The sequence below is a fragment of the Clupea harengus genome, chromosome 21 (assembly GCF_900700415.2).
Source record: "Clupea harengus chromosome 21, Ch_v2.0.2, whole genome shotgun sequence".
Taxonomy (NCBI): domain Eukaryota; kingdom Metazoa; phylum Chordata; class Actinopteri; order Clupeiformes; family Clupeidae; genus Clupea; species Clupea harengus.
In genome coordinates this window covers 9,054,971-9,105,578 of record NC_045172.1, presented here as the reverse complement: position 1 = coordinate 9,105,578, position 50,608 = coordinate 9,054,971, and the positions used below count along the sequence as shown (strand labels likewise).

The following is a 50,608-nucleotide window of genomic DNA, read 5'->3' as shown; positions in this document are numbered from 1 at the left end:
CTCTCCCTCTGTCTCTCTCTCACCCTCTCTCTCTCTCTCTCTCTCTCTCTCTCTCTCTCTCTCTCTCTCGTTCTGTCATACATACACTTTCCAAAGGTGGCCACCAGAGGGCAGAAACAGACTATGGAATGGAGAAGTGCAGGGCTTTGGTTGACTGGAGACATATGCTGGGGACTTTTTAAAACTGATGAAGCTGAGCTAATTCTGTAGTGCTGCCATCAGGTCCCTGTTGGTAACATGGATAATTTGCCACTACTGGCGTAGTGACTAAGCTAATTTAACTTGTGCGAAATCAGCTATGCCGCATCAATGCTGTAACATTGCTGTTGAAAATATGTCGCCAGGCAAGAGGATATTCTGCACAAATTTGATTTATAAGACGGCACCGGTTTAATACAATGCAGACATTTATCTGATTTTGTTCATGAGTAGTAGTAGAACTAGCATTTTAGTGGTGGTGGTAGTAGTACCCTCTCTCTCTCTGCCTCACTTCAACCCATAATGAGCCATTTGAAATCATGCTCATTTGCACAATTTGTTTTTTTTCCAAGGTTTCTGCATCCCACACATGTAGAGGCAAATAGCCTTGACAAGCAAAAGAGATTGGGCTGGTGGTGGAAGTGGTGGTATTTAGATTGGTTTGGTGGGTAAGGCATAACTAAACAGGGTTGTGCCCCTCTTTTGAGGAAGTTGGTCTCCTCTGTTATTCCAAATTAGCCCTCCTGTTTGCTTGATTTCAAAGCTGATTTGCTCCCCCACACCCCCCTGTCATTTCCTGTGGTTGTGTAGGAGATTAAAGACACAGTGTGAGACAGACAGAGAGAAGCAGACAGACAGAAAGAAACAGACAAACAGAAAAACATAGAGTGGGAAGGGGAAGAGAAAGAAAAGGAAAGAAGGAAAGAGGGGGAAAGTTTGCCTATGACTCATACAAACCTTCTGGGCTGCTTCTCATGATGCCAAAGTATGAAGAAAAGAAAAAAAAGACCTCTGGTACAGAAGCAGAGGTTTAGAGAGGGGCCGATAGCTGTGTCCTTCAGAAGTATTGTTTTTTACTGCATGCAGTGCTCAGATATTTTGTTGGTTTTGGCGCAGCAGCATGGCTTCTCCGGAATCTTCCAAGGAAGCTCAGTGGTCACACTGGAGAGGTCTCAAAGATGATATTAAAGTTGACCTTCTCTACCTTTCCCTTTGACCAAGAAGACCTTCCAAGGTTTGTTTTTCCCCCCCAAAACACTTGGCCTTCACAAAAGCCTTCCTTAGCCTCTTCCTCATTATCATTATGTTATCAAAGAAGCTAAAAAACCAACCTCTCTTTCTCTGTGCTTTTACAAGCCCAGCATTCTTTGTGCTGTGCTGCAAAGCGCAACCTGCTCTGACACTAGCCGGATACCACTCCCCTTCTGATCCGTTTTTTGTGTCGCACTCGCTTTTGGAACTTCTGACACTGAATCCCGCCAGTCTTTCTAAACGCCACGTGGAACAGAGAGACACAGAGACAGAGTGAGAGAGACAGACAGACAGACAGACAGACAGACAGACAGACAGACAGACAGACAGACAGACAGAGAGACAGAGACAGAGAAAGAGAAAGAGGGAGAGAAAGAGGGGGAGAGGGAGAGACCCTGGCAGGCCAGTTCTTGTCCGCCTGTTTCCAGAGCAGAATACAGCCATGCACAGGGGAATATGGGAATTGAGCAGCAGTGAGGTTTTTTTCTTTCTCTTCCTCCTAATTCCCTCCATCTGGCCCGCAGATTGAGAAATGAGATTAATGGAACTGTCACAAAGCTCATGGCGAAGAGTGCGCTGTTCAGGTCTGGGCTCAATTATGCTGCTGCCTTTTAAGGTTTGTGATTAAAGTTCCAAACATGCCCTCTTCTAACTATCTGCTGAGTGCTCTGTAAGATCTCTTTGCCTTCCCGTCTGTCTCTCTGTGTGTCTGTCTGCCTCTCTCTTTGCCTTCCCGTCTGTCTCTTTGTGTGTCTGTCTGTCTCTCTCTTACTCTGTATTCCTCTCTCTCCCTCTGCTTCTTTCTTCTCTATCAGAAAGTTCGTGTTTGACACACTTCAAGGCCTGCCCACCACATACACACATACACAGAAACACACACACCAACACATTCTCTCTAACGTGCACAAAATCCTTCTGAAATGCATGCACACACACACACACTCACACACACACACACACACACATACACACACACATACACACACACACACACACACACACACACACGCCAGCTCAAATATGCCCAAATACCCAGTTGGTCATCAAACAAGCCAAACTTAGCAGCTAGCCTCATAAATGTTTCCATTACACTCCCCTACAACACCACACCTCATTTTCTCACACAAGCCAGCAGAAAGGCTGACCCCTGCGGACATGTTTTCTGTTTTTGCATACCAGGGCTTGGAAAACGACAAGACGACATGATTAGAGTCCATTATCCATCAAATCCCTCAACAAAAGCAATGACAGGTGGTGAGGTGACATCAGAGAGGAATCCCTTGGTAACACAGCCCCCATTAGAAAGGTCCCCACATCCGCTTTAAAAAAATGATCCCTCACAAGGGTAAACGTGAAAGAGAGGGGGGGGGGGGGTGCAGAGAGGGAGGGGAAGTCAGGGGACTGCGAGCCAGAGGCAATCTCCTCCGCACCTGTGCAGGTCATTAGTGAGACACTGAGAGACTGTCCACCATGCTCAGCCAGCCTCAGCACTCCAGCCATCCAACCATAATCCCCCCTCTCTCTCTCTTTCCCTCTCTCCCTCCCTCTCTCTCTCTCTCTCTCTCTCTCTCCCTCTCCTTCTCCCTCTCCCTCCCTCTCTCTCTCTCTCTCTCTCCCTCTCTCTCTCTCCCCCCCTCTCTCTCTCTCCCTCTCTCTCCCTCTCTGTCTCACTCTCTCTCCTCCTCTCTTTCTCTCCCTCTCTCTCTCTCCCCCTCTCTCCCCCCCTTTCTCTCCCTCTCTCCCTCTCTCTCTCTCTCTTCCTCTCTCCCCCTCTCTCTCGGGTCCTGTTCATGGAGAATATGTCTCCATTCCACCTCACTAGCAGCATGCAGGCGGCATCAGACTGGTAGGCTTTGCAGACTTTCCAAGCATGGCTTCCAGTGCTGTAACTGTTCAGTGGACTTCCCAGCAACCTTTACTCTGCAATGTTAATGCTACCGAATAGTTCAGCAAACCAGGATGCAATCTTTTGTGTGCAGGGCAGTGAGGTGCAGCTGAACTAGGGTTCTGGAAGCAGGACACCACAGAGGGTTTTTATTTTTTATTTTTTTTATTTATTTGATTGTGTTTATTTACTTTCTCATCAGATACTAATCGTCTCCATAAGGTTCCTAGTGATTAGTCTTGGTAAACAGAAATTGCATGCTGAGGGCTTGACGTCTTGTTGACACCATCCAACTCAGACTGATGTGCACAATTTGACAGTCTGCAGAGGGAAATAATTGGTTTTAATATCAATGTCTGTTTAGATATACTATGAACATGTCATCAATATTTATAAGGTGCAGCTCTCTTATATATACATGAATACACATATAAGTTAAGATAAATACATTTATCATCTAACATATCTTCATGGGGTTTCATGGTGTCTATAAAGCTGTTATACAATGCTTATAATCATGTAATATAAGTTTTTAGATTGGAGTGGGTTCAATCTGTGTAGAAAAGTTAGTAAGGTTTGAGTGTGTGTGTGTGTGTGTGTGTGTGTGTGTGTGTGTGTGTGTGTGTGTGTGTGTGTGTGTGTGTGTGTGTGTGTGTGTGTGTGTGTGTGTGTGTGTGTGTGTGTGTGTGTGTGTTGAATTTCCAACTGAAAATAATACATGTAATACCATGAATACACAATAGTAATACAAATCTCACAAACCACTTTGTTTTTGCTTTCCTTCTCAGACCACAACCACAATACCCAAGGCTTTTGTTCCATGTGGGAACCCATTATCATCATATTGTCAAAGGGGTTGAGCAGCTAAAAAAAAGCCCTCTGTCTGTCGGGAATGTCCTCAGGCTTTCTACTGCAGTCACCCTCAGGCAAATTACTGCACATCCACACTAGCTGAGACATGGAAACGTTGAAAAGTGAAGATGTGTATGAAAAGGCGGTTATACTGTACATGCTCTTTGCTTAGAGTCTATATGTCACTTTTCCATTTGATAGACTTCATTCCTTATAATTTTTTAACAGCACTACATTGCATGCATTGTTTATTTGTCGTTATTTGTCATACTGCAGTTTTCTGTTTCACATTATTTTGTTCATTTAGAAACACAACAGACGTATAAAAGTCTGCTCCCATTCCTATTTTCGCTTGACTAGGTGGACACACACTGATGTTCTCACGTCAAATATGATCCCACTGTAGAATTGGCTTTCATTAACTACAATCAGATGGTATCTGTAAAACAGAACAAATGCCGTTAACATTTCTTGCCAAATGTCTGTGCACCAGGACCGTGTGGAAATCTTTCAAAGACAGAACACGCATGAAAGACACAAAACTTTTCAGACACAACAAATTAGACACAGCTGAAAAAGTAACAAAAAAACTAAACAAATATGTAAAAATAGCACAGACGGTACATTATACTTGTAAAACAGTAACAAATACTAGAAAATGGACTGCGTAAAGTGTATTCCATTAAATTAAAGTATTCCTGTGTGATTAAAGTGACCATTGTCACCGCTGGCTCCATGGGAGGACTGTGGGGTGTGTGGCTTGTGACAATACACCTGGTGCCACAACTGAATGGAAACTTGAAGTCTTGAGGGACGAGGAAGATAAGGTTGTACTTAGTGTTCCTGTTACTCTACTAGATAAAGGAGATGAAATGTATGATGCTGTAAGTCACTTAGAAACAAACTGAACTACGACTAGCAGATTGGCAAATGGTGGGAGTTGGTATGCTGAGATGCTCCGGACAAACTGCATCGAGTGCAGCTGTTACTGTAAGTCACGGGATGAAAAATCCTACAACTCCCCCTCCATCCCCCACGCACACATTCACTCACAGACAGACACACACACACACACACACACACACACACACACACACAAACACACACACACACACACACACACACACACACACACACAGACAGACACACACACAAACACTGTGTTTTCCTTCTTTCCCTGCACTACATACTGTCAGTGAAGGGGGTCCAAGATGTAAGACTGAAAACATCTGCTGTAAGTTCTTGTCCCATCTGAGATCATTTGAGCTCATGCACAACATCATCATCGATCATTTGAGCTCATGATCCACATATTCTTTACAAAACCCCACTCTGCTCACACCCTGCTGAGGGTTATTCTGAATGGCAGCACAGGGTAAAAAGCAGCTTTGAGGGCTGCGGTCCATGTGGTGTGTATTGTTTAACAGATGTGTTTGTTGTTTCATTATTTATCTTAAAATTGCAGTCATTTCTGACATGGCACATCAAACGCGTACATGCTGTTATTTCTCTGTTTTTGATACCCTTAAGTCTACTTGATTGGTGTTGCAATGGTGATTAAATAAAACACGGCACATGAAAACACATTACCATTTCAACATGAAGTGAAATGTTCTTAAAACATGGTATGAATTGCAACAAGAACGTGGAGCTCATTGTAGATGGCCTACCGATGGCTTGCATCTGTTTATAATACACAAGTTCTTCCAACATGCCCATGTACAGCCATTTGAGGGAAGTGAAGAAATGGTTCACCAAAAAAAGAACCATTTCTGAAGAAGTTCCTCCAAAGAGTGTAGACCCTGAGGTCAAGGAGTGGGGGGGTCTGCTAAAGAAGCACATTATTTGATCTGCTTTGATTTCGTCTGTAGCTAGGCCAAGTATGGCTTGTTGTTATTGGCTATCTATTAGATCTTGCAGAGTTCAAAGAAAATCATGTGAAATCCAAATGCCAAAATGTTTTCATGGACTACAATGGTGACTTGTTAGCACTAATGTTTCTGGTTTTGTAATGTTATAACTGGTTTCCTAAATGCATTTAAGTTCATATTGGTTAGTCTGTGATTCAGTTGCAGTATGAATAACCTAGCTGCTCATGAACTCTTACCTGCTCATTACCTGTCAAATACCTGTGACTTTTCATTAGGGAGTTGTTCCTTTCAGCATTCCCTTAGGTTCTCTATTTAACTGTGGGACTCAAGTCTGATCCATCTCTGATTCATTTGTCTCATCCCATGGAATCATGTTGCTGGCTTTGTCACGGCCAGTGAGGCCAGGGTTGTAAATATTGGACTCAAAAGCAGACACGATGAACGAGAGTAGTGAGTAAGTTTTGAGATTCAATAAATCTGTTTTAGTAGAAGCCTCCAGGCAAAACTCAGGAGTAAAAAAATATCCGAGGTTGGTTGCGCAGATATCAGCCCAAGTAGTGGTGCATATTGGAGCAGGCAATGTCCAGAGTACAAAAACAGGTCAGCGGTCATTAATGGATAAAGAGTACAAAAGCAGGTCAGTGGTCATTAATGGTAAAAGAATACAAAGGCTAGGCAGAAACTTACAGACCAGGCAGGCAGAGTTTAGAATCCAAAATGGTAGAAAGAAATCCAAACATGGAAATCCAGAGCTCCAGGCAGACAGTCGTATCCAGCAAAGCTCAGGCAGAGTCACAACGAGAGAGAAGGCAAGGAATACGAACACGAGCACAGAACTTGGGAACTCAGGGCGAGATAATCCAGTGAGCAGGGGTGGGCAAAGTACACAAGTAAATAAGTATATAAGTTAAGTATACTGTAGATACTCCTGGTCAAATATTACATCCAATACTGTGATAGTAAAGTGATAGTTGTTCATACTATTTTTTATTTGTCAAAGTACTGGAGTACTTGCTTTAAAAAAAAATACTGACATATTTAAAAGTACATTATCTTTTTAAATTCAGCATATTGTCATATTGTTATTCATACTGTTTGTCTGTCTATCAGCGTGATAATTACACCAAAACGATAAAAAGTACCGATAAAATAACCAGTAACGTCAGAGGTCATCAATACTATGGTCTTGAATAATTTATCCCTGAGTCCCATTTAATAGCATATATTTGTGAAAGGACTTTAGTCAGTAACGTTAACTCAGTCTTTTCATTAGCTAACTATTAGTACAGGTCAGCAGAGGATTCACACAGGACTTGCTCCCAATACGACACCTTGATGGGCAAATCCATACAAATCTATAAAAAGCCATTTGACCAACCATAGCACAAAAACTGCAGCTACTACAAGCACAGACAACTTCGTTTCAAATGTTTATGTGGAATTAAATGAATGTGCACATACAGTACCTCAACATGCTGTCAGGGTTGGACAGCAACTTTTTATAGGCAGCGATTAATTTTTGTGCGCGGTGAATGGAGCAAACACTTAAAATTATATGAATCTTCATTTAAATCTCAAACATGGACTTCAAATATGGCCATGGGTGCTCTGGTGAGTAATCATTATCTTTATCTGCCGTAGCCATCATTGCCACTGCCAAGGTCAAATTAAACTGTTGCAGCAAGCATTTAGAACTTGACTGACAGCGTAGGACTGTTTTTTCTCCTGTGAAGAACACAGTATTTGGCCCATTGCATTTTAGAAGAGAACTAAATTCATCCACTGACTTCAAAGTCAAAAGTACATTATTTATCTTTCAAATGTAGTGGAGTAAAAGTCAAAAGTTTCCAAAAGAAAATGAACACTCAAGTAAAGTAGAGATACTCAAGTAAATGCACCTCATTACTGTCCACACCTGCCAGCGACGAGGGAAGCTCTTGACAGGGTTTACATGCCGAGGCGGAGGTGAGTGCCAACAGGTGTGCTAGCAGCAGCACTTGCGATTGGTTCAGTCACTCGTCAATGAACCAGGAAGTGCAGGGTGTAAACTCGCAGGGAACATGTCAGACACGAAAAGCACAACAGGGCAGGACACGGAAAACATGAATCGGGACCATGACAGGCTTTCTCTCATTCTCTCAATACACACTGCCTCAGAGCAAGCCAGAATCCACACATACAAAACAAAAAAAGTTGGAGATATCCCAAGTCTCCGATGAAGACTAATGAATTATTCAGAATTTCTCGAACAAAAACCTCCCTGTGGCCGTCCTGTACTTCGTCCATCATCTGAGCCCGAGCAGACGGGGTGGTCATGCTGCGTACAATTAGAGATGTCTGGACTTCTTCCCCTCGTGTTTCTCCAGCTGCAGGACACACTAGCATTTTTCATTATGCCATGTTCATACTCAAAATCCCCCCCCCCCCCCCCCATATTTGCCCCCTCTTTTATCTATACAGCAATGAAGAAGCTCACCTTTCAGAGTCAGACAAGAGGTGTGTTAAATATACCATAATTATTTTATAACATTGCACAGGTTTGTCCTTTTAATCTAACCTTTTCATTCTTGGCTCCAGGACTCTGTCTCTCTCTCTTTACCAGCTGTTGTAATCATCCTGTGGTATACGATTGTTGAACATACTTGACATGGTATTTACTTGTGAATGTGGAATGCATACTGTGTAAGTATACAAAGGTAAACAGTGCCTACACATCATTGCAAGCGTACTCCAGAACTGTTCAAGTGAAAGCCTTCAAGAAGATTAATATCTGTTTACAATAAACCAGAAATCTGTGGTGTTTTTTTTCCTTCACTTTGACTTATAGCCTAACAATTTACGCTACCCTACCCTCCCATGACTCCAAACACACCGGCACAGTAGGGTTGCTGTCTTCATCTCAAAGAACTTAATTTACATTCCGACTGCTCCTTGTAAAAAAAAGGGTCGATCATGAGAGCGGAAAAAACTCCAACCTGAGGCCCAAACTCCTCCTGTTCCTCCTCCTGTTCCTCCTCCTGTTCCTCCTCCTGTGCTCCTCCTCAGCACTGGACCATTGGTGCATTTTCTATGAAGGCCCCGCTAACAGCCTTGGACTTCCTCAGTCCTCAGGTATCAGCATTGAGCCGGCACACTGGAATAAATTGTTTGGGTCAGCTGTCCAGCCTCATCACCCCTGACTTCCTGACAGTTTACAACAGATTTCAAATAGGGGCTGCGAAGCACTCCACTGCCATGCCTCTCCATCTCTCTGTCTCTTTCTCGCTTATTTTCTTTCTCTCTCTTGCACACACACTCTGTCTCCCTTTCTTACTCTCTCTCTGTCTCTATCTCTTAAATTCTCTCCTCCTCTCTCCCTTTATTAATCCCTCTTTTATTTCCATCACATCTATCTCTATCTAAATGGTTTTAAAAGTCAAAAGTTTCTTTCTCTCTCTCTTCAGCCTGTACATGGCGGAGAGCGGCCTGATGTCATTCAGCTCCATAAAGACGCGCTTCTGGCCGGCTGGTCCGCCTGTAGCCGCCAAACTCTTCCTCAGATTTACAGTTGAACCTCCACTATTAAACGCTGATGATTACCAGATGGGTTTCCCCCCCCTCCTCCTCCTCCTCCTCCCCCCTTTCTCTCCCCTCTCCTCTCTCCTTTTCCCTCACCCACCGCCCCCGCCTCCATCCTCCTCTCTCTGTGTCTCAAAATGAAATTCTTTTTTTCCCCTCCTTTTTTTCAGATGAAAAAACTGCAGCATGAGATCAGTGGAAAAAGCCTGCAGTGCCCTGGCCAAAAGTCTCTCCAGTAATAGATTTTTTAAAACAGAATTGAATCCTAGCTTTAGGGAGGGAAGAACCTCACGCCCATATCCCCTGCTTTTCTGACAGACATCTGTTTGCATCAAAATACCCCCCCCCCCCCCTTCAACTGTAACTATAAACACACCATAACCAGTTGCACCCCATCCCAAAAAAAGCACCTTTGTCTTTATCTGTCATTGCCAAGGCACACATCGCCGCTTATTAGAGCCGAAGCAGAAAGTCAACACTGACTGTTTCTGCCTCTCAGGGAAAATATTTTTCATGCACCAGAGGGTTTTTCCCTTCATCTCCCCCAGACAAACACACACACACACACACACACACACACACACACACACACACACACACACACACACACAAACAGAGCTTTTCAGAATGGGCTCTGTGTCCTCAACCATCACTTTTTTTGCTCTCACACTCACACTTGCCTCAGTCATTCACCATCACTAATTACGCCCACTCATTCTCTCACTCTGACAATCCATCAATCATGGAGGGTTATGTCTTGGTTGAGGGGTTGGTCTTCTGCTAGCCACAGGCACACCACTTAACCGATAACACAGGGTGTCTGCGTGTCGCCCCATCATGAAAAGGGAGGGGATTCGGGGTATCTACATCCCAGTGTTCCAGCTGCGGTAATGGCAGTTGTCCTAATGGGACCCAGTGTCCGCATAAATCTTCCCTGACACGAAAGACAGCTGAAATGACAAGAAATACACTTGCTGATTTATAGTCACTTGCTAGTTTATAGTCATTTCACTGGATGAAAACATCATTTCATTTCCCTTGAGGAGTGTAGGACATATGAATGCTAAGTCACTCTATGGGGCTTGTTGGTGCGTTATGTCTTTAGGAGACTTTGGCTTTGAACAGTACACTCAAAAACGTAGTTGTCTGAGGGAGTATTACTGCACAGGCGAAGGCCAGCAGTTTGCTGTGGGATGTCAGTGCTGCTTCGTCCCTCATGTTTGCTTAGCATTGAAAGCATGCAACACAAAACCTCCACCGTTACATAACTCCACACCATTCAAAATGATTTACTTGCAGAGAGAAAGAATGACTGGAGGCCAGATACGCACACATAGATGGCGCTGTTCCTCTTCACAGAGACAGGCTGAGGATCAGGCTGGGGGTGGGGGTGGAGGGGAGGACAGTGCAGGGGTGTTTTTTTTTCTCTTGGCCTCTCGTCTATTTTTTCGGAAAGAGCGAGGTCAGCCTGTGGGTCTGGATGTTGAGGAGATGCAGATGTGTGGAGAGGGCCGTTCCCCCGCCTCCTCTCAACACACGCACACACACACACGCACCCCCATGAAAGATTCACCAACATGTGAACAGAGTTGACGGTTTCCACCAAACGTGTTTTTTCACAATCTCCCCACACAATCCCCACCCCATCCCCCCCCCACCCCTGCACATACACACAAGACGCTCTGCAGTGGAACCCGCGCCAACTCATTTACCTCCAATACAGACTAGGTCATCCTCAATCTGAAAAAAAAAATCATACACCTTGACAGTTTTACTAGCCTGCATTCTCCATCTCTCTCTGATACTGGAATTTCACCCCTCATACACCTGGCAATGCTGCCTTCACACTAGCTCCCCTTGTGCTTTTCCAGTTTGCAGATGAATACTTTTTACATGGAGTTATCCTCATTCTGCATTTGTGCTCATGCAACCAAGTCACTGATAACACTCTAGCAAGCTGACAGTGATTTAAGTATGGTGATAAATGGAGGGGTGACAAAACAAATTCTACAACCAGTGACTACTCTCAGTACATTTAAGTGATGTAGACCAAATTTGGCTAAGGTCAAATAAGCATTTCCAACCGAACAAAACACATGTTAGAGTATGAATACGTGTTTGACTGTGTGTCTTTAGGATAAGAATTCGAAGGAAGAGCACTTTGGCGAACTCAACTCCTCCTCCTCCTTCACATTAAGGCGTTCACATCTGGGGCTGCGCTTCAAGCCGACGCTTCCTCCCTCTCCTCTGTCCCGTTACGCTGGTCCAGCGGGGCATTTTTGGATTACGATCCTGTTAATTTCTCTTTTCCCTATAAAGTACTCAGGTAGGCTAACGGTGCTGTCTCACCTGTAGTTTGCACGGTCAACGTGCAACGACCATTTTGTAGGACCATGGCTCGAAGGGGACTTATTCTAACGGCTTTCTGGCTGTGCTCGTTATGGGAAGTGATGCAAACTCAAAGGCAAAGAAATCCGTTTCAAGGTAATAACTGTGCTTGCCTCACTTACGATATTAAATGTTACTGGTATTTACTTGTGGATTCAATTACTTGTGCAGTTACGTTCAAATGATAGTCTATTATCCCGACTGAAGTTGAAAGAAAAGTTTGCTGAGCTGAGTGCATCACTGAAGTAACGATTCCTATTTAAGTTGTTATATGAATTATATGCTTGGTACAATGGCTTACGCTCTAAATTGCTTCAAAGAAAAAGGTGGCTTCTGTTTGGCCAGGGTTACCTGACATGCTTTTACTAAGCTAGGCTGCTGTTGTAAACTGAGAGATCACTCATCATACGCCAATTAAATTAGTTATGTAGTATGCTGATTTGATTTAATGATACAGCAGATATTTATATAAGGTGTGTTTATTTTCAGAAATGTAATTAAAGACAGGAATTATTTCACAGCATGTAAGATGCTGTTGCGGAAGGAAGTGACTGCTTTTGTGCTTGGTAGCCTGTGTGAATGGAGTTCAAGTCCTGACATCTTGTTTTACGTTTAAGAGGCCTGTCTAACTTGGCCATGCAGTCTCTGTGTTGAGCTACGGAAGATTGACTAAATAATGATAAAGTTATAAGCAGAAAGCATAGGATGACCAGATGTAAACAGACCAAATGTGGAACGAACAGTACGTTTGTGTGGGACAATATGGGACATTTTATCAATGCTGAGAGGGTGATATGATGTCTAACTGAATAAGAAACATTTGTATTCTGCCAATTGGCTCGTAAATACTTTGTCCTGTAGTTGATTCCACAGTACACCAGTTAGTCCATATAAGATAAAGGCTTCAGCTTTTGCTATATGAAAGATATATTTCAGTGCTGTTTGTCATCCCAAAGGAACATTAATCTTGCAATGTAACATATCTTTATTGACAGACATCCAACATGCATCGGCCATCACAGGCCCGTCAAAGGCAACTGTTCTTAAGCAAAGCAGCAGGCATCATGTTGCTCAAGTCAAATTAGAATTAGAATCAAATCCAGCTACAATATGTAATATATCAAACATATATATAAAAAGATTTGCATTAAAAAAAGATTTGCATTAAAACTGTATATATATATATATATAAAACAGTTTTAATGCAAATCTTTTTTATCAAATCTAAATCTCTATTGGATGAATAGCATGGTCAGAAGGAAAAAAAATCTAAATAAAGAACAATTTTTCTCTTTTTTTCACCCATTCATTTTTTCCCCACTAAACATGTTCTTTTCTTCGTGGCTATGTTGTTACCTGGTAGCTTCTATCTCATCTGCACAGTTTGTGTAAGTTTGGTCGCTGTGACGTAGCAGAGGGGTTCCCCAGCCCCACATCTACACTGTTTGACTGACGGCTGTCAGAGCCTCTTGATGAACGCCCTCACTGCTCTCTTTTCAGCCAACGGATGAAAGCCATTTGCATTTGCATGAGCCAGGTGGCTGCTTTTGACGTTGCTCAAGTGCAGGGCGGGTAAAAGAATGTATCCACGTGTTCTTATTTTTGATAATTAAAAAACAGATAACCAATGAAAATGCAAATTCAGGACAGTATCTCAATATGCGGGATGCAGGACAAGGGGTCAAAATGCTAAGCAGTACAACGCAAAGCGGGACAACTGGTCACCTCAAAATGGCATAATTTGCTGCCCTGCAATTACATTTACCAATACTGATACCACATTACTTTACATGGCATCATATCATTATTTTTTTAATGTATCTCACACTATCTATGAGTCTCTTGAATGCTCTGTTTACAACATATTGATTGCTGAGTTATTTTCAGACAGTATAATGACGAAAAGTCCTAATCTTTGTAAATGTTTCTTTTTGCAAAAGAGAGCCTGGCTCCCAGTTTCCCTGGCCATAAATACTTACCCAGTTGCTAAACAACACATACCACACTGGAAGAAGGTGCACACCAGAGGCTAGCTGATTGTTATCACAGATGTGGCATTGCACTCTTTATAAACAGTCCTCTTCAGGTTGACCCCATGGAAGAGCCTTTAAAGGTTATGGTTGGAACCCAGTAGGAAAGGCCCCTTTAAGAACTCCTCTGTCTAGCCTGACTAGCTGTGCAGTAGTTTCCAGGCTGTTTGTCATCAATAGTTCTTCATGTAGAATGGTTTCTATGTGGAATCTAAAGCTTCTTAAGAGCCAGGAATACTGTACATTTTTGCACCCAGATTGCACTCTTTTACCAGCAGTGTTCAGAAGAATGGAAACTCAATAGGTATGGATTGAATGACTGGCATGTGGGTGCAGTATTTGCAGGGTCTTGCGTACAGCATCACATTTGAGAATCAGGAAGCCTCAGCACAAGATAATTATGCCAATCAACTTTTTAATGACGCCTAGGTGTCATGAGGTTCGCATTACAGTCTTGTTTTGAATAATGTTCGTTGAATCTGTTGTGATTCTCTGTCTCTCTCTCTCTCTCTGTATATTATCTGTATAAACCTTTATATCTTTCTCTGCTCCACTCAGACTGTCCAGTGGATCTGTTCTTCGTCTTGGATACCTCTGAGAGTGTGGCACTCCGATCCAAACCGCCAGAGTACTACATCAGCCAGATCCAGGATTGGACCAACACATTTATTGATGAGCTCAAGGAAATGTAGATATAATTAAAAACTGCCTCTATTCTACACCCAAAATGTGTACATTCAGTGTCGTGAATTCAGCCATTTTGAGACAAGGTCACTGAATTCAACAGAGTGAAATGAAGCTGTCATTCCACTCTATACCAGACCACAATGATCAAGACTATGTCAATATATGTGTTCAAAAACATGTTCTGTGTATCCCCAGAAAAACATGCTGGATCACCAAAGTAAAAACACATGTTTTAGAGCACGACATGTCACATTTGTATGTGATAAGCCTTTAGAGACTTAGAATGTGTGATTACAGCATTACCAGCTTTACCACAGCATTTCAGGCATTGCCACAGCATTACTGTATTTGCCAATACTTTTCTTGTGAAGTGTGGTAAAAAACACTCAAACACTAGTCTTTGCGTTCCAACTTATGATTGAGTCTATGGACATGCCTGTTCTCCCTGGGTGCTAGACACCTGTTGCAATAACACTCAATAAGAAGTCTTTTTGGACTAACTTGTGATTAAGTCTATGGACCTGCCTGTCATCCCTGTTTTGCTAGACACCAGCCATGCGACCGAAGTTTGACATGGAATGCAGGAGCTCTGCATTACAGCGATGAAGTCCAGCTGGTCAGAGAGCTGAGGGACATGCAAAAAGATGATGAGAGGAGAGGCTTGAAGACAGCTGTCAAGAACATCAAGTACATCGGCAAGGGCACCTACACGGACTGTGCCATCAAAAGGGGCATCGCTGAGATAATGATTGAGTATGTATCACTCCGGATGCTGATCCACCATGTATACTTACATTTGTATATGTACACACACAATATGCATGCACATACTCATTAGGTTTTAAATGTGGTCATGCACAATGCCTCATTAACTGAAACTAAAGTTAGAAGGAAATTCAAGTGAAACCTTACACCTTACACCTTAATTCAAGTAAAACCTTACATTTTCTGACACAAATGAAAAGGCATTCATTCAGAACTTGAGAGGGGTATTATCATCTGATTCACTGACATTATTACTGTTACTTTCCAGCCATTATCTTAACATAGGCAACATTCATCTGTCCTCAGAGAATGCAATGTTTGACACCACGCTTACATTTGCATTTGCTCATTTTGCATTTGAGTCTAGAGTGACTTGCAGTTCAAGTTGGTTAGTCGTGTTATCCATGTGCGGGGTGCCTAGGAATCCCTCACCTTGTTAGCATTAGCACAATGTTCTACCAGCTTTTAGAGTTACAGGCACACACGGAGCACTGACTAAATGCATCCTCTGATTTTTGTTCCTGCCCAGCGGTTCCTACTACCACGAGAACAAGTACATCGTAGTGGTGACAGACGGCCACCCCGAGACTGGTTACAAAGAGCCATGCGGAGGCATCCAGGATGCAGCCAATGAGGCCAGACAGCACGGCATCAAAGTCTTTGCTGTGGCCATCTCTCCAGATCAACTGGTAAGTGCAGAAAGGATGCCTGACCGGCATGTGGATAGGTAAAGTCTAGTGACACCTTATGAGAAACATTTGAAGGAAAACATCTTACATTTAGTGTGTAATAGCTTAAGGGGCACCATAACATTAACTGTGACCCTGAGTGATCCTCCTCTCCTGTGTAGACTGGTTCTGCAGTTCAGGCAGAAACACGAGTGCAAAGTCAAGTCCTATCTAATGTTTCCTAGCTGCATGAGGGAGGTTATTTCCGTCTTTCAGTAGGTGTACTTCCTGTTACAAGATGTGTGCTGATCAACTTTGAAATGATGACGAAATACTGTCCATCACTTGCCAGTCTTGGAATGTCCAGCTATATCTGCAAGAGACATGGAAGACAAGATTAAAGCACTCACACTTAGCAATAAATGTCATCTCTCTCTCTCTCTCTCTCTCTCTCTCTCTCTCTCTCTGTTTTCATTTCCAAAGGATACCAGACTGTCTATCATCGCCACAGATAAAAACTACCGTCAGAACTTCACTGCTGCTAACAAGGACCGTGACACCTCCAGTCAACTCTCCACTATTCACACCATCATTGACATCATTGTAAGTATGCTGGAAAAGGCAGTGCATTATCTGAGTCTTGAAATCTCATCGCTATTTAGCACAAACTGTCTGTCCACTGTATAGGTGTGTCTATACTTGCCTCGGAAATTGGATATGGATTTTTTTTAATTATTATTATTTCTTATAATGTGTAAGATCTCATGTATCTCTCAAATAATAACGTATCCTCTTTCTCTTTTCCTTTTCAGACAAATGAAACAAAAGATGTGGTATGTGCTCTCTGGTGTGCCTCACCTTTACTGTAATAATATGACTAATGTAACGGTATAAACTCTAACACACTGTCCTCTCTCTCTTTGCTTACAGTGCTGTTCCTTCGACTGCCATGTGAGTGAAAATCATTCATGCCGTCCTCAGTATTTCCATCTCTTAACCAGGAACAACATAACTGGGCAGAGTCTGACTCACTTTTGCAATGGGGTTGCCACACTAAAACTGTATTACAATAGAAGTAATAGAGTGTAATAGAGTAATAGAGTGTAATAAGAAGTAGCAACGGAGACGAGTAAGAACCATTTGGCATATTGTCCAATACTATCAAAGAACACAAATGACAACTGGCATGGGTGGTAACTCAACCATGTGTTCGAATAGCCTATCCTGTGCGAGATTTGGCAAATCTTTTATTTATAAATATTTAATCATCTTTTGTAACCCAGATGTCCTTGTTTGCAGGCTAAAGGTGGGCCAAAGGGACCTGGGGGTGATCCAGGACACAAGGTGAGCAGCATGTAGTAAACATTTCTGTATGTATGAATGAATGTATGTATCTATGTATGTGTATGAATGTATGTATCTGTATATGGATATGGCATTCAGAGAAAGTGCTGGAATCACCGATATGATCTGTCCAAATGATTTAAACACCATCCTTACTAAATAACAGTATGATTACTACTCAGTTCTAATAATTCCTGCATTACATTGTACTCAATCTCAATTGTGCCCCTCATCTGATTCTCTGTCTTTGTCTCTGCCTGTCTTAAGGGAGAAGCTGGTAGGCCAGGCATGCACGGAGAGAAGGGAGACGTTGGTAACCCTGTGAGTATCGAAATAGCAGTCACCGTAACAGCACAGAAAACTGGATTATTAAAGGGCCACTTACTTAGAGCAACATACACATGCACACACGCCTACACTATATATATGCAAGACATACATTAGTAGGCTGGCATGTCCTAGGTAGGTTGCCTGTAGCTTATAGGATACCAATTTGGATTGAAAACATAAACTAAAAAGGCATCAATTGAGCTTTTTTTTAATCAATAACTCAAGTAAATAATTCAATAAATAATAAATAATCTAAGTAAGTAATTCAGTAAATAAATGTTTTTTTCTTAATCATCCATTGCGAGCACATTGAAAGACAGATGCATTTCAGCACTAACCCTCTCAGCTTCATCTTCAGCTTCATTTTCAATGGTGATGACGGCTAAGTGCCAAAATGCATCCGTCTTTCGACATGGTTCCAATACATTAGTAAGAAAGAGTTTACGTTTGAGAGTGCAGTTCTTTTCTTTATTGCCAAAATATTTAGTCATACAAAATGAAGAGATGAAATATAGATGCAACTTGCGTAGTATTCACAGTCTACATGCACATTAATAGATATATGGGGCAGATACAAATGATATACAAATACCACATGCAAGACAAAGAGAACCTTATCCCATCAGTATCCACAAATTTGAACTGTGGAAACCTGTCTTGTAGTTGTGCAAGCTTATGTTAGAATCACGTTTTGGATCAGAGTTGGTGTGGTTAGGGATAGGGTTAGTATAGGTACTATTAGGATTTTCATTGATGATTACCAATAATAAGGATCAGTGTTAGCATAGCACGGGTCGAAATTATGGATGACATATATGGACAAATAAGCGCCTTCACAATAAGGTCCTAACCCCATTCAAATGCCTCAAAGTGTCCAGGACTCATGTTGTTATTGTGTCCTAGGAAGGTTAACAGGAGTAATGTACACTTTCATTTGGCAGTAATAACCTGTAAACCCTCGGGCTCTACACTCTGAACCGAAAACAGCTGCTGCCATGCCATCAGAATGAAGGAATGTCCTGTCTGAAACAGTGTACAGTAGAATGACACATTAGACACGCACACACAGTGTACACACAGGATACCCATTCACAAACATTGGATTGCGACCAGCTATTCCATTAGATGTCATGCTAATGGAGAGCCAGGGAACCCATTATTTAGAGTTATCTGTTTCACCCATGCAGATAAACACATTCATTAGCTAAAACTGCTGTCTCCTGACTCAGTCCCAGTGGCAGTCAGAGAACTCATATGGCCATTGACTCACAAGATCATCAGGCTCGACGTGAAATATGATATTTGTCTTTCTAGCCACAGAATTTATTTTGAAGTAGCATGTGAATGGAATACCACCAAGTTGCTTAATTTTCTTTTATGTGTTAATAGGGAAATGCTGGGGATCCTGGTCCTGTTGGTTATCAAGGAATGAAGGTTGGTTTTACACGTTTTGGTCTCTGCAACGATATACCAATGTGTTATTGCCATGCAACTCATTGGACTAATTCATTAATTATCTAATAAAAATGTATTCATATTTTCTTCATTCTTTCCTCATAGGGAGACAGAGGAGTGAGAGGCGACAAGGTAAAATGATGCATCACAGGTTACAATTGACTTAATTACAGTATGTCAATTACTTCCAATTACTTAAGAAATTGCTGAAATGCATTTACATATTTCATTTTGTTCTCCCAGGGAGAGAGGGGCCACAAAGGATTCAAGGTAAAGTATCCCTCTTCTAAAAAACATCAGCGTTTAATCAGCGTTTATATCAACTCAGATTCAACTGGTGTTAAAATGTTTCTAAATCTCTCATGCAGGGAGACAAAGGACTGCATGGGATTGATGGAACTGATGGACGAAAGGTAAAGGACATTCATACTTATCATCATTCACTCAGACTCAGTACCTCTCTTCCCACATAATTCCTGTATTCTCATGAATGCAATAATAGGTAATAATGGTGACTAATAGCATCTACTAAAGGCAGCTAAGACTGCAGTTCTGAACTCCAGCAAAGCAAGACCGCATTTCATCATTTAATAGTCTGATCATCTACCTGATTCTTAGAAAATTGTTTTGCATGGGTACTCATAGATATATTTCTACGTGACTATAAATAATCCTGATGAAGGTTCTAGATTGCCCCCTGACTTTCAAATAATTCAGCCCTCAGACAGTCAGTTGGGAAGTTGTGTCAGGCATGTTTTATGCCTCACTAGAATAACACCTGCAAACATCTCCGCCTTGTGTTGATGAGATTAGTGAACGCCCCTTGACGAGCTCCACGCTAAGATGCTCTGTTGCCCTTCCCACTGATCCGTTGCTGTCATGTGTTCCAAGTGCTGCCACCTCCCCCACACTGTATGCTTGCCTGGTTGGCCTATTTGTGTGGTCTGGAGAGTGGGTCCTGCATTTGATTGTTGTTGCAGTGTGTTCCTCCTCTAGATAAGCTGTATATCATGTGCTATATAGCATGTGCTAATTGTAATGCTCTGCATGCTGGCATGTCACACTGGGAGTTCAAGCGGTGTGGCTGCGAAATGTGTATGAAATGTGTGTGTGTGTCTGAATGTGTGTGTTTTGACTATCACAGGTCTTCACAGTTCACACTCTCCCTACCAGCTGTTTCTGCTTGTTTGACCCAGATGTACATTTCCCAGGCTGACTGACCTTCCCATGCTGTGTGTGTATGTGTGTGTGTGTGTGTGTGTGTGTGTGTGTGTGTGTGTGTGTGTGTGTGTGTGTGTGTGTGTGTGTGTGTGTGTGTGTGTGTGTGTAAATGTGAGTGACCTTTTCCTTCATCTGTACATCTCTGCTGTGCTTGAACGGATGTATATCTGGGTGTCTGTGAGTGTATATGTGTGTGTGGTTCAAACTTTCAACATTGAAACCTTGCACGTGCGTGTGTGTATATACCCCCCCACCCATCCCCTGTGTGTCTTCTCCTGTTTATTGATGCAGTGTCCTTTGTTACTCTGCAGGGTGAAGCAGGTTATCCAGGTCTTGCCGGCTGCAAAGGATCCCCGGGGCCAGATGTAAGTGGGCACCCTTTAGAACCTCACCTCTCCAGGTGTTTGCTCTTTTCCGTGTGTTTATGTATGAAAGGAAGGAACAGCTGTTCCAGGACTCATCTGTCAGCAGCTCTGTCCTTTCAGCATGCGGAGAGTTGAATCTGATCGACCCCACACCTCCCATCCCTTGTCCTGCTTCTGTCTACACCAAGGAAAACTGGCAGCGTCCAAAAACGTGTTCCCTTAAAACTGTGACCTCATTACATATAGTGTCAAGGAACATGTCACAAAAGAATTGTAATAAACTAAAGCAATCAGAGACGTGCTCATGATGATTAAGATGATCATCATCCATCAGCAGCATCATTATCATTACGCTTCATTTGAAATGAAGGAAAGGAAAAGAAGACATTGTGGAAAGATTCCTTTTCTCCTACCTGCATGTGCCTCTCATTCAGAAGCTCTTGGTGTGGATGTTGATGATCATCTGTTGGCATCATCTGACTCTATCTTTGTGCCAGTCTGTGAGCTGTTAGCATTCAAGAGCACTTTAGACAGGCCTTCGAGACTAGACATTTGCTTGGCAGTCCATCTAGCCACTGTAAACTAACTGTGGGTTAACTGTTTAGATGTGTGATCTAATTCTATTAATAATAGTGAATATGAGAGATAATATGATTGGCCTACTCCCATCACCAGGCTCATCAGGTTTTATCCCCTGAAGTATGACAACCGTAAAAAAAAGCAAAAACAAACAAGATACACATCATACAAGCAAATGTAGTTGTAGTGTCTTGCATTCACACAGAATGTGTATTTGAGTAGGATGCGATACACAATTCTGTTTGGTCAACACTGAGGCTCTTCAAAGGCCAATCTGACACCCTGGACCCTCTCTCCCCAATCAAGGCTGATTGGCCGAGGTGTCCACTCTCCCTCTGCTCTCCCAGACAGACTCAGTCTGCTCCAGCTGTTTCCACTCAGCCTGTGCAGGGCCTGCATCTGGAAGCCAGAGCAGAGGATGTTTGCCCTGAGAACTGCCAAACATTTACCAAATATGACATGCAGAGACTCACAGAGAGATCTCACTTTTTACTGAACCGCTCTGCTACCCATTTAAGACCAAGTTCCATGCTAAAGTAACATTCCCTCTTATTTCAAGACACAATACATCCTCTGTGGGATTACTGCTCATCATTTGTGTGGGGGTGAGGATTGCTGCTCCATTTGTCATGTGTGAAAGAAAACGTTTTCTTCTCTCTGTTGCAGGGTTTGCAAGGAGAGTCTGGTCCAAAAGGAGATCCTGGACCGTATGGTGTAAAAGGAGGAAAAGTATGAACTTCTATACTGTAGTCTCGCTTAAAAACTTCAGAAAAAATCAGTTCTTAGGTTTGACCAAAGAATTAGCCTTCCATTGCTTGCTTAAACCTACACATGTTATAGATTTCATTGACTTTCACACCGGATGAAGAAGTAGTGTCTGAAGTGTATCTTGTCTTTAGGGAGACGGTGGCCTTGATGGTGGCCCTGGGCGACCCGGGAACTATGGGGTCTCTGGACCACAGGTAAATAAGGACGCCTTCACTGAATAAGCAAGGCTGGTATACTCGTTCATCATTAGTGACATGAATACCTTTGTGTGGGTAATCAGTCGAAGTGGTTTACGATCTATCAAACCTTGGTTTACACATGACCGTAAGATGTTGAGACTACTCACAGATGGTACCATTTGACAGTGAGTGTTGGTTAGGCCAATGGGGTCAGGGGATGATTCACAGTTAGTACTCCCCCACATCCCGTCCTTCTGAGCTTCCATGTCTTGTTTGGCTCATATGTTTATGTTTATTTCTGCAGGGAGACAAGGGACCAAAAGGCGCAAACGGGGACAAGGGAGAAAGAGGTGACGATGTAAGTATTTCACAGCCTATGTTTGCATTCAGGAGGCCCCCATGATGGAAGTTCTGTGTATCCTGTGTGTAACAGGCGCAGAGGGTCAAGGCCAAGGAGAGCTCTTTTGGAGGATAGCCTACTAGGGCTTTGGAGAAAGTCATTGTGTGTGTGGGTTTTCTTTGTAACCAAAGTATTTCTCTCCTGTTGCAGGAAGGGGATTTGATCAAAATAAATTCATTATCTCGTTTCTTTTTTTAAGGGCGCACCAGGAACAGATGGAGGAAAAGGCGGCAGAGTAAGTTTTACGTTTACATTTTCACAGTAAAGTAATGAAATTGTTTAAATTCCTCAACTCAGAAAAGAAAATATCACATCATTCACAATCTGCACATAATCTGCAATAATCCGCAGTGCCTTGTGATAACCATGAGACTGTTTCCCTACAGGGAGATCCAGGAGAGAAGGGTGAACAAGGATCCAGAGGAAGCCGTGGACCTAGGGGAGAGGGTGTAAGTCTCCTACTGATAGTGCTGTTTGCTTAGGTCAGCTCCATTTACAGTAACTGTCAGGTAGCTAGTGGATGTGAAACATGTGGATGTGCGACAAGACATGTAAGTGTGTGTGTGTGTGTGTGTGTGTGTGTGTGTGTGTGTGTGTGTGTGTGTGTCTGTGTCTGTGTGTCTGTGTGTGTGTGTGTGTGGGGTGGGGGGGTCTGTCTTAGGCAACAGTCACTTGTTAGCCCAGAGTAAGAGGACATGATGCCACTAGTCACTCACAACACCTGCACCTCCCGCAACTTATAACCATTCATTTCCCTGAATATATCAAAATAGTCTTGTGTCAAACCAGGTTTAATGCTTTGGCCCTTTGACCCCTGCAGGGTGAGCCTGGGAATCGTGGTCAGCCAGGACGTGAGGGATCAGCTGGGTCGAACGGAGATCCGGTAAGAAAAGACCTAAGCTTTCCTTCAGTTGCCACGGAACCTCACATTGACTCTTCCTCCTGTCTTTGGCATAGAATTTGTGTGTAGCTCTAAACACGTGTTTACATTTTTTTTTACTAGAGCCTATGTTTTGCTCTATTCCATAGTGTTTTTTACATTTGGTGAGGAGCACAATCCCCACTACTGTCATTTTTTACTTTTTCCTTGGGAATGACCATAGTGGGACTCAGTTTCCAGTGTTTCTTACCTCTACTAACACCTACTTAGCAACTCTACTTACTAACAAATATAGCATGAAAGTTTGACCTCCGTCTTAAAGCATCCCCCAGCCCCAACGACCCCCAACCCTCTTACTGACAGAGAACCCAGAGGTCAGAGGTCAGAGAACCCTTTGGCAAGGTCGCCAGGCAGGAAAAGAACAAAGCGGCGCCTTCCAGATAAGAAATCGGATTTAGTGACAGGACAGAAAAGGACTGGATTTATGAGTTCTCTCAGCAGGCCAGAAGGACCCCAGATGGGCTGCATTATTCCCAGTAGAATGGACTCCAGAAGCTGGTCACACTATGAAACCCAGAGGCCAACCTTGTCCCTCTGAAGTAAGACAGGGATAAAGTTATATATTATGAACTGTTTGCTGGTCAGAGGCCTGGCTAACATTAGTTTATGTAGTTCCTTCGCTGAGGCTATGCTAGAGGAGCTTACAGCTTATATGCTAATGTCAACCTGGAAGTTCAGTCAAGGGGCATGAAGAAGTTTTTGCCAAAGCCAAATTAAAGTGTTGAGAAATGCTCAATGTTAATGTTAATAAACTTCTCAGTCCTACGCAAAATAAAAGCGATTAAAGAAATTAATGAAACGAGTTTCAGCATTTTCCACCATCACCTTTGTGGGTGACACTAAGTTGAGCAAATGTGAACTGAAGCACCAAACCTAAAGCCAAGGCGGTTGGATTAGGTGGTGCTACCTATGTGACCCAGCGGAGTCCCAAGATTAGTTTAGCGCTAACAAGCCTGCTTCTATGTACATGCAGAGGCATTGAAGCCAAGAATGGATTTGAATATAAGCAAAGGGACAGCCATTACACTGTCCAGCCACTAAAGGCAACCTGCTGAGCTATGACTAATCTTCCCATCCTCCACCCTCTACAGTCGTTGCTCTAGAAGCTGCGCTGTGTCTCAAACAACCGGTCCAGCTTTGCTGAACTGTGAGGTGATTTAGCACAGTGAGTCAGCCTCAGATTGCGTGGGCTGTTCTACCTCATAAGGTAGCTGATGTACTAATGCACCGAGCACCTCTGTCCACAGCTGCATGTGCACTGCATAGTGCTATGTGATCTTTACAAGTAAGGCTTGGCCCGCCTCCAGATGTTTGGCTTCATAGCACTGCTCTTCGTGTGCGTTGCTCTCTGCCATAGTTTACATGTAGAAATTGCTCTTTGGGGTCTAGCCAGACCAGCCTTTGACGACGAGAGAAAGTCTTTTTTCTTAAATTCTTTTTTTTTTTTTTGTTATTGGCAGCACATTTTTTCCAGTAGGAGTGGGCGTATGACTTGCCCTGCTTCCCAAAGAAATGGAAATATGGAGAAGTCCGTTAATTCATCAGAAAGGCTAATGTTCTTTCCAAACCTCCATTTTGCTTATGCAATTCTTCCATGTTTCAGATGTCCCTTATGGTTAAATTAGGCATAAAATGAAAATAAACATCATATTTCCCTCCTTCTGAGTCACTCACTCTCAGCATAGGTCTATTCAGAGTCCCTGACTCAAGACTGTGAAAAAAGGGGGGAAAGAATAATTAACCATAGTATCGGTTTTGTTTCCTTTAAGTGTTTTGAACTTTGGGGTTTTAATTAGACCTGAATGGATAGCAGTGTTCTCCTTTCCCTGTCGTAATTCTCTGAAGTCATATAAACATTCTCAGGAATTTGAAGGCGATTAGATATCTACCCCTTTGCATTAAAATAAAAAACGGTTGACTGCACTCTGGCAATGTCTGTTCTCATGATACATTCTTGGCATTAACAAATGTTGTGAACACATACAACAAGATAGAGGCACATTTTCAGATATGGTATTTAAGTTGAATTTTAATAATGTTGTTTCATGTGTAGGGTGAGCCTGGTCGCGCAGGGTTGCAGGGTTACCGTGGAGACGAGGGACCAGCAGGGCCAGAGGTGAGGATGTGTATACAAGCCTGCTTACTGTCCTCTGTGATATACAATATGCTGATAAACAGTGACAGACAGCCTCCCTTTGACCGCCTAAGTTGGATTACTTGCGCTATAAACTACACTTCCCATCTATCTTCCTCTCGCATTAGGGACTTAAAGGGCCCACAGGCATCAAAGGATCTCCAGGAGACAGGGGCCTTATGGGTGAGAGGGTGAGTTGATCCCAGTAACTGTCTTCCTCTGTCCAAACCTTAGTTTGCAGCTCCTCACTCCAAGCCTGGGAGGTTTCTGCAAAGGTTGGTGGAGTGGTTTATTCAGCTGTTGATGTTGAGGGAGTCTGTAAATGCCAAACAGAAGGGAGAAATATTAAGTATACTAAATAAAGTGGATTAACACTGTTTCCTGACTTCAGGGAGAAGATGGTGCCCCTGGTAACGGAACTGCAGGATGTCATGGATTCCAGGTAGACATCATGGCTAGTGCTGAATAGATGTGTTTTTTTGTCCGAGTTTTTGAGAAGCATTGAATAAGCATTTCTTTTTTATTTCTGTTTTTAGGGTTATCCTGGGCCAAGAGGTGATGCAGGAGAGCCGGTATGTATAGTGAACACAGCACTTTTCATTGAATTTGTGAAGTTATTATAATACAAATTAACTAAATTGAGTCTAGTTTCTAGTTGAAGTGAGAATGGGAGAAATACCCAATGTAAACCACGAGCTCTGTCTGATGCTGAAATTAACCTGTATCTCACCTGTACACGTGAAGATGTAAGCCAATCAGGTTCAGTCAGGAGACACTGGCCTCAGCACATTGGGTCTCCCTTAGCGGAAGTGAACCAATCATCAGCCACACGCCCTCATGCTGCAGTGTTTATAACTCATAAACAATGAGTCCACTTACAGCTGCAGCTGCAGCAGCTAGCTAGGAGAACTTTTTCACTTTCACCCACCCTTGCACCACCAAATTTTAACATACAAGGGTTTCAGTTATCAGACTCTGTCATCATAATCATTAGTACATCTTTAAACTTCCCAAAGAGCTGTCATAAGCTTAAGTAAAGAAATGAACCGTGAGATTTATGTTTGTGTTACTAATACAGCTCTGAGTCAGACAACTCATGTCTAGGTTCCTAATGAAGTAATGAGTCATATGACTCATGTATGCGGGTTGAGCCATGTTTTTTAAGGCAAAGATGAGGGCCGTGCTTCTCTGGTAGCAGATGTTAGCTCCTGTGCTGTGATATGCTTGTATGGATTTATGATGGGGTGTGCTTGGCTCACTCTCAAAGGGTGCAAACCATCTATATCAGGGCCAGTGGAGATGATGTGTGTGCTATGACTTGGAACCCCTTCCCATTCCAGTTTGCCTCTTTCTCCAGGGAGGCATAGGCACCCCCGGGCCCAAGGGAGACGATGGAGATCCCGGAGACCCAGGAGATGATGTGAGTCTGTTTGGAAGTTCATGGAAATTTGTGAGGTTTATGACTCATCCGCGCCCTCTCTCCCCTCAGTCTCTCTCTCTCCCCTCAGTCTCTCTCGCTCTCTCTCTCTCGCTCTCTCTCTCTCTGCTCTCTCTCTCTCTCTCTCCCTCTCTCTCTCTCTCTTTCACAATTCACCTTCTCTCTCTCTGTTCTCTCTCTGTTCTCTCTCTCGCTTCCATCTTCTCACACTCCCTGATTTTTATCTCCTGTCTGGCTCTGGCTGTCTTTTCCTCCCTCTCTTCCTCTGTCCTCTGAAATTAAGTCTTATCAGGCCTGTTGGCATCTGGGTTTCACATCGCAGAGCATTCATGCAGATTTGAAATGCAACAAAGCACAGAAAAGAAGGTCAGACATGTTTCCTCAACAGCTCTCCTCTCATGTGAAGATGTCGGGTTGAGCTGTGAACACATGCAGCTGTGTGTATTCCGTTGCCATGGATGCAAGGAAGTTGGGGTCAGAGTGTATGCGAGGCATTTTTTTATGACTCCATTATTTGGAGGACACATTACTTGTGGATTTATAGAACTTTCAAAGTAACCAGAAAGGTCTCTTGCTTAATGAGGGTATGAAAATAAGTGGGCATAGTCCTGGGTATTGTTTTTTTTCCCCACCAACCTAGATTGTTTGTTTGTGTTCACTTATTGTAGAGTTCTTCTGAACAAGGACAAAATATGAACTTCAATGCAATTGTAGATCACTGCATTGAGAGTACATATTCACAGAGCTCTCTTTGTGCTCTCCCTATAATGTGAGCAGTTTTAGGATCCATCTTTGCCAAAAATTTAAGGGCCAAAAAGTTCAGCTGGTCCGGAACTGGTAATAATTCCTACACACTGAAGACTGCGTTCCATGTGTGTGTCTCTCTCTCTCTTTACTTACTTTACTAAGTTGCAAATGAGCAAGTCATGAATGAATGAATTAAACTGAAATCTTCTCTCACACAAGTCGTATGTGCGCACAGTCTGTGTTGTAAGACATCCATGTGGAGGTTTTGTCAAATGGGCTGTTTTAGTTCTGTTGATTTTAAGAGGATGGGAGCAGCCCATCTTCAATTAGAATTGCAAACAAATATGTAAACAGAACAGGATCATGTTGGTCCGTCTCGTTGTCTGTTTATAGTGTGACGACCTTAAAAAAAATGAACGATAAAGCTCAAGGAAGCAAACAAAGATAAACTATCCTTGTGAATCAGCGGTGGTCGGACAGGCGGACTTCTCTATTGAGAAGCTCCACGCGTTTTCTATTTAGAAAGGCTTGTTCACTCAGATAATTGATGTTGCCACTTAGTATTTATATGTTTTTTGCCGGTTGCATTTGGCTACTTCCAGTGTTTCAGCACAAAATGACAAGCGCCCTTAGAGTTACTGGATATGTTGAGGTGATGGATGTGGTCCAATGTTTTTAGTGGTTTTCAAGGTTGTAAGAGCAAACGAAGCATTTCTGGTAGTGGCTTTGCTCCAAACCAACCAGACACTGCGTTGTTGTTGTGTATGGTGTATGTGATGAATGTCCGCAGAATGCTGTGTTTTTGTATCTTCGGAAACATACCATAGAAGTGTTTATAAATATATGCTATGCTTGATTATACTTCATTGCTATGCTTGCACATATACTTGTGATAAAGGTATTTGAACTCAGGGCCTGATTAACTGAGTATACCAAACATAGACATACATACCTATACAATCTATCTAGCCCATTGGCCTCTGTCTATGGCGCCGCCACATTGGTCAGGGAGGTTTGTCGGTGGAAATAGGTGGAAGTCAATCTCAAAACATTAGCGTGTAACTGGAAATCGGTGAGAAAATGGGCTGCATGGGGTGTATACAAATAGTAGTACCTTTGACGGGGTTTCTTAGGCCGACACTCTTCTAGACAAAGACCACGAGGCGAATCAAAGGTTTCTGGAGGTGTATTTCAAGGTGCTCCTGCAGGGAGTCAATACCAACATCAAGTAGAGGCAGGCAAAGACTAAAGAGGCACCACAGTGTTACAGGTTAAATACCAGTCAATCATGGGAGGATACCTTGGGGGTGATAGGTCAACATTGGGGAAGGTTCTACAGGTCAAGGTTGGGAAGGGGAGGTGAGTGGGAGGGGATTTTCTTATGGAGGGACACACACAGGCCCAAAATGGTGGACAATGGATGTGTATTCCCCCACCTGGGGCAGGGGGATGTCTGCTAGGGGCTTTAAACAAAGGTGTACTAAGACTATCAATAGACATGGCACACACACACACACACACACACACACACAGGAGAACATGCTTGCAATGCAATGTAAGTCTATAAATTAATGGTAATATCAATTTCCATCACCTTATAGACGCCTTGGAATGACCATTTCTACATTGAAAGCTGCAGAATAGTTTTTTTGGTAATATGGGCTAACATCTTGAGAACTGGCTAGTTACCAGAGTGAGGCTAGGATACGTTCAGTTACCCTTATTAACATTACCTAAGTTAAAGTTATTGTTCTGCCAAAGTTGATAGTGTTAAATGTTACTTTCGGAGTTATACATTTTGTTAAGTTGCAGCCGTATGCAAAAAGAAAATTACACTCAATGTACACTCAATACCCCAGAATGACAAAGCAAAAACAGTGTTTTAGAAAATTTGGCAAATGTATTAAAAAGGAAAAACTGAATGTGGCAATGATTGAAGGCTACAATATAACAAAAAGTGAAGGGGTCTGAATACTTTCTGAATGCACTGTACATTGATGTAAAGATGAAGGTTTTAACTTTTTCTGGCAATATCCACATTATCTCTCTCCTTCAAATAGTTATTCAGATATGATCATTTGAATGTTGATGGTCAGAGATAAATCATTAAGGTGAGAAGCTGCAAAAGCGATCGTCTGACGTTGGTTCATCTCGTATTTAAAAAGTTGAGACCTTTTGAGAATTTTGTGTCAAAGAAAAATATACAGTCACAAGTTTTTATGGTTTATATTAATTCTCATAAAATTAAGTAGTGTGGTGACCAAACTATTTTTCAAATGTAGATCATAAACCCTTAAAATGTAATATATATTTATGGCCATCGGTTTAAAAACGTCTAAGTTAGAATCCTTTTTAGCCCGAAATAACTGCAGCTCCCAATTGACTTCCACTGGTTTACCGGTCAGTTTTGCCCTGACCAACATGGCGGACGCATGAACGTATCCCACCCAATAGACTTTAGCAGGCAATGCAGCGTCTACATTTATGGCTATGATACCCAATATTTTTGACACTGCCCCAATACCAATGATGTCACATCCTGTAGATGGTAACCCTACTATTATGATGTCACAATCCTAAGAGGCTCCAAGACCCTTTCAAGGATGTGACCCAGACAGGAACTCAACCTGCTGACCCATAATATGCCTTCCAAGAGGGGTGTTGCACCGTTAAGTTGAGCCTTTGATCTCTTATGCATTACAGATGTCGTGATAACTGTGTGATTAGGTAACACAACACATGTTTTTCTTTAGGAAATAATCTCTTTTAGCCAGTTATATTGTATTCAGAAATACATTTCAGTCAGATGAATACAATAGTATATCAACACGGCCCTCTGGGAGTCATTCTGGGGACATTTCTGTCACCCAGTTGGCAACAATGCTCATTCGTGATTAGCTTCACTTGTCGAGTTCCAAAGGAAACACCCAAACCACTGCCCTTTGGTGGCTTTGGGAGATGTTTGATGTTTTTTTTTCTCGTCCTTTGTATCCTGTTGTTGTTCTGCATCACAAGCATTCTTCGATTTTCCTTAAAAATAGACAGAAGCGAGATCTTTCTAGATCTGAGGGGCATTTGTTTGCTAACACTTTCCTCACTCCACATCTGTGTCAGTCAAGGCGAAGTGATGAAGACAGTATTGGTTTCGGCAAGGGGAAAGTAAAAACATGTGACTGCGCACAGATCTAAAGACTTTTCCGCATGAAAAGTCAAATGCGAAGGATTTCGAAACATAAAGCCATTTACAATTGAATAGCTCCATTTTCTGTTTTGTGAGTCATCCCAATTACAGTAATGCGCTCTGGTCTTTATCATTCCTCATTATGCATGCTTCTAAACTGTTCTGGAGCATGTTTTTAGTCTAGTGCAGTTGGGGCTTACTGTACCATGTTTCCCAAACAGTGCATTTTCACACTTAAAACAAACACACACAATTCTTTTTTCTCTGCGAATGCTTAATTGGGAAACAATAGGTAATAAATCTGGTTTGTTTTTACAACTGTGTGTTAAAAGCCCCATGTTCTCTGCCAATGTGGGTATCCGTGCGGTGGCATTACTTTCAAACTCTAAGCCCACCCAGTCTGCTGAACACCCCCTACTGCCAACCCCCCCCCCCACTCCAACCCAACTATCAGGAGAAGCCTCGTGCGGGAAAGATTAAGAAATGTATCCACCTCATTATTAGTGGAGCATGAAAAATCAAAATGGCTGCTGCAAAGGCCTGTTCAAACAAACAGGCTAATGAAAAGTGGCTGCCGCTAAGACTGAGAACATAATCAAGCTGTGTTTCGTTCCTTGCTGCTACACATGGTCCTTGACTTCATGTCGTGCACCTCGTCTGCTTAGGGTTTCAACACTCCATCCGTTTGGTCTTTTTTTTTTTGGCTGTCTGATTTGTTTTAAATCATTTCAGCAAGTTATTGTGAAATTTACAAAGGTCAAACTAAAGACATCAGTAGCATGATTAGCTATGATGGGGCTAATACCCCCCCCCCCTCAAGTATTGGCCACTCACTTTAAGCACTGTACCATATGAAGCACATCTCTTGGTTTTGTTTTGGTTGTTCGGCATGATCAACACGATTGCTCTTGTTCTTGAGTTCTTGTTTGCCTTGTGCACGCTACATCTGCACCTCTAGCACACATAACTGTTTTAGTGACAGTATCAGAATTTAAAAAAAAAAATGTTGCTGATTTATTATTTATTTCTTTGTGTTTTAGGTACTTTTTACTTCTCATAGCAAAAATAAGGTAGCAATAGTCTGTGTATTTATTTTATTGAACCAGTGTTCTGGGCGGGAAGCAAAAACCACCCCTATTCCAAGTCTAGATGGACTTGCTATGTCATTTGTGGACATCCTCTTATTTTACAGTGTCTATTCTTCACCTGTCGCATCTGTCCTTCGCAATGACTCTATGCTGTTAGAGGGGGTATTCCCCTGATAGTGTGTTTAGTGTGTGAACTGAGAAGGTTTACAGAGCACCCAAGCCAGGGCCTCTCACCCAGATGGCCCAAGAAGGTGCTGTTTGTGTGTGTGTGTGTGTGTGTGTGTGTGTGTGTGTGTGTGTATGTGTGTGTGTGTCCTAGTTGCCAGCCGCTTCACAAGTTGGGAATTGTGATGACATTCTCCCATAAACAACTGATGTGTTCTCATGTCCCACCTCTACGCCTCAGGCCCCATGCCCCATGCCCCTGATCCGCCCACAGCGGATTAACCTCAGTCTGAGATCCATCAGCACAATTAGACTGAGTCCAAACAATGATGCCATTCCACCCAAGGTCTACCCATCCCTCTAGAGAACTTGGGGGGCTGTGTTTTATGTATGACACTCTGTGTGCGCTTTGAAGTGTGGAATTTGAATGTAATTGAAGCAGCATGGCGGACTCTCTTCTTGTTTTTTTATAGGCGACCATGTGGTTGACATTACCCTCCCAGGCACCACCTTAACCTGTACCAGCTCCGCCCCGAGCCCCACTGTATGTGCTCAGCCCGCTGGGATGCCGTGATAGATTAGGTCATTGGAGGACATAATGCATGGCGGAGCCAGAGGTGTTTGGGTTTCAAAGGGATGGGATCTTGCACCGTCTCTAATCATGCATGTGTATGTTGTGCATTGTGTCTAACAGAACAACCAGGGAGGACCTCCCGGAGCCAAGGGAGCGAAAGGGCACAGAGGGCCAGAGGGCAACGGGGTAAGTATGACGAGCCCACTCACCCCCCTGGATGTGTTTATGTACTCTGTAGTCATGCGTGACAGTTTGTTGGGCCCTGAAAAAACCTCCAAGCCCCACACCATTCAAAGTGTAGCATCCATAAGGGTTCTAAGAATAATCTTGAATGTATGTTGATGGAACCTACACAAGTTCTCCCATGAGGTAAAGCTAAAGAGCATTTTCAGATCTTCAGAACAAAAAGACCCTTTCTTGGAACCAGATTTACCTCTTCTTTGCAAGAGTGCACCTTGGTATTTTAGAAGATCTTGATAGCGGATTAACAGTGGTTAAAATGACCCTCCCCATGGTATTACTGATAGTTGGTAAGTAAGTTAGTTGAAGATAAAAAGTCAATGTAGTCATATCTGAAATAGGCATGAAGCAGATGGCAGGAACCACAGCGTAGCAACAGAAAGAGGGGAGCAGCACGAAGGGCAAGAGTGCAGAGAAGCAGAAGAAGAAGGAAAAGGCTAAGACAAGAGAAAAGATGACAGATTGTGCATTAAACAGCTAATTGAAAGCCCCTGGCCCAAACCTCTTGCCACCACACCGCTGCCGAGGGGATGAGTCAGGGTGCATACTTTGTAGTCTCGCCTGTGATAAACAGCCTCTCTCTGAGTTATAAGCATGTGGGAAGGAGGCCTGAGTCCAGGGTGCAATTTAGTGAAGCGACGGTCTCCCACTGGACTTTCTCCAGGGGAGGAGGAGTCCTTGACAGGCCACAAATATGCTCTTATTTGGCCTGAGCTCGGCAAGCCAGTGGCTCTACACAGGGCCAACGCTAATTCCACACTCTTTCCAACAACGACACTGCATGACTTTGTTTGTTTGTTTTGACTCCAAAGGTAGACTCCAAAGATGTCATTAGAAAGACGGTTTCTCAATGAGGTCATGCCACAATTGCTTTTGTTGTTCCAGTAAGTCATGGGGTGTTTTTTTTTTTTTGACTGATGTGTTTGTCTGAATGTCTGATTTTCAGGGCCCTCCCGGTCCACCTGGGCCTCCTGGACCTGACGTAAGTGAATATTTTTTCACACTTTTATTTTCCACATCACAGTGTGGCACCATACATTCTGAGAAAAAAAAGTGTGTGTTTCTAGGTTCTCTAAAAAGTGTGTGTTCTAGGTTCTCTAAAAAATCAAATGGTGACTTTTAGAATGTTTTAAGTGTGAATCAAACCTCCACAGCTCAAAAATAAGTGTAAACATAGTATCTCCTTCTTATCTCTCTTCTTCATAAAAAATAAGAACCTCTGATGTTTCCTCTAGCCAATGGCAGGCAAAATAACCCCCTTTTTTCCCTGAGTGTGGTCAGCAGAGCAGGGTGAAGGCTCTGTGTCTGATATAGAACAGCTGTAGTTCAAGCATTCCTCCAAAGCATTTTACGAGCAAGCCCCTGTAGCGGAAAAAGAGTCCCATCTGCCAGATGAAACATTGCAACACTGCAGATAGGCAACCATGTTAAGGCCTCGGCATCTCAGGCCGTGCGTCTCCCTGCGTGGGAACATCCCTGGCTACAGAGAAACAAAATGTGTCAGCTTAAAAACATACATAGTGTAAATCATATCAAAGAGCTTTTTTGCTAAGCTGCAAGGATCTCTCTATCTCTCTCTCTCTCTCTCTCTCTTTCTCTCTCTCTCTGCATGATGCTGCATAGGTATGCATTGTACTGTGACTTCTTCCCAGGAGACTTACAGACAGACACACCATTCCCAGGGGTTGACATTGACAGGCTTTAGCGTCTTTGAGTTTTTTGCATGACAGATGTCATCGAACATCTAACACATGCACACATTTTGAGAGAGAACAAACATTCTCCTACAAACATTTTCTCAACTTTGTATTTAGTTACGCAACTATTGAGCTTGTAAGAACATTTTGTAGAAAGACGGCAATGACATTGTGCAGAAGAGAAAATTATACCGCACGCCGTAGTATAGTTCACAATTACGGTATGCCATAATCAAACTTAAATGCATGTCGTTCTCCAACCTGTTGTTGCAGGACTGCGAGATCCTGGACATCATAATGAGAATGTGCTGTAAGTACTCCGCCTTTCATGTTCAAATGCATAACACTTAGAGCAGGTTGAGATGCTGGACACTATCTAAGGATGATATCTTAATTTTGTCTGGCAAGATTTCTATCAATTCTGAGGCATGACAGCTGGAGATGATAATTTTGCAGTCTCGCCAAAAGACAGTGTTCTGCATCCTGACTCCAATCAACCTGTTAGCTGTATGTTATTGAATAACTAGCAGTGAATAAATAATTTGACAGTAACAAGAATGAACACGAGGGTGGAGAACGTCCCTTCTAGGTGGTTTGAGTGAAAGGATGTGAGCGCAGCTGGTAGGTGTCTGCGTGGGTAATGAGAAAGCCAGTCCTGCAGGGCGCTGACACAACAACAGAGCTGAAACCCTTCTCTGACTGCTGCAGCCTCCGCTGGCTTGAGACAACGCTTTTAAACAAACACACAAAGCAGACTGAAACCTAATGAAAGACATGACATTGACATTGGCCAGAGGAGAGGCAGGGCAAGAACATGCCTCTGAGTAAAGATGCAAGTGAAAGGTGCTTGAGGATTTAAGGGGCACCACCATATGTTGTTTTGGAGTGTGTAAGTATTGTGTAAGTAAAGGTAGATAGTAAAATAACTGTCAGTTGAGTTATTATAATGCGCAAGTTATATTGCTACTGTGAACTCATGACATTCATTCACCGGACTCGTGGGGAAAGCTAGGTCCAGCATTCCGAGGCAGGCAGGTTTCCGAAAAAATAGGCCACGCACAGCTTACAGTGACCACTGGAAGGATCTGGCTCTGTTTCGAAGTTTCCAACATAAATCATTTTCTTTGAAATTACCTTAAAAACAAACCTTTACATGGGCCAGTGTCTACATTCATTGCAATAACTAATTTGTATCATTGCTTGTGCTGGTTGTTGATAATTTGCCAGAGGAATGGAAAATCTAAAGTCTTTTTTCTTTTTTTCTTCCTCTTCCTCTTCCTCTGCTCCCAGCTTGTTGTGGTGAGTCATTTTTTCCTATAGTCCTTTTTAAACTTTGTAAACAGGAATGCCTTTAAAATGGCTTTAAAAGCATTTGGTTTGTCCCATCTGCGTAACAGATAAATGTGGTGAAATAAATGTGTGGTCTGCTCAACTCCTTTTTCATCATCACACAGAGTGCAAGTGTGGCCCTGTGGACCTGACCTTCATCGTGGACAGCTCAGAGAGTATTGGCTCCACCAACTTCGCCCTCGCTAAGGACTTCATTGTAACAGTCATTGACAGGCTGACGAAAGACCAGAGAGTTTTGGTGAGTGGTGCTGATGAGCAGTAGATCAAGCAGTGCTTTAGGAAATAGTTTTTCTGCAGGTCAGATGGATTTATTTTAGGTGATGTTTGAATTCTTGAATGAAAGGTCCAAAGGCAGTTTGTCATACAGGCTAGAGTCATCCTGGATCTGAAGTCTCAAGACAAAAAGTATTATACTGCCAGAGTTCAACAGTTGTACAATCAACTCCGTCCCTTTTTACCTGTCAATTTGGGTCTTGCTCTGTGTACTCTGCATACAAAATGAATCTATTCCAAAGGTTACTGTCGGTAGGAAAACTCTATGATCAGGGAAAGTGTATTAAAACCGGATGTCGTCACTTTAAGCCGGTCTCTGGTTGGATAAAGCTTTTCAGCAGAAATGGACAAGGACCTTTACTTTTTAGTTGAGAAGTTGTGTTGATCGCCTGGCATGCAAACGATCGGTTTTCTTTAAATTATTATTATTTTTGTGAAGTTATACGGCTTATGTGAATAAAGCTATCTACACAACTTTTTATATGTCTACATTGACTCGTTTAGTTGTTCATGTGGTACACGTAGGTCTTAACTGAAGCTAACGCTTAGACCAACAATCCATTGGAACACATAGTAGCTAGCTAGCCTCGCTGCTAATAAGTCTAACGTTAGCATGCGAATATGAATAGACCGATTATAGTCAGGTGGCTTAATGCTCAATTGACTTGTTAACCGAACTTTTACGAAGTCATACAACTAAACACACAAGTGACTTGTTAACCGAACTTTTACGAAGCTATATGACCAAACACAAAGCTAGCAATGTTAATTCCGCTATAGCTAGCCAGGTCAATTAGCTCGCCTAAGATACTGCAATTTAAGCTAACCAATTACCTCATTTCCCCCAAAACCCATCGATTACATGTGTTTGTGATGTGTAACATATATCCTTAATCAGTCATTCAAGTTATTAACGTGTATTTACCGCTAGCGATTACACGACACAAGGGTAATTCAATCGCTATTAATGTTGAACTTGAACTTCAACAACGTCACACAATATTAAAAGTCAGGCATCGGCATGGTTCCTACAGAATAAATCAAAGGTCCTTGTCCATTTCTGCTGAAAAGCTTTATCCAACCAGAGACCGGCTTAAAGTGACGACATCCGGTTTTAATACACTTTCCCTGATCATACAGTTTTCCTACCGACAGTTACACTTAATCACCAGTGTCAATATATCACTTAATTCTTGTCCATCACCTCATTTTCCTGCAGTTTGATGGTGCAGAATCAAACCTTGCTGTGGTCCAGTACAGTGGATCAAAAGCACAGCAGCATATCAAACTGGCTGCTAGCGCTGGAAATAGACACTCTATGGCCGATTTCAAACAGTAAGTTGGAAATAGATATTACAGAAAATTTGAAATGGTTTTAAAACTGTTATCTGATCTTATTCTTATACTCTTATATACTCTTGCATGCACATATGCATATTTCACAAAACGATCAAAGATTAATGACTGGCCTGAAAATGACTACTTTTTCTTCAGGGCCGTGAAAGACTTGAGGTGGCTAGCAGAGGCAACCTACACTGGGGAGGCCCTGGAATACTTCCTTACCCGCCTGTTCCAACCCGTCCCTGACACTAAGAACAACTCTGTGGTCATTGTCCTCACCGACGGCCGCTCTGACATCATCCGAGACAAAACGCCTATGACGGTGCTGTGCAACAAAGGCATCAGGGTAAGACAGTATTTAAATGTTTATAAGTATGCTTTGAAAGTGCATGTATCATCTGAAATGCCAGTATTGATTAACTACAACATAGCTAACTACATCAACATGTGGTCCCTGATATGCTATGCTATGTTATTTTATGCTATGCTATTCTATACTATTCTATGCTATGCTATTTGATACTATACTACACCGCCCTGCCCCTCTCTAATGAACTGTGCTGTACTGGACTACACTTCACTGCCCTACACTACACTATACTTTACTGTACTACACTACACTGGACTACAATATATACTATGCTATACCATAACCAGGGCTCTCAAGTTTTGAAGTGAGGCAAGAGTGACATATGGGGGCATGGCCCTCCCGGCCACGCCCCCATTCCGCCCGCCCCTCCCCTGCCGTATGCCCACAGACCAGCCCTGCCCCCCTCCCCCCCCCATATTATTATTAGTGTTTTGTTGTTGTTAATAATTGATCAGACTTGCAGAAAAGATTTGACACATGGCACTGACAATTCAACCAATTACTAAGTATTTATTCAATTTGGGAGAGAGAGAGAGAATTATGACTTGTGTTGTTTATTGTAGGTGTTTGTTGCCTTTTTGGACTCTTATCATTTTCGGTGTTGGTTCCCATTATACGTATATGCCATAGTCATAGAATTGGATGTATTAATTAGGAAAAATTGTATTCATGAACATTGTAGTCAACCTTATGCATTTAAATGTACCTTGACCTCTTGCACACTCATCTCTGCAGTCACTGGCAAGTCAAAGTTTTTGACTGCGCTGGTTGACTTCAGTGCCTGCTGTTTGGCCAGATGCCCCTTACTGCCTATGTGCCTTGTCACATCCCACACACCTGGATGGGCACAGGAGTTCTCTTGGCGGCAGATAGAGCACCAGTAATATGAGCTGGTGCTTCCTACAGTAATAAATGGCCATTTAGAGGTCCATTCACTATTAAAATAGGTCTTGTAGGTGGCTGCTCCCGGGACTATTCTCCCTTTTGTTCTAGCCATCTCCTCCACTGTTTCTTCCACCATCTCTTCCACTGTCTCCTCCTCTTCCACCTGCACCATCTCCTCCTCCTCCTCCACCTGTACTGTCTCTTCCTCCTCCACCTGTACTGTCTCTTCCTCTTCCACCTGTACTGTCTCTTCTTCTTCCACCTGTACTGTCTCTTCCTCTTCCACCATCTCCTCCTCTAATGTGTTTACGTTCTCTGGGCCTAATCTGGCCTTTTTAGGGGGCTTTCCTCTTTGGGCGAAGGACAGGATGCTTATTTGTTTTTTACCTGACATCTTTGAAAGACAGATGCAATGATTAATGCATCCATGGCCAGGATATTTACAAAATGCTAGTATGCCTAATGAGCTCGCGATTCACAACTTCACATGAAGAAGCCTCGGAATCTGAATAGAATGTTCAAGCAAACACATTTACAAAAAAAATGCCCATAACATCATAGAATATTAAGGGCTGCCTAATATTCGTTCGAGTTATAGGCTTTTATATATTTTTAATAGGCCTACTCGAATTTATTATAGCCTATTAACGAAGTTCGGAGTCAAAGCTATAGTGAAAAGGCAAACTGTGTTGGCTACAAACACTCATTAAAAACTGATGCTAATTATCTGGGAAATATTCTCTAACTGCAGTCAAGTTGTCATTGCTTGTGTCAAACCATTGTGAATTTGTTGTAACATTAAAACAGGAGACGACTTGCTCTTTGTAGAAGACTGATGCTCGGAGCTCCAGTGGTTTCCTCAGGTTAACGAAACATTCAGAAGATCAGTCGCGCGCAATTCCAGGATGCTTTATTTTCATTGGTTGCTGGATTAAATCTTACCCAGATACAACAGATACAAAAGACACTTTTTTCTGATTGGCTATTTTTTTTTTTTTTATTGGCTGATAATTGGCACCTCACGGCAGAACTCCAGGGGATTCGGGGAGACGTGCTTGATTCCTCCATGGTGAGGGCAGCGCGGCCAGGTCATGTTTGCGCGCTGCGACACATTAAATAGCCTAGAGTTTGTTTTCAGCGTGAGAAATACGATGTGTGGCGGGAGTGCGTGATTAAAGACCGAAATGAGTGACTGTCACGCTCAATGCGTGACACTTGAGAGCCCTGCCATAACATAATATACCATAGGCCTATTATACCACTCCTTCAGTAACACTTACTATACAAGTATGGGTTGTATAATGTGTAACATTCTACAAAGTCATTAGAGAGGGAGTTTGTCATCCTTCCCTTCACAAACTAGCTATGCCATGAATGGATATTTCACACTGTTCTACTTCAGCAATACACCACCAAAAACCTCTTCTGAGAATACCGGAGTTTGGTGTTAATGTGGTTCGCACTCTCACAGGTTGGCGGACTGGGAATCAAGGATTATTCGGGCAGAATGCCCAACCAGGAGCAACTGGAGGATGTGGCCTGTAAGGCTGACAAACAGAAGCCTGGGTTCTCCTTCGTGCTCGACAACTTTGCCGAGCTCCTGGATGACACTTTCCTGCAAAACCTCACAGAGCAGATTTGCCAAGGTAGCAAGTGCTTACTGGAAAACATTTATTTTCTTTCTCTGTGGGATCAACTCCAGGAAATACAGCTTATCTTTGTTTACTTGCCTTTCTCCAACAGATAAGAAGTGTCCTGATTACAAATGTCCAAGTAAGTACTGCTGTCATCACCATTACTGTTAATACTGCTAATCATGTAGAGACTGTTTACATGATTTACTGTTTACAGTCTTGACTAAATAATGTTTCTTCATCACATTATCGACTTTGTTTGTATTTTTCTGATTGATGCCATTGGCAAAGGATGTAGTAGTATCATTAAAACTATTTTGAGGAAGGCATTAATCAGATACAGACATCAACAAAGCACCAGTAGTAGTAGAAGTAGTAATCATAGTATAGTAGTAGAAGTAGGAGGAGTATTCATAATATTTTATCCCCGTCATAATAAAAGACTAATTGTTGATCTTTGGTTTGGCATGATACAGTCTCATTTGACACGTCCACTGACATCGGCATACTGATGGACAGCTCAGCCAGCGTGGGTACCAAGAACTACGACATGACCAAGAAATTCGTCAAGCAGCTTGCTGAGCGCTTCCTGACCACCGAGCCTGCGTCGGGGCAGGTCTCGGTGCGTGTGGCCGTGGGTGATTACGGCCGCGAGGCGCGCCTCAGCGACTTCACAGGCAACCTGACGCAGGTGATCAGGCGCGTCGACGAGGCGGCCTTCGAGAACATGGGCACTGACGTGATGAGCGCCCTGACCCAGGCCATCCGGCAGTTCCGGTCCGCCCCCGGTGGTGGCCAGCGCGCCAAGAAGCTGTTGGTGTTCTCCGACGGCCGCTCGCAGGGCATCACCAGCAGCCTGATCGCCAAGCGCGTGCAAGAGGTGGAGGCGGCTGGCATCAAGCTCTACGTGCTGTCGGTGGGCAGTCAGGTGAACGAGGCCAACCTGCGTGACATGGTCAGCCGGGGTCGCAGCTACGATGTGGCCTACGCCCACCGCCACCTGTTCCGCGCCTCCGATTACAGCTCTCTCCTCAGGGGAGTGTTCTACCAAACTGTCTCTCGTAAAATCTCTGTGAACATCTGAGGGGGGTGTGTTCGGAGCTTAGGAAACAAGCTGATTGGTTATTGGGTGGGTTTAAAAGAGAGGGAGTTTTCAAAAAGGGAAATGAAAATGTGGGTGGGTTTGCTGAATATTAAGAGCTTCAAATGTTAGAGCTGTGATACTGAATTCCTTTTAAAAGAAAAACACGTAGGAGTATTTGCGTTACATTGTCAGTTTTATTTCAAACGGCAAAGAATGATTGTGTGAACAGAAAAAAAGAATGTAAGATTCGACTGCATTTCAGGATATATAAAGAACCTAAGTAATTATTATCTGTTGTCACCTCCTGCCAGATGGAGGTTTTTTCCCCCTCTATTTGTCTGGGAGTTGAAACAGCATGATTCCAATGACTCCAAGGAGTGCACTGGCTATTAGCGTATATATGTTTAGCTTGTTTTATCAACACACGTCAAAAAGACACTTCATGTCCACCGAACGTTTATCTGTTTGCTGGTCAAGCCGGGAAAGGCTGTTCATGTCCTTCTTTTTGTTGACATTAAAATGATATCATTGCCCTGAAGTTAATGGAGTTTCAGCTTCAAATCAAGTGCTGTTCAGAAAAGTCCTGTACTTCACAGATGTGTCCCACACAAATGTCTGACCCATCACCTACCGACACTTCTCACACACATACAGATTCAATGCAGTTTAGCACACTCGGATATGTGCCATAGTCTCAAAGTTTTCTTCAGAGATATGTTTGTCAAAGATATTTCCTGCTTTCCACGACTTTTCATTTGAACATGGTGCTATCTTTATTCGCTCAGGATGACCTGAAGCTTGATTCTTTTTTTCTTTTTTTTAAAGCAGTGGCAAGTTTGTGTTAAAATCCTTGCAATACCTTTTCCCAAAGATGTCTTTTTTTACCACTAGGTTTGTGTAAAGCTTTAAACACATCAGACATGTATTTTGAAAACAGCAATAGTGTTGCTGTAGAGGTATTTTCAATAAAGAATGCTTCACCCCAGGTCTTTGTCTCATCTCACTTGTGTTACCTGCTTGAAATCAAACGGAAAGTATACTGCGATACAACATGTCACCATCTTGAAGGCCTAAGATGTCACTTGTGTGTGTATTCGTGATACATTTCTTACAATATATAGAAATAATTTGAATATACAAATAAAGGATGTTATGCTTATATTATGCCATTACAGAGGTAATTTATGAATTTAATGAAGTAAATCTTCTTTACAAAGGGAGCCAAATCATTTGTAAACACCCCACTTACACACAGAACAACATTTTAAAGGAGAGAATTTGAAAACTGAAATAAGCCTATGATGTCACTGGTGTGGTTGTGATATATTTCTAAACAGATAAAGGATTCCACCCTGCTCTTGTGCTTATCTATGAGGTAATTTATCATTATGATACTTAATGAGGTAAATTGTTAGAAAGAGGAACAAACGTCTTATGAACACCTCAACCACACAGACAGACACACACACATACAAATATGAACACACGCAGACACACTGCAGTTTATGTCCTGGATTAGATTAATGTGCAAACAAATCACCATGTTTTAGAATTATGACATTAGAAGACTGATAAATGCAATGTGACAGTGTTGCGTGCCCTTCAAAACAGCAACTCAGCCAAAAAGTGAAGTAATCCACATATGTAAACCTCCCAGCGAGAGAGAGTATTTTATAAACAATCTGGGAGTAATTCTTGCTCATGCCCAAATTTCAGTCCAGACTTTTCGGTCATACCATGCATGCACGGCCCATATATTCCCTGGGTAAACGTCCGGCATAAAACCCTGCAAAGAAATGGTTTTATTATATATTATTAAGTAATAACAGCATACCTTGATGTTAAAAATGCATTAACTTGTGGCTATGATTTCTACTTGTGTGAATGACAGACAGTAGGTCCAAATTACAAGTGTGTTTGCAAATTTCATGAACCCATTTTAAACAGCATAGTTTTGGCAGACCTCTTCACTTACCTGTTGTTCTGAGCAGACCTCTCACACTTACCTGTTGTTCTGAGCAGACCTCTTCACTTACCTGTTGTTCTGAGCAGACCTCTCACACTTACCTGTTGTTCTGAGCAGACCTATTCACTTACCTGTTGTTCTGAGCAGCCTCTGTTGACACTGGTGCATCGTCACATAAATTTACCTCAGAGGTTCAATGATTAGAAGCATATGAATATGCACTTTCCACAGATCTCTCCTCCATCCTCACTTCACATTACACCATTGTAAAAGCAAAAGGCAATGTCTTCTAACTACTTATCGCTGTCAATTATTCATTTCCCAAACACATACTAAGATCAGTGATTAGATCAGATCACTGCTAAAAAAAATCGTTGGTACTGTCCCAGAACTGTCCCAGAGTTATGCCAGACTACTGCAGCCTTCCCTCCTTTTCCAACGTCCACAACCTAACTTGACAGCATGATTCAATTCCTACCAGGGCTAATTCAATTCAGTAACTTGATTTCCTTTAACATGCTACAGTAGCCATGCTGGGTTTTGAAAAGGCCTGAATGTATAACTCTAAACTTGCTTGACCATTTGCATGCTTGAGCTGTCAGTGGGATTAGCCCCTCGATTGTTCCATAGCAGCAGCCAGATCCACTTAGGAGTTAGGAGTTAATTGTGTATAATTGTGTATAATCATGGAAGTGGCACCATCTCTGGTTAAGAAGGGTATGTAAAGTAGTATTTATTGTTACACCATGCTTTTTATTGCTCTTAGCTTGACTGTTCTCTCCCTTGTACGTCGCTTTGGACAAAAAGCCTCTGCTAAATGACTAAATGTAAATGTAAATGGTATGTGTCTGTGTGTGTGTGTGTGTGTGTGTGTGTGTGTGTGGGTGTGTGTTTGTGGGTGTGTGTGTGTGTGTGTGTGCATAATTGACATTGACAGAATATGCTAAACACGTTCCATCTGCCATGCTAAGTGTGTTTACTGAAGAACTGAGAATTGAGGAATAAACATTAATTGTTATTTAGAAAAAAAGCTTTTTTCTGATGTGTGCTGTTTTACCATTTGGATTTGGGAGAGATATATTTTCAGATACACATATTAAGCTTAAATTCAACCCAATTCGATTCAGTTTTATTTATTTGTATAGTGCCATCAACAATGAACTCGGTCTGAAGGCACTTTACAGAACCAAAGGTCTGAACCCCTCAAAGACCAAGTAGATAGAGGACATACTTGCTTTTACAAAGAATACATTTAAAAAAGCATCCGTGCCTTTAGTGGCCATATTCCCCAAATAGCACAGGAGACCATGTTTCTTTCCTCCCTCCAGAAACAATCTGCAGGTTCATCAAATCAACATCAAATCCTTTGGAGCTCTTTTGACAGTCAGCAACTGTCAGTGGTCTTCAAGGGCTCCAAAGAGTTTGAGAAACAAACCTTGTTGGTTCTTCATAGTTGGTGAACCTCTTTTTTTCTGGGCTTGTCTGGTTTCATACGAGGCTCTGAGCTTCTGCAGTTCTGCACCTCATAACTGAATGAGGTGCCTCGGTGTGTGAGGATGAAAATGAAACACTTTATTAACACAAACACATTATCATTCACCTCTCTACTCCCCTGTGCATCAGCTTTCATGTCAGCTCTCGCCATTTCTGCTACGTTCGCTGTCATTGCAAACAGAGCTGGAAGACTCGCTTCCAAAGTCTTATCTGTGTTTAGTCTTCTCTCAGAATTAAATTGGAGTTTCATGAGGCGTCTCTGAAGACATGCCATGGCAATATAACACTACAATTCTGACTCTTGTCCCAAAAGAAGTCAGTGTTTCATATGCTTTTCTTTTTCTCCCCGAAAAGTTCTGAGGGAAATGAATGGTGATCCGCACCAACTGAAAACAGATAACATATGGCTGTACTTTGCTGGTAAGGATGATGCTGCACCGCCTCCAGTGAGTCTGGCTTTATGGCCACACGTTTTTTTTTTAATGGTGTTTTACCAAAGAATCCTCTGCCTTTGTCAAAGTAAACAAAGTACTTAACACCAACAGCATGTCCTGAGAAAACATTACATCGCGTCTCAGAACTTTTGAAGGCCCCTCACGATTTCTTTTGGGGATTGACATTGAGGCTAGGATTACACTGCATGCTGCTCTGGATTTCCTATGTACTGTCTCATGCTAAGTTACAGCAAGTTACAACTTTAGCAGGTTCGCCATGTGTACGCCTACAAATTTTTTCAAGAAACTGTTGTGAACTTCCAGAACAAGCAAGCGCCCCTTATTCCTGGCAGACATATGTGGTTGACTAAAGGCACAATTTCCTCCTTCCAGAGTTCCAAGGAAAAGGAGGTAGTGTTAAAAAAAATCTCCCCAGGATTTGATAGCTACTTGTTGACGCAGAGAGTGAAGCTGAAGCTTATAAAATCCACAAATCTGATATATCAAGTAAAGCCGGCAGGCCCACAGGCAGTTCCTCACACACTGGCAGAGAAAGAGCTCACTGAAAAAGGCTGCCAGCCTGAAAGCCAGCCAGCCAGCCAGCCTCATCTTAAAGGCAAAGTTCACGCAAAAATGAAAAATCTTTCATTGTACACTCATCCTCAAGCCAGGACAACCCCATGTATTTATTTCTTTTTCCGTGGAATACAAAAGAAAACAGTGAAGCTCTTTATACTGTGGAAGTAAATGGTGATCATCTGCCAACCTGACAAGCAAACATTTTACGGGTGATTACTTGCCATTGGGTCGAGAGCAGGCTTCTCAGTTTTGGGTGATGGTTGAAGGTAAACCAAAACATGCCAAAAATTACTGTATTTTATCAACAGTTGACACCATACTTTTCAGTGATATGGGATTATGGTGTAAACTATTGTCAACATGACAACACAGGGTATTTAACGTGATGGATACGTGCTTCAGTAGTTGTAAACTCTGCCTTGTGAGGTGAACATGATATGTGCCATTAGGGTGTGAAATTGAAAGTTATTACTAACATTACCCAGCTGCCTAACATGGAAGTTGGCATGGTGGAATATTTCGGGGGCAATGCAGTGGGATGCTCCAACAGTTGCCCCCAAAACCCCTCTCCCACCAAATCCACCCCTGCCTACACCCCAACCCCCACCCCCGGTTCTTACCGGCCAACCAGGCCCAAGCCATGGAAACTCTGCCTGTGTATGTCCATGAAGCCAAATTAGGAGGGGTAGGGGGAGAGTGAGAGTGAGGGAAGTGGTTGAGATTTTTAGGGAAAGGGGGTGTTTGGGGGTGGGGGGTATTGGCAAAGCACTGCCGAGCTAATGACTCCCAGCTGGCCCATCTGGTGCAGATTTCAGCCCCGGGATGGAGGGGGATATATGCACATGGCGCAGGATTAGGGATGAGAGGAGCACCGCGGCCGTGAGCTCCGAGGCAAGAAAGGCCGAACAGGACGATGACCAGCATGCAGCTCGAGCTCAGCTATGGAGATAAAATGGGAGAGAGGGAAATGGAGGATATTCAAGGCTTTCCTACTTTTATTCAGGATGGCTGCATCACAAAAAAGGCAGATAACCAACATGGGTCAGTAGGTGTAGGTGCTCAACTTGACCTTATTGATCTAGTTATGTGAAAAGTTAGACGCTATCGAAGGTGACTAATCAGTCTTGAGTGTGAAAATGTATTACACTTGAACATATTTTATTCTCATGAATTACTGGAAAGTCAATGGTAGTAGAGGAAAAAACTCACTGAATGTTTATGAAGCACACAAATCTTCAAACAGTTCATTACATTATGCCAAGCTCCTCACTATTCCCCATTCAAACTCCAAGTCAATAGTAGTTTTCCTAGGAACCCAAAACATGATGACCAGTGTGTCTCCAAAACACACACCAGCGCTCAACAGGCCACAACTGTGCCGAGCAACTCCCATCCCATGCAGTCCTTTCCACATCCGTGAAAGCCAACATCTCCTCATGGCGGGGGTGGGAGTTGCGGCCTCCATGCCCAGAGAGCACTGCTGTGGCATAAGGGGGAGATCTGTGAGGTAGAGGAGGAGAGGGCTGGCTGACCACAGCAGTGTATTTACACAAGTGACTCAATGGAAGCATCGGTTCACTGTTCCAGCAGGCCTTCCTGGTCACAAAAGGCCGGCTCTTTCTCTGGGGCTAGGGGCCGCCCGACGACGCACTGTTTTGGGCGACCGGTGAGACGCTCTTTCCACTTGACGGCCAATAACCTCCCCAGGGCACTGAAAGAGGCCCTCTGTGTTGCGGTAGGGTGGAGTGGGCAATGGGCTTTTGCATCATTCTAATTTCTGGGTTTTGGTAAATGTCATGGGAAGCAGAATGGAGAGGCGGGTTGGGGATGTAGTGGAGGTGGTTTGGGGAGGGGGAGAGGGGGTTGGATTTAGCCCGCACATGTTGAAAGCCCCAAATCCATCGCTGTCTTTACATCTAAGCGGAGAATGTACAGGGCGAGTGACGTTTGATGTATTTGCAAACAGAGCTGCGGTGAAAGCCGGCCCCATCCTTTGAAAAATAAACCCTCATCCACATGTGGCTTTCAGGTGCTGCTTACAGAGCAGGACTTGCTTACATGCCTGACGAGCATTGCCATTGTAAGTCCAAAGAGTTCTGTCACACTAGCTTTGGACGAAATAGCAGGAATGTTGGGGAAAATGGTGAGGGAAACTTGAGATTGTGGTGGGGGGGGGGGGCATCTGCAACAGATGCCAAAGAAATGCCGTGCAGGAGACGAGATGCTTGTGTTCCCCAGCTGTGCTTGTGTTCTTGAGTTACATGCGCAGACAGCGCTGGTTCTGCGTTTGCGTGCTGTAACACAAGCTCACTATGCAGCGTTGCGTCATGAGGGTCTCCACTAAATTGTAGAACGGCGAAGCTGTCCTCATCGTGAAGCAGTGAGACGCTTGAAGACTAAGGCTTCACAGACACACAGAAAAGGAGACCTGTCGCCAAACAGCTTCTTAAGTCACATTAGAATAGTTCACTTATACTACATGTGGAGATGTTTGTGCAACCCTTAAGCACAGCACTCAGACAGGGAATGGAAGGATGGGTAGGCGCACGTGGTAACAAACCCAAAAGTTGATGGTGAAGTCAGGCAATGCATTGATTAAGTGTTCCCAGGGCTTTTGGGGAAGAGGAGCTGGATTATACACTTGGCAAAGCAACATTTAGAGGTACTGAACTATTCTCTCTCTAAAGCCCATGACACACCAGCTCGATGGTCGGTCGTTGGCCAATGTCGGGCGTCGGTGAGCATCTGTAGCCCTAGCTTTTGTGGTGTGTCCCGCACAGTTTGCACTAGTCAGACCTCTGATGGTGGCTTTTTGGCCGACTGAGCATGTTGAATTGGCAGTGGAGCACATCGGTGACATTGCTGTTCAGTTTATTTATCTCCATTTATCTCCAGCTCTTGACACAGGTTTAGGAAAGCCCTTGAGCCTGTCACTGATTTCACCCATTTAGTGCGGTTTCTCTTTATTTTTAGCCTCCCCCTCCTTTCTTTTTCAACACCCAAAAGACTAAGGGCTGACAAGACCAGTATCATTTGCTGCTTTTTACCAGACATATTCTCAATTAGAAGTAGCTATATTTTACAAAACCGTGTTTGGTGAGTGAAAGTGGTGTGAAAACGGGAGTTAAATGAGTAAAATTAGTTATTTCCTCTCACGCAGGGACACAGAATGTACGGCGTGCTAGTTGACCGTTGGCTGTAGTCTTTGCAGTGTGTTCAAGTGCAACTTTTTGGCCCGAACACAAGCAATGTGAGGCAACGCAACAGTCGACAGTCATCGCCGCTAGTTCTTTGATGTCGGTTTGGTGTGTCTCTGGCTTTAACCCCCTAGCCCGACAGCATCAGGACCCCCGTATTTTGGGTATTAGTATTTGGGTATTTTTGGTTTCTTCAGTATTATTCAAATAAGCATGGAGCATTGCTTACTTTAATGGGTTACGGTCTGCATTCATAGTAGTGTGAGAGGCTCATTTGCTCCCTCTTCATTTCAGGTTCATCAGTTGAGCCCTAACAGTCGAGCTTAACAATGTAGAAAAGCCACTAACATTAACAAACAAACAAACAAATATCCATTCAAGTCACAAAAAAGAGATGGTGTTTGTGCAGCCCTAAAGCACAGGTCTCAGAGGAGGTAAACTTTATCTTTTCAGTCCAAATGTTATCGATGACACATCAAAACATTTGCTCTGTGGAGAGGCTAGAGCTCCCGGTAGTGTGCTGGCTACCAACAGCACCAACAAAGCCACCAAAACTGTCAGTAAAAATAAAAACATCTAGCCTTTGTTTACATGCCTCAGGTATCACATCACATTACTCCAGCCTAAAAGTAACTCTCTCAACAACGATCTGCACATGTGTCTGTGTGAGGATATTTTCCTGATTCACAACCAAGATATTTGACCCCTCAAGTGACAACTTGTAATCACATTACTGCTTGAACTTGTGGCAAGGACTTCATGAATGAAGTGCAGTTCAAAGTCCCTTCTGTGGTGATAAGTAAGGGCAGTCATGGGATGGAAGAAGAGTAACAAACCCAAAAGATGGTGAAGTCAGGCGATGCATTGCTGAAGTGTTCCCAGGGATCTCGGGGAAGCGAAGCTGGATTAGAGAATTTGGGAACTTCAAATAAGCATGGAAACTTGCTTACTTTAATGGGTTACAGTCTGCATTTACAGTAGTGCAAAAAGGCTCATTCTCTCTCTACTCATTTCAGGTTAAGAGCGATGACATTTATAATTTCTCCTTCTGCGATTAAAGGACAGAGTTTAAGTCTGGGGCACTACGCTAAATTCTGAAGCTGCTGCTACTTACTTGTTGGGTGTTCGGGGGATGACTCAAATCATTTGGTTTGGCAAGGAGCAATATGATGAGGGATGATGGAGCAATGGAGTATTGAGGAGATGTTCTGGGTGATTTTTC

General features: G+C 42.9%; 1 protein-coding gene across 1 annotated transcript; it reads left to right on the top strand.

The window, feature by feature from the left end:
• Positions 1 to 11,568: 11,568 nt before the first annotated feature.
• On the top strand, positions 11,569 to 42,701 carry col6a1 (collagen, type VI, alpha 1). Its single transcript, XM_012823443.3, has 35 exons — positions 11,569 to 11,880; positions 14,373 to 14,502; positions 15,048 to 15,254; positions 15,796 to 15,955; positions 16,418 to 16,537; positions 16,747 to 16,767; positions 16,865 to 16,885; positions 17,234 to 17,278; positions 17,546 to 17,599; positions 18,998 to 19,042; positions 19,169 to 19,195; positions 19,307 to 19,333; positions 19,432 to 19,476; positions 20,596 to 20,649; positions 21,895 to 21,957; positions 22,128 to 22,190; positions 22,480 to 22,533; positions 22,775 to 22,810; positions 22,962 to 23,024; positions 23,396 to 23,458; positions 25,569 to 25,631; positions 25,778 to 25,840; positions 26,041 to 26,091; positions 26,186 to 26,221; positions 27,007 to 27,069; positions 32,963 to 33,028; positions 34,029 to 34,064; positions 35,053 to 35,089; positions 36,070 to 36,078; positions 36,234 to 36,367; positions 37,622 to 37,737; positions 37,897 to 38,089; positions 40,470 to 40,644; positions 40,742 to 40,771; positions 41,109 to 42,701. The coding sequence occupies exons 1-35, from the start codon at positions 11,790 to 11,792 to the stop codon at positions 41,714 to 41,716; spliced, it is 3,069 nt and encodes a 1,022-aa protein (XP_012678897.2). The 5' UTR covers positions 11,569 to 11,789; the 3' UTR covers positions 41,717 to 42,701.
• The last annotated feature ends 7,907 nt before the right edge of the window (positions 42,702 to 50,608 follow it).

Coding starts and splice junctions, on each gene's coding strand:
- col6a1 (XM_012823443.3), top strand. CDS start 11,790: ATGGCTCGAAGGGGACTTATTCTAACGGCTTTCTGGCTGTGCTCGTTA. Junction 17,279..17,545: donor GGGGTGATCCAGGACACAAG/GTGAGCAGCATG, acceptor GCCTGTCTTAAG/GGAGAAGCTGGTAGGCCAGG. Junction 38,090..40,469: donor TGTGCAACAAAGGCATCAGG/GTAAGACAGTAT, acceptor GCACTCTCACAG/GTTGGCGGACTGGGAATCAA.